This window comes from Melanostigma gelatinosum (genome assembly GCF_949748355.1).
Source record: "Melanostigma gelatinosum genome assembly, chromosome: 10".
Classification (NCBI taxonomy): domain Eukaryota; kingdom Metazoa; phylum Chordata; class Actinopteri; order Perciformes; family Zoarcidae; genus Melanostigma; species Melanostigma gelatinosum.
The window spans coordinates 14,721,705-14,793,793 of record NC_136643.1 but is presented as its reverse complement, the minus strand read 5'-3'; the positions used below and the strand labels follow the sequence as shown (position 1 = coordinate 14,793,793).

The 72,089-nt window shown below is 42.5% G+C and overlaps 4 protein-coding genes and 1 long non-coding RNA gene across 5 annotated transcripts; 2 read left to right on the top strand and 3 right to left on the bottom strand.

Annotated features, from left to right (window-relative positions):
• Positions 1-10,420: 10,420 nt before the first annotated feature.
• On the bottom strand, positions 10,421-21,325 carry LOC306783705 (protocadherin-17-like; the record flags this gene model as incomplete). The annotated part of the gene is made up of 4 exons (XM_079277477.1): positions 10,421-10,998; positions 17,351-17,520; positions 17,674-17,732; positions 18,857-21,325. 4 exons carry the CDS (start codon positions 21,323-21,325, stop codon positions 10,421-10,423), a joined length of 3,276 nt encoding a protein of 1,091 aa, XP_079133603.1.
• A 16,543-nt stretch (positions 21,326-37,868) lies between these two features.
• LOC306783464 (protocadherin 8) lies at positions 37,869-41,287 on the bottom strand (the record flags this gene model as incomplete). The annotated part of the gene is made up of 4 exons (XM_079277116.1): positions 37,869-38,218; positions 38,348-38,481; positions 38,714-38,784; positions 38,924-41,287. 4 exons carry the CDS (start codon positions 41,285-41,287, stop codon positions 37,869-37,871), a joined length of 2,919 nt encoding a protein of 972 aa, XP_079133242.1.
• Positions 41,288-63,627: 22,340 nt separating this feature from the next.
• On the top strand, positions 63,628-67,030 carry LOC306783027 (protocadherin 8; the record flags this gene model as incomplete). Its single annotated transcript, XM_079276556.1, has 3 exons — positions 63,628-66,108; positions 66,214-66,412; positions 66,717-67,030. Exons 1-3 carry the CDS (start codon positions 63,643-63,645, stop codon positions 67,028-67,030), a joined length of 2,979 nt encoding a protein of 992 aa, XP_079132682.1. The 5' UTR covers positions 63,628-63,642.
• A 1,453-nt stretch (positions 67,031-68,483) lies between these two features.
• Positions 68,484-71,715, top strand: cnmd (chondromodulin). The gene is made up of 7 exons (XM_079277349.1): positions 68,484-68,564; positions 68,720-68,857; positions 69,316-69,456; positions 69,574-69,687; positions 69,853-70,006; positions 70,443-70,630; positions 71,143-71,715. The coding sequence occupies exons 1-7, from the start codon at positions 68,493-68,495 to the stop codon at positions 71,368-71,370; spliced, it is 1,035 nt and encodes a 344-aa protein (XP_079133475.1). The 5' UTR covers positions 68,484-68,492; the 3' UTR covers positions 71,371-71,715.
• LOC306783636 lies at positions 68,695-70,949 on the bottom strand. Its single transcript, XR_013772306.1, has 3 exons — positions 70,869-70,949; positions 69,082-69,172; positions 68,695-68,833 (listed from the first exon to the last, which is right to left on the bottom strand). It is a non-coding gene; the product is annotated as an uncharacterized lncRNA (long non-coding RNA).
• Positions 71,716-72,089: the final 374 nt, after the last annotated feature.

The following is a 72,089-nucleotide window of genomic DNA, read 5'->3' as shown; positions in this document are numbered from 1 at the left end:
CAGAGTATGTCGGCCCATTAACTGCTGTCAAGTGGAATAAATGTGACCTATAAAAGCTGCACTGAAACACCAGAACATCAACATGGAGACATTAAATATTTTCCTTGAGAATTTGTCGCCATGAATTTCATGGTCATATGAATTCTGTGAAATTTCCTGATGAGTAGAGTCTCTCTGCCTCTGCTGGTAATGCTGTGTTTTATTCATGTAAAACACTTTCCTAGATGTTGTCCTAGATGTTGATGTTGGGGGTATTATTTTGCAATTTTTGTCTGTCAGTTGTGCATCTATGTGAATGGAATGATAATACTGGTCACATAAAAGACATTATTTATATTCAATGAGTTCATTTGTAGCTGCGAGATATACTTTTTTTAATCAAGTTTCAGTTTTGATGTGTGGTTTATGAGCTTTAAATTCTGCTCTACATAGTGTTGTCAGAAAATGCAATGTTATAAAATACTTTTGGCAATTGCCCTCTGCACTGTTGGGCTCCTTCCTATCATCTTGTCCTGGGGAGGGTGATGACAACCATACGTTTCAGGGATCAGTGTGCTTTCAAAGCCTATAGTTGTTGGAGGCTAAGAAAGTAATTGCTGTTTTATCTGAATGCTGGAAATATGAGGTGAAAAAAACAAGTGATCATATTTCAGCTTTTCTGAAAGGCTAAGACGAGAAACTAAATTGTGGAGCTGAAGCCAGTAGAACAAAGGCTAGCTTGGAAAAGCGGTGAGACTTCTGCGCTCCATGCAGAACTGCCTTAAGATAAAACTTTTAAAGTCAGATGCCGCACTGAAGTCAACAGCAGAACTCCCACATAAGGTTTTTCAGTGCTCCCTTTCATTTCCTTCAGCCTGAGAAAAACAGCACTGTCCTGAAAGGAAGGAGATATTGCAGTCCCCACATTGTAAAGATGACACTCAGTTCAGGTGTCAGTTCCAACCATTGTCACTTCATTATATGCCAAGTTTTTCTCTTAGCTGGAATAATTCAGCGTCGTGGTTGTCTCGTCCCCAATTTGCAATCTCTCTGACACACTTGACCCCCCCCATGACGTGTTTCCATCAAGGTGAGAGAGAAGTCGTTATGAAAAGAAAAAAAATACACAACGTTGTATTCAGATGCAGCTCTAATCTCCCTTTTTTCAAGATGACGGAGGAAAAGGATCGCATGTGACCGAAGAGTCTTTATAATGGATTGGAAAAAAAAAAGATGACGAGAGCCGACGCAATCCCTCCACCCTCTGGTGCAAGAAATAAATCCCAAAAGGAAACTTCTCATAAACATTCAATTTGTTCAAGGCTGCTCAAAATGTGTTCAGCTTCTCATTTATTGTACCTTTGGTGCATCGCTGGTGGAGCGCTGCGGTAGCATGACGACCAATCAAATAACCTGGGAAAAGGTTTCCTGCTTCTGCCACGACTGCCTTCATTTCCATCCCACTGACAGGCCTTCCAATTGAATTCAATTGAATCTAGCTAAATTGATTAATTGTATATTAATTTGATTTGGGTTTAATCGGTGACATGATTTCAGTTAGATCAGCAGGAAGGTTCATAGAGAGGCTGGATTGTGTGGTTTAAAACGTCATGCTGGATGGTTACGTTTCATATCCCTCACTAAAGGGAGAAAAAAATAAGGGATCAAGGGAATTTATATGCTCCCTCACCTCATCTAAGCCAGAATGAAACTCCATTTTGGCTGCCGTTTCCATCCACACGTGGAGTTTTCCGGAAAGGGAATCGTGAAAAGATCACATTTGGCTTCACAAATTGCATGAAATCCTGCTCGGGATTTAGCGATAAGGGTTTAGAGCTTGAAGAGACACACATTCTCACAGTCAAGCGTTTTGGTAGACATTCAAGCACTTTCTAACAGTGAAATAGTGGCCTTGGGGAGGTAGTGTCTAATCACCAAGGTTATAATATCCACAACCATTAGAGTTATAGTGTTTTTCATTTTCGCTGTTTCTTTTCTGGGTTGGATGCTGCGTCCTTGTTGCAGACAGGCCGTAATGAGAATTGAAATGAGAGTGGATTGGACAGGAGGTATTGCATCACTGTCTGATGCGAGGTCTTCAGTCGGTGCCAGTTAATGCATGCCGCTTTGCAATGGGGATGCAGTTCATTCTAGTGGAGCTGCCTCTGCTTTTGGCTTTGTTTGAGCTTTCGGTAAACAGTACAGAGGCCTCACGTGATCATATCTGACTTGATATCTTTCATAGCCTAATTAGTTGACTAAAGGACTATTTGCAAAATAACTTAACTGAAGAATGTTACATTTTACTGTGACAAATTCTGGGGGGAGAGCGGAAGCAGAACTGTGGATCTCACTGCCACAGCTCTAGGGTCAATATTACAAACAGTGTTTTGACTCCAACACAAACAGTTCTGATCCTGGTGCTCCCACTGATCCAAACATTTGCTTGTCCAGATTTACTTCCAGTAATTGCCTTAAAAAGGCAAAGCAGGCATTTGCCCAGCAGAGCGTGTGTTCTGTCGAAAGATATGATTGATGACTTAGCATTTGACATGATTGTCTGTCAACTTGTTCTTTCGATTGTGTTTTGTTTTGCTTTAATACAGCGTGCCAACTGACACAAATTTGAGATTCAGGTCAACGTTGAGGCCTTTTTAACCTCTAATCAGCATAAATGTGCAAGCACGATGATCGTGTTTCTGACTTTAATTATGAAATATTATTGTCATAGCGAGATGAACACATAGGTCACCGAATCTTTGCAAATTGACCCTTACAATTCTGTTTTTGTTCTCAGCTTAGACGAATGTTCTATGTGAGGTTTCGGTGGCCGAGAGAAGGAGAAGCACTCGTACCTCTTATTATTATCGACATAGAAATGAGCAGAAACTCTTGATAAAAGGACATTTATTGTCCATTAATAGACTCTTCCAAGGACATGCAGGCTGTTACAGGAAAGTGCATCTGTCTTCATCATTTTGGTTTCGTTTTCAGATGATATAGTGACGATGAAAAGGACTGAAAAGAGTGATATAATACCATTGCATGCAATTAGACTCAGACCCATGCAAGAGCTGCAAACAGATGATTTCCCAGGGGGTTGTACTAATCCACTCAAGTGCCATGGCACCTTGTCATGCACTTCTTTAAACAAATCATATTTCCATCTTGGCGTAAGGTCACACTATTGACATGCATTTCTGCAGCTGCCAAAATTATTAGTTGGCATAACTAAAAAACATTTACCTTGAACTGGGCTTTCATAATTAATCCATTAAATGAATCTATAAATGTGCTGTGCTTGTGGAACAACAGCACCACAGGACAGCCATTTCAAGTCTGGGGGTCTCAAAATGGCATATTGTAGTGGATGAATGCATTCAGCGAGACTCCATCACCAGGCAGATGCTGGTGAAAATGAAAAGACTGGCAACATTCATCAACGCTTGCACATAAATTCAAGTGTGCAGAGTGTTTCATGACTAAATAGGTTGCACATAATCATGGACTCCGCAATAAGAATGTGATCCACTGTAATAACACGGATCCTTACCAGTGTACGAGTGGTGCCTGTGGCTACATGTACTTGATTGTCATTCCTGTCCCACTTACTCAAGTAACCTGACTCTTGGGTCGATGTATGGAGCTGCTATAACTGGCCTATAATACTTCACATAGACAAATGCTCTCATTATGAGATTAAGAGACTTCGCTTGCTGTGATATTTACCCGATTTGCACAGAGTTATGGTTAACCTACTTTTGCTGATTCAAAGAGGGCGGGGATAGCTGGCAGCTGCTCTTTATACTTTTCAGCCAATGTGGAGTGAAACACCACGAAATATGGATAAGGGTATTCTCTTAAATGCTTTATTTATGATGACAGGGCTTCTCAGGTGAGGGGGGTATCAAAGTTGCATGAACAAAGTTTAACCTATGTGCCCTAACCGGAGTATGGCTAATAGCAACATTATCTGTGGGAAAGAAGCTGCTGGTGTGCGAGAGACAATCTCCATGGCTGTACTTGACATTTCGCAGTCTACCAGCTGCTGCAAACAGTGAACCTTAAAGGTCTATTGCTGTTAGATTACCATCAGATAATCCAGCAATCTTAATTTCAGCCACAGTGCGACATGTTTCATGTGTTATTTACTGAGCTGTTGTGTAATAATAAAATGTGGCTTAACCTTCGCTGGCTAGTAATATTAGTATTCTTCCTCAAGTACCATGATGCACCAAAAACTGTACATCAGTTGATCGGAAAAATACATACGTAGCATGTTTAATAAACAGACTAATGATTAAAAAAAAAAAGCCAAACAGCCAATTACTGCAAACACTGTGCTACAGCAGAAAGCTGTTCGTTACAGGCAACTCAGGAATAATTTGAGTTCCAGTGCTAATTTAATGGTCGAAAAGTTCATCACAAAATAACAATTAAAGTCAACACCGTGCTATCGGTGTTTGCTGGTTTTATAACAGTACTGCAACATCGACACAAACTGTGTAATGGATTACCTGTCATATATGTATAAACATATATATATATATATATATATATATATATATATATATATTTCAGTTATTCTGGCGACTCAGACCTCTGCTGGATGATGGGGATTGAGGAATTTCAAGGTAAATTGACTGACCCTAACAGGTGCAATAAAACAGGAGAGTGGGGAGATACAGCAGTTGAGCACTCATCTGTACACACCCACACAGTCCTCAGGCGAGGTTTAATCAGACGAAATGAGTGAAAACACCTGGGTCGACCACGGTAAGGGTTTTAATGGCAATGGCGCTGCTGCAATACAGCAAACATTTACATGCAAGAAACAATACTTCACAACACCCATGTTTGCTTATCATTTGTCTTGTGGGTTTGATTTTCTGACAATATTTATGACAAATGTAGTATTTTTTGAGAGCTGACACTCAAATCAAGGATTTTAGAGCATTTTTGAACGTATGAAAGAGAGGGTTTGTACCGTCAGAACTACAGTACAACACATTGATGAGTAAATAAATGTGGATCACCTATATAAGATGTTTCGGCTCTCTGCAAGTTGATTCAAATAATGAATTGAAATGGATAGAAACCAATGGCTGCCAATTGGAAGTAGAAATCCAAATACTTATGAAGTTAATGTGCTAATGCATGCAAACTCGTGCAAACTGTCAAAAACAGAAGCCCAACTAACTCACACTGACACCGCCTCCAGCCAAGGTGCCCACATTATGAACTGCAGAGTTAAATGCTGATGAAAACTCTTCTCTTTAACAGCTGTAGAAGCTATACAAAAAGCTCGACATTCACTAAGCTCAGTACAGAACTTTGTGACGTCTTTAGCTTTACTCTATTTCACCGAGTCAAACGGCTGAAGAGTGTGGAGGCCTGCTGTGTCTAAAACCCTCAAGGATGGTGCACTTATGCCTGCATGACGACCATTTTCGTCAGACAGACAGGTTTCGCACCAGACCAAACTGTGCATTGATTCAATAAACTGTCTGTTGATTCTAAAAGGCTGGGCATGTCCTATACTCTGTCTCTCTCTCTCTGTCGAGTGCTGCCTTTCTCTCTCTCTCTCTCTCTTTCCGTTTCATCTTTAAATTTTTCCATTTTATTTGTGATGGCAGACAAAGCACTTAAAGGGTGACGCTTTTGACACTCAGGACTTTTGAGCAGATGACAGAGTGCATTAGCTTTTCCACTTTATGCAAATATTGGCCCACTTTGTCACTAAAAAGGCGTATAGAGGACTATTTTTGCCCAATTCAAAGTGAGGAAAGTGTGTCATGACCCAGTACCACATAGTGAAACCTGTGTGAAGTACTGCCGGATCGCTTCCCTTATGCTATACCCTTTCTTGGCGTTAAACATTAAGCATGATTGACAGATTGGCGTGCATTTGAACTCCTCCCAGAGGAGGAAGCCATAACAAACACCTTTTTTTGAACAAGCGCTCAAAATGAAATGGCTGTGTCGTCTGGAATTTTCCGTCAGACGAGGTCAATAAAAGGAGTGTTAATTCCTGCGGGTCTGAATGAAAGCTAAATGCAGTCAACAGTGTCATACTCGGGAGCAGAACAATGTTTAAAGGACAGCATTTTTAAAAGCCTGCCCTGTCAGGTCTGTCTACAGTCACAAATGGGAAATAAATTGTGAAACTGCAGTTGTTTCAACACACACGCGTGTCTTAATGTGCTGCTTTGAATTCAAATCAAGGAAATCATTACTGAATAGTGAAAGTTGACATTTACATTTATTTCCATGTCACTGTGCTCCGTAGAAATTTAACCCTTCAGGAGGGTTTCACAATCATCTCCTTTGACCAGCTTACTCTGTTGTTGTGTTATTTTTGAGCTCACAGTTTGATTGATAAAATATGCCGGTAAACCAATGTATAAGTTGTCAGTAATTCAAGTAACCTGAAACGATTCTGACTAGGTTGACATTTTAGGAAATCCTGCCAAACGTTTGAGGAGCAGATTGATACCATGCTCTGATGTTTGAATGCTAAATATGAAGCTAGAGTCAGCAGCCAGTTAGCTTGGCTCATAAAAAAGACTGGAAGGACAACTAACCTGGCTCTGCACATATAACCTTTTGACCTCTTCGTACAAATCGAACAAATGAGATACAAATTGTTCATTGGCAAGCTTTAGTGTTTGTGATTTTTGTTATTTTCAGGCTAGCTGTTTCCCCCTCTTTCTTTGTCTCTGTGCTAAGCCAAGCTAAACAATTGCTGGCTGTAGCTTAATTTTTTTGCGATAGAGAATTTCTGGCAAGAATGCAAAAAGCATATTTCCCAAAATATTGAAACATGAATGTCAATTGTACCGGATTTTTAAAAAGAGACAAAACAAACTTGCGCCAAATGTATTGTTTTTGCGGCAATTCTGATTATACAAATTCAATACCAATTCATACTTGAAATGTATTCATTTATGAGTCCATAAATGAATTTATGTAATGCTGTACCCATGTTCAAAGAAAACACTGCATGATTGCCCTCCTGGATGCTGCTGGGAGATCAAACATAAAGTGTCCTCTTCGCTATCACGATGCAAGAAACATGATCAGCGCCCTCGAAGATGCCCTTCCATTTTTAAACATATAAATATTCTATTCTCAGATCTGTCTTGCAATCGAACTGCATCTTTACAGAATGATGTATGTTCACAGTCAGTTAACAGTCGTGATAAGGCCTTCTTATAGAAAGGTACTAGTACCCTTGAGGGGAGTGGTCCGCAATTCAATATTTTCCTTTTCGGCAATTGTTTTTCTATTCTATTGATTTGATTTGTTTGATTGACAAAACATAGGTCATTTTCGACCCAAGATATGAATTGTTGTAGTGGTGATACACAATATAAACTTTTTAAAAAAAGTGTTTGTGACGTTAAGAAAGAATTTAGTCGAGGAAACATTGAGTAATAAAATGCTTAACATGCATAGGCAGGTCATGTTTGACACATGAAAATGACATCAACCTGTTACCTGTTAGTTTCCCCTGTTGGATCATGGTATGACAATGTTCATGTAAAATGAGTAAGACAAATGTTAACACCAGTGAGTGTTTCAAGGACATTTTCAATTTTGTCATTAGAAATGAATGCATGCGTTACTGAAGTACTGACTAAATTAATTAACTATGTGTATTATACTGTATATATTATACTGTACAATGTGATTCTCAAAGCAACACCTCTTCAACATTATGTCAAGTCAGAGGCGTCACATTTGCATTACTTAATTGGCCACCGTTTTTGCTATTTATGTGCAAGTTTGTTTTCTACACTTAAAAACAAACATGCAAATAAACATAGAAGCCCCATTAAAATATATTTGTCCCGAAGGCATGCACGCTGTGCACAATGACATCTCTCGGTTAAAAATGAAAACTGCACCCTCAATCATGCTTGTGTTTTGTGTTTGCTGTTGTTTCCCCACCAACAGTTTGCATCCAAGTGGAACCATCTCCCATAGCATTTGGTGGAGGTGGAAGACGAGCTCTTAATCGGCTGTGTTATTGAATTATCGAATTAAAAGCTTAAGTACTCAGGGTGAGCATGTCAATCTTTCACAACTGAATGGTACACTGCTTATTCCATTTTCATCCGAATAGATCATTTGTGTATGTAAAATGTAGAAGAATGGAGGTATTACACAGATCTCATTCATTGTCTGTAATTCCCTTTCACTGTGACTGTAATCATGCTGAGAGACAAGTCATATTCATTCAACACTGCAAGCTAGTCCTTAATCTGCATTCAGCTCCCCTCAACAGCACAGCACTTGCATATGTACTGTAGCACAGCGTTAATTAAGAAATGGTTTGGTTCAAAGCAAACGTTGCATAATTATGGTAGAAGTGGAAGTTTAACCTGTTGTAGTTCCTTGTGCTATAAAACAGTGATGTGTTAAAAAAATTGGAGAAGAGTGTTGCAGCAAATGGTTCAACCCTTTTCTACTTGACATTCTGCTCACCTGTCTTCATCCCCCGTGCTCTGATACCCTGGGACTGATACAGATAAAATGATGTGATGTTTCTGTCTGTATTTCAATGGGATGAGTTGCTGTGACCCACGCAATCTCCCTCTCAAAGAGTATTTCAACTTATGCAGATGAGCTCATCAGAGCTGCCTGCTGAGATGAGACATCTAGGTCTGGAATTGTGTCAATACCAGCACCAACACAAATGCAAATCAAAATCCAAATGAATGTGTTTTCCCTGAGGAGAAACTGCGTCGTACTTATAGTCAGCTCTCAGTAGATGACAGGATTCTGTTATCCAGAGCTCATGAAAAACAAGACATTCTCAAACCGCTCACCAAGCCGGGGTACAAAAGTCAGCGTCTCCAGATGGAGAAACTAAACTAAAGTAAAAGAAACAGGAAGGTGTTGTGTGATGATTTTGCAGATTCAAACACTTCTACATTTCCAGTATTCCTAAGTTTAGTGATCTATCCCGGTAAACATACAGTATATCCGTGTTTACATTCAATCTGTCTATGTATACTGTGTTGAGCAGATGTAGTGGATATGTGCCGGTTTTCTAAACCAAAATAATCTGGTCACAGCAACAATTATATCCCCGTCTTCTGCTTTAAAGAATACGAAGCAGCCAAGTGTAAAAAAAAAGAAAAAAAGGTCTTTTAAATCTAATGAAAGATGATGGACATGTGGAAATTTCTTCAGTGAAGATGCTGTGTTTTTATTTGTTGTATAATTCTTTCTTTATTTGCTTGTGATAACCTTTCATTTGTTCAGTCCTTTGCTGCTGAGATGACCCACTTTCACTCACAGGGATCATTCAAAATGTCCCTTTGTTCATTAAGTTCTTGTTTGTAACCGCTAGCTGCAGCTGAATGATAACGTTTTCTTTTTTTGTTCGATCATGTCTCGTCATTTGTCAAGACACATTCATAAATAAACCTATAATCACACGTAGACATTAACTGACAGCAACTCCACCGTATGATGCACAATAAAAGCATTGAGCAGAGAAAGTCAACTCATGTTTTGTTGGATTTTATTTGCGTTTTGAATATAAATAGCCGTGTAAAATGACTGTGTTTTGTTTTTTTTGAAGTTCCCCTAACTAAGATCTAGACTACAGCTAGATAACATGTGCTGGTATACCATATAGCTAAAGATGGCATATTTGCAGACATAGCTTTAAGCACCTTGTAGACACGAAACACACTTCTCTCACATAAAAACATGACGGCTCTGAAAGTTGTCACCAGTCCAAACAAAAAAAAGCCTTCCATGCACACAGTGTATACAAATTTAATAAAATCCACAACAAGTACAGTAGCCCACATTCACGTGTAAGCTCAGCTTATTTTCACATAAACTGCAGAGGACGACAATAAAATTACAAATACTTTCTTAAAAAACTGTTTTCTAGGAACCTCAAATGGTTTTATGAAAAGGGACATTCCCTGTTGCACCACCATTAACAGTTCATAAGACACTTCACTTTTGTATTTAACGTCACTGATATGTATTTCAGTTGCCTGTGATATTCAAAGAGATGTTCCTTAAACACTAAATGGAGACAGACAGCTTCACTGTACAAAAGCAGACAGGACTCAATAGCTTAACAGTAGCAATTTGTTTCACAGCCTCACGAAATTGGAGCTTGAAATGGGTAAAATACAGACATCTAAATTGACAGGTACAGTACACCATAAAAACACTTGAAGTCAGGTAAGCACTGATTTTCTTCCCAAACCTTCACAGCAGTCAAGGACACATATTTCACCGAAACACGACAAGTCACAAACTAAAGAAAGAAACAAACAGACAAAGCAGATGGTTTTTGGTTATACAATGCGTGTCTGGACACCTTTACGGGGTCAAAATAAATCACCTCTTGGTCATTAACCTGTAATATTATCATCACACTCCCGGCAGGTGAGAGCGAGTGGGATCAGTTGCCAGAGTCCCGTGGGTCGAGAGCACAATCGGACCCCCCACACTCCTGGCTGATGACAGAGCTGTGAATGAGGCTGCTTGACAGGGACTTAGGCCGGAGCTCGCGGGTCAGGTAGGAGGGCTCCTCCAATTTGGTGTGCAGTGGGGAGCACTGGCCATCTGGAGGGCCATAGGCACTGCTGTCGGAACCGCCCTCCCGCTCTTCTTTGGACTCTTGGTTGGCCAAGTCCAGGGGCATACTACTCTTGGTGGGACTACTGGGCACAGATGGACTCTCCTGTAGCGGTGGGCTTAGTGCACGCTGCGATTTTAAGTAAGGTTTGACATTGGCCACGAGGATTGTACTGTCCCGCTGCTCCTTTCCAAACGTGCTGAGGGTTTTTCTGCTGCTGCAGCTGATGGCGCCATAAATCTCTGTCTCTACCATGGCATCCATTCCCACAGGGATGAAAAGGTTGGTGCGATTATCGGCGCTGTCTGCTTGGCTTCCTACCCGTAACTTTGGCATCCAGCATCTGTCAGAATGTCCCAGTGCACGACATTCATCGGTGCAGTGGACTGATTTGTCTTGCTCTGCAAAAACAGTGAAACATTTGTTATTGGACCCTGCTGGGGTAAGAATAAACAACCTAGCAGGAAATGCAGATGACATTTTGAAGGATGAGCGACAAAAATATAACACTTGAACAAACACAAAATCCAGTACTGTGCTTAAAATCCTAGCAACAACATATTTCTTGATATAAGTCATTTAGTATGCATCACTAGAATGTTTCCGGAAAATAAAATAAGAACCAGCAGCCTGCAACATCTATGGGAGAGTTCAAATTGAGCAATGTTATGGAGATTTTGCTTTGATATTCTAGACATCACAAACAATGCAGACTTAAAATGGCGAGTCATATATATGTCATGCTGGTCAATGTAGCAAACGTGTGTTTCAATCTATCCATGAAACCTTCTCCCTCGGCTATTCTCAAAAACCTGTGTAGGCGTTTCCTGGAAAATATCATCTGGTGCAGAGGAAGATGATTTGTTGTTCGTTTACATTTCCAGCAGCAGTTTGTGTTGAATACACATAAAAACAACTGTGAAATTTGCATGAGCAATGATATTCACCATTTCTGATCAGAAAGTGGTGAGAAACCAAACTGTAGTTAGAATGTTGCTCGTTGGAATGTTGTTAGAACTGATTTTTGTATTTTTCACAAATTCTAGATGGGAATTTATAGGTGTTCATTTTGGATATTCAGAAATTGGGTGAAAATCCGATCAACATCTGAATCTGATCTTGGAAATTCCATTTGTAGCACAAACACTCATTAGTTGGACCTCTAGTAATTCTTATAATTACTTTGAGGGACTCCGGTGCATATCTCAGCAGCTCATTTGCGTTCCGTGCACATTTTTCATTTCACTTCTTATTCATGGACCTACATTGTGACCTGTCCTTGCCAAAAGAGGACCTTATTTACTATAAACTGTGTTGTTGTTTTTCTTGCAGCAAGGAATACAAACTACTTTTGGATGTGTGGAAACATGATTAAATTCATCTAAACTGAGTCATTGTCAGTATTAACTCAGTGTCACTAGTAGAGTTTCGAATCGAGGGGTCGCCCGATGCAAAGAAACATGCAACCTTTTCTTCTTGACAACTTTTTGTTGATTGCAGTGGTTCCCTGATTATTCCATGCCTGCAGTAGACTACAGATGCAGTTGATGGTGAAAAGCCAAATGCCACAGGACTGTGCAACATGGAGTAATTGTTTATTAGTGTCAGTGCAAAAAGTGGAGCAAGGAGTAAGGCTCTATCTTTGTGCCGTAACTCAGTCTTTTATATTTCATACCACATCTAACCCAGGTAGACATGAAATACGGAGAGCGACACATAGAAGGAGCCAATTTCCACGCTGTTATGATCAAGGTGTCAATTACATTACGCTATCAAAATTAATTTGACAATGATGCATCGAGGTATTTTGCATGTAGAGGCATGAAACAACATGTCAAATGTGTTGTTGTAAATGAATAGTAAATGGCAGTTTACCTTAATTTGTTATACATTTAGAAAAAGTATGAATTTTATAATCCTGTTGTATGAACGAAATGAACGAATGGGCCGGTAATACACATACAAAATACATACACCACATCTGCAACATCACCAACTCTCTGCCCACAGGAACCAAGTGTTCTTGGTAAAATTTTGCCAAAAAATATGAAAGGTTCTCAGTCACACATCAACACTTCAATCCTCTCTTTTAAATACATCTCCAATAATTCCAACCAAAATATCAAACCCATGTTTTACTTTTGTTTTTCACAACATGGCTTGATGCTCCACTGATCAGCTCACGTGGCTTTGGTCTATAAATAAGGCTTCTCTATCTTGCTGTGAATGAAACAATTAATCTCCTTTCCAAACGCAACCCCGATGAGGACGAGAATATCATCCTGGAATGAGGGAAAGCTCCACATGACAAGACTCTTCCAAGAGGAGGTGGGGAGCTCCTTTTGTTCAATGGCACGAGTACCTTCCTCGCAGACGCGCCTCGGCCGGTTTGCTGGAGGAAGTTCTAACAACAACACAAAAAAAAAAGATACCGACTCTGCTACACAACCCCCAAGAGATGTGAAAACCAGCTCCATGTGCCACACATGCAAGGCAAGCTCATCTGCAAAGTACCGCCAATATCACATCCTGCTGCTGAAGTCCATGCACACACACACACACAGACACTTGCAGCCGTAGGACAAAATGGAACAGTAAATTTGATGACTGGAAAGACAATTAACAAGCTAAATTGGGCTGTTAATTTTACAACATAACTGTTTTAGATATTTAACAAAGAATGCTTACATTAAGAACATTAGAGGAAAATGCATTTCTTAATTTTCTGCCAATAAATATGTATCACGTATGTCCTTTATGGACTACAGTCATTTGTTTATGACATAATGTATATTTTTATGTGCACAGTAAAGTTTTTTGTAATTGCTAAAACACAATTTCTGAAACTAAAGCCCTTTTTGTCGGAACTCTACACTCAAAAAAGCAAAAATATATCCACAAAAAATAATAATATCTTGCATCTCTTGCAAAAGCAAACACTACATTCCAAACTATATAAACTGTTCTAAGAATGTTCATCTTGCATCACAGTTTTACACACAAACACCGAAGAAATAGCTCTTTCTGCATGCCAACCACACACTGATGTACCGGTAGTAACCACTCATATCTAGAGTCTTTGGCATTTTCATTTGAAGCATGCTTTAAAATTAGACTATAAACACAAATGCAATGGGGAAAAAACCGAATTTGTTTATTGCCAGTAATCATATGCTCCTAACAATATCAGACACATTTACTGGTTGGAGACTCTGCAGGTTAATACATTCTCTTTCATGCACTGGTCCATTTTGGGATTTTGGGCTATTTTGGTTCCATAAAATGTCTTTTCTCAGACTAATGGAACAAAACAAAAAAACTTTCAAAACACAAATTCAGATGTTTATTTTACTAACCTTCTGTCTCCTAAATCAACCAGAGTTAGCATTAGATGTCTCATATACAGAATTTCAAAAATATTGTATGAATGTAATAATTGTCTTGGGGAAATTTCGTAGTGTTAAAATATAACTGAAGATGACTAATATATTACTGAATTGTACTGTACAAAATACAGTATATTGCAATTACTTCCTCTAATTGGCCTTCATTAGTTATGTACCCCAGAAATCAAACCTCAATTCTATTGATTGGGTTCGAAGTCTGATTTCTACGTGATCTAATTGGTAACAGGTGTTTTCACAAGTGCATTCTGGGTGAAAGAGATTGATCATTTGAGTGTAATCTTTCAATGTCAGTGTTCAGCAAACAACACACACAGGGTTCTAGTTTTGAATTATGTGTTTAACCGTGTGTAATCATGTGGAAAAAGTGTGTTTTAGATTTTTAAACTTTGTGTAAAGCAGGCAATGTGCTTATGGTTTAGCATAACGGGTCAATAGGCTACATATGCTCTCTCCCTTTCCCATATGTTCACGGTTTATTGGGTATACTTTGTGTATATTCTTTTGCAGGGTGCAAGGTTATATATATTTTCCCCTCCGTCATGTAACATATTATGTGAACTTGCATTGTTAAATTGTTAGCAAAGACCGTCCTGGTGCTATTTCTGTAAGGACTAAGACAGAGAGAAAATACACATTTGAGTTCAAAATGCATTTTACATCAAAAGGGGGAACTAAATGATGGCTTTGATATGGCAAAACCACAACGCAGATCCTGCATATTGTAACTGCTACGCTTTGAAGCAACACCCCAGATTACAGCTCTGTGCCCCATTTGTGTTTCTCTGTGGGGTTTTTTTCTAACGCCATGGAGAAAAGTATTTTTTTTTCCCGGATACATGAGGCCAGAACAATAAGCATAAGCGAGGCGAAGCAGGTAGATGCTGAATTCATTTCCATGGTACCTATCACTACTGCAGAGGAGCTAGCAGATGATGCTGATGCGAGGGTATGTATCTGCTTAGAAGGTTAAGAAAAAACACAATACGTTTTTGTTGTCATTGTGCTATTTGTCTCACTACAACCAGGAGCAATTCAAGGATCATGTCTGCATGTTTACATTTAATGCATACAATAGATAAAGATTTGTGTTGTTTTTTTCTGTCATAATCACACCTTTGTGATCACATGATATAGTTTGTGTAAACGCTATTAAGAACATTAAACAATGTATGAATAAATACATGTATCATTGTCAGTAGCTTCATCATTTCTATCGTTTCAAAACAAAATGCAGACGGAAGATAATGAGGAAGTGACGGTGCTTTCATCTATTGTGCCGGGCAATGTCTTTCCATTTCCATTTTTCATTTCATCCCTGAATAAAAAAATGTTAAATAATAGCTCTGAAATGACAGAGTTATACAATGGCTTTATAGAGTCCACTGCATTTACATATTCACATAACAGAATCATGACAAAGTGACAAAGTAGCTGTGATCGCATGGGCCACTGTGAGCGAAACACTATACCATGGTCTCAAAAAACAAAAGAAATTGCCTGCCCATTATAAATAGAATCAGAGAGAGCCTAGCAACATACCCACTGTGCATCTGGTGTCTGTGAGAGTGATACATATTCAGAGTGCATGATGGTGGAAGCTGCACAGGTGCATATATTACCTGTATCAAAGCAGCCAGGAGACTAGAGGGATGGTAAAGGTAAAGACATAAAAGCAAAACTACTTAACCCACAAGCCTTTGTGTTGGTGCATTTGGAACTAACATTCTGTGGTGTCTCCATTTTGGATAATAGTGCTATCTTGTCAGTATCTGCAAAAGCAGTGGCTTTGTAGCTCAATACATGTAACTGCATGTGTGTGTGAGCGAGAGACGAAGGAGTATGTGGGTTGGAGGGTGATGTTTTGTCTGATCAGGTCTAGGGCATTATGCGTACTGTAGATCTCCCATCTTGTACTCAGCAGACAGTGACACCATTTAATGTTCAACTGGCCAACCCCCCCAAGAGAACACTGTTTAATCCAACCATTCGTTTTATTTGAACTGCATTTCCCACATGCAAACAGGAAGGCATTAGCATGACATATCAATATTAAAAGCTATGCCCCACTTCTTTGCATTTCTCTTATCTGACGAATGCAGGTCTCTAAATTAACTGGCATTCCCCTCAAGCAAGCGTCTGTACTGCAAATGTAAATATTCAGTCTTGCATGTACAAAACATCTCTTTCAATATCTGTCTGTCTCTATGATTGGCCTTAGAACTGGGGCGGAATCAGATGCAGAAATGTGCTGCAAAAAATTGTGATTGAATTTACACCTCCCACAGAGTCAAGTTCGGTCTGCCATAATTCCTCGCAAGAAAACACACACACACACACAAATGCACAAAAGTGAGATAGACAGATAGAGAGAGACGCACACATCCTTCTGGCAGCCGCAAGAGTGTTTCTATCTCTGCCCTCCTGAGCATGCCACAAACAAACAGTTCATAGCAATGTAAATGGTGTGGAAAGTACTGCATAGGGACCTGATGACCAAAGCCATTCTCTTGCAAGGCATACACAAGGAAATGAGAAACACTCAAGTTCCCCATTATCTTTTATCTCACCAGTGAGAGTTGCTTTCATTTTTTCAGTTCATATCCACAATAGCTAAATATATCAGTCCCTATCAGGTCAGCCAGGTTGCAACGGATTGACAATCATCTATGATTATACTCCTGGCAGTGCGGATCGTTTGAGATTTGTGAAATAAAATTCAACATTTCTATTTTCAGTTGCAAAACAAAGCTCCTCTCAAAACAGTGCAACCAGCGCAAAAAAACGATAATAACTGAGAAAAATATTTTCAAGCAAAAGGTGGAAACACTGACATGTTGCACCAGCAATACCTGTCATTTTGCACTGCAAGTGTCTATCGTGCTTTCTTGCCTCTGTTGTGTTATTCAAGACATTCATGCGGCGAACCTGAGTTCAAATAATGACGTGATCAAAAGAGACACAGACGGAGGTACACGTTGCCATGCATATGAGCTCGTTTGATGGCAAAATCAGACACACGATGTTTGAACATTCTACCTTCAGCCAATGGATTCTTTTATCCTTTTAAACTAGCATCTACCTTCCACTCTGGTGCCTTCATGTCATCTTTGCAACACACCTCAGGCTGTCTGCAATGTAAAGCAGTACAGAGCAACACTACCTGCATCTAATGAGAGTGTGGATGTACATCTTCTGTGTTAACTATTTGTCAGCTTGTGGCTGGTGGACCTCCACTTAAACACCAGTGGGCAGCATCTTCTCAGTGCATAAAGTTTACAAAATGTGCAGTAGCTTTCAAGAGTAAGTTACATCTTCAAGATGTCAGGAAGAGAGTGCATCCACTCACCCTGCTCAAAAGGCTGGCCATTAACCGCTGTTGCTTTCATCTTGAGGGCCTCCCTAGCAGACGTGTCGCAGTGTGAGCCTTTATTAGTATCCTGGTCACTGTCAGCCTGGTCACTATCACCATGGCCACTGTCTCGGAGGCTTGCTCGTTCTGCATCCTTAAATGTTGAGCTGCAGCAGAATGGAAGGATAGAAAAAAAGAAACACGAGTTGCCATTACCTCTGCGTGAGCGCTCCTGTGTGATAGCCATAGTCAGCTGGCTTGATACGAAGATGAAGAAGCTAAATGCACTGGTCAGGAAGCTTTGGTGAGAAAGCTCTTACCTTTGAACAAATGGCTGCCTGCTGCCAGCATAATTGGGCTCTGTGGGGAAATTCTCTGTCTAGAAATGAGAGGAAAATAATATTTAGAATCTGTCAAGTTAAAACTGTGTCGCATTTTTCCACAATAGTAAACATTGACATGACATTCAGACACAAAAAACAGGAATGTTCTTATATCTTTGTCATAGCACCTGAAATATATCAATTAAAGCCATAGAGCACCTGCCAGTGATGATGGAACTATAAGAACAACCCTCCATTGTGACCATATGTGCTGCCTTGGCAAGGCAAGGGAGAAAAGCATTAGCCACTGTCAACGGCATCCTTTTTCCCTATCTTGAGAATAATGTGTTTGTGTTGATCACACCCACATACCCTAGTGACTGGTGACAGTGCCAGGCCTTGTCATCTGTGTTATCGTCTCCAAATGAGACTGTCTGTGAGACTGTCCTAGATATTTACATCGTTTACAACAGATAATTCTGCTGCGCTAAACAGCACTACAAGCCCATGCTGTCAAATTAGCATGTTAGCTGGCTCATGCGCACAGCCCTGCCATCTCTACAAGGCAAGGCTGGACCTATTAATGGCCTTATCATGCCAATTCAGGATGCGGATGGGCGGATCTGGCCCATATTTGTGGGGCGCAAAGAAATGCGATTGTAAGGTTATGCTGTGTGCATCTAGCTGTCTGGTGCACATTGGTTCAGTAATGTGATCGGACAAGCTGCTCAAACACCTGTCCAATCCCACATTTCAGGCAGGGTTTTGTTTTCACTCTATAGCAGTGGATCTGGCAGGGTCACAGCAGCCTTGTTCAAGACTCACGCTGTTTGCAAATCTAACTGAGAGGACTTTCTGATTATGCGGGCCACCTGTATCATTTTGCAGAGGACTTGGAGTCATTTCTAAAATGATTCAAATTCCTCAAATGCAGAGGGACGAAAGTATCTCAAGTAAAATGCCATTGAGAACACAAGAAAAATGTTCAAACGCTCAGTTTCCATGTGATTCTGAGAATATTTCACAACGGGGAAAGAAAAAGTGAAAATAATGATGTCTGCTCACAGTGACAGAGTTTCTCTTTTTCAGTCGATTACCTTTCTTTTGTCAGATTTGTATGGCAAAGCAGATAAGCGAGAATAAAGGGCAGATAAAGAATACAGTGAAGTATCCTCCTTACCTGTATCACCGACATCCTATTCGCTGGAGTGTCTGTGCTAAGCCCGGCAAAGCTGGAGTGGCAACCTGCCCTGGGGACTGTCAGGCTGTTTGGGGTGGTTTTCAGGTACATGACCTCTGACCTGGGCAGTGTGAGCGGCAGAGGACTCTGGTAGTCAAAACATATTGGTGAAGTGATGAGAGAAGGACTGCTCACCACATTCATCCGGCTCGCAGAATCTCTCTCTTCCATCTCACTCTGCACCAGCATGATGTCACTCTTGTTGATCCTTTTCTTTTTGCCTTTCCCCACTGGAGGATTGGAGTACTCAGCCATGCGGCAGTTATAATTCCCAGTCTCCTTATCTTGATGTTTGGACTTGACAGCGATGGCGGTCATGACTGCTAAGAGCATGACAGAGATAATGCAGAGGGTAACTATGAGGGGCAGGGATACATCCCACTGCTGCTGTTCCCCGCTCGCGCTGGAACCCCCTCCTGCTGTCGTTTCTGTGTTTGCCTTAATGATCAGCTTAGCCACGGCAGATAAGGGGGGCTTGCCATGGTCAGTTACCTTCACCACCAGCTCAACCGCTGGGGCGACCTCTTCCCAAAGAGCATGAGAAGTTCTGACCTCCCCTCCCACCGGATCCATCTCAAACAGGTGGTCGTCATTTCCCTCTGTGATCTCATAGGTCAAATGTCCACTTTCTCCGTGGTCATGGTCCACCGCTTTCACTGTAGCCACGATGTATCCAATACCAACATTTCTAGGCACTGTGATTTCAGCTGTATCATTCTGCAGAAGGGGTAGAATAATAACTGGGAGATTGTCGTTGACGTCAAGAACATTGACCCGTACTATAGAAGTGCTCTCCATGTGAGGGGATCCTCCGTCTTTAGCTTGAACTTTGAACTCAAAGGATTTTGTTTGCTCGTAATTGAAAGAGCGTGAGGCATATATGGCTCCATTGGTGGGATTGACAGATACATAGGTGTACACGGAAACATCTCCTATGTGCGATGGCAGAATGGAGTACGACACTGTTCCATTTCGACCTATATCTGGGTCGTGGGCCAGAACAGAGCCCAAATATTCCCCCGGGATGTTGTTCTCAGGCACCTGTAGCACATACACTGTCTTTGTAAAGCGGGGTGCGTTGTCATTCTCATCCAAGATTTTCACAGTAAACGACTTAGTGTAGTTCAAAGACGGGATCCCATTGTCTCTCGCCACTATTGTCACATTGTATTCATCTTTCATTTCCCTGTCCAGGGGTCTGTCTGTGAGCAGCGTGTAAAAATTATCATTGTTCTCCTGCAGTCTGAAGGGTACATTTCCCAGCACCCTGCACTGAAGTTGACCATTTCGGCCAGAGTCTTTATCTGTCACTCTCACCAGCGCTATGACAGATTCTGGAGGTGCTGCCTCACTGATGGCTCCTTGCCGGACAGAAACAAAACTTATTATTGGCGAGTTGTCATTTTTGTCAAGCACTTTGACAGTTATTTTACAGTGACCCGGTATCGGGTTGGGCCCGAGATCCTTAGCTTGAACATCAAACTCTATGATTGGATTCTCCTCATAGTCAATGTCTCCCTGGACCTTGATGATGCCAGTATTGGAGTCAATGGAGAACAAATCTTGGATTCTCTCAGATGCATATCCAGTGAAGGAATAGACCACCTGCCCGTTGCTTCCCTCATCTTGGTCAGTGGCGTTTAAATCTATGAGTACTTTTCCAGGAGGTGAATTCTCTGGAATCTCAATCACATAAGAGGATTTCTCAAACACTGGGCTATTGTCATTCGAATCAGTCACTCTGACGTTGATTTGCATGGAGCCTGATCTTGGATACTCCCCGCCATCAATTGCTGTGAGGAGGAGGGTGTGATGACTCTGATCCTCCCTATCCAGAGGCCTCTGAACCACCAGCTCTGGATATATAGTCCCATCGCCCCTCACTTTTAAATCCAAAGAAAATGTATTGTAATCATCTCTCGTGACCTGGTAAGTCTTTATCCCATTTTCCCCAGAATCTGAGTCATGTGCAATAGTGAGGGGGAAGCGTGTCCCAGCAGCTGCATTTTCTGAAATATCAATATTAACATGATCTGAAGGAAAACTGGGCGAGTTGTCATTTATGTCCTGTATATCGATCTTGATCATGCATATTTCCTTGTCGTTGGCAAACACCTCCATAGAGAGCTGGCACTTTGGGTTGCGCCTGCATAACGTCTCCCTGTCAATCCTTTGTTTGGTGAAGATTAGTCCACTCTCCGGGTCAACATCCACCAGGTGTGGAGCAGAATTCTCCAGTACTCTAAAGTTGGATTTTTTCCCCCTCTCCATGGTCCCATAGCCGGCATCTTTTGCTATATTACCTATAACAGTGCCAGGTCCTTGCTCCTCCGGGACAGAATAATTGAGATTTTTCAATGTCAGGGCTTTAACCCACAGCAGAAAGAAAATGGGTACAGAGAGACGCATCCCTTCAACTGGATATGCGGTGGTGGCAGACAGGAAAAAAAAATCCTCGTGGACTTTCAACCTGTTGATTACGGCAAACCTAGAGGAATAAACCCGAACCAGGCATGCGGTTGACGCCGATCCCACACTATTTGGGTATTTAATCGATGTGTGTGTCCTTATTGCCTTTAATTCTGTATTTTAATCTCTTTCACAATGCCGCTCGGCTATGATGAACACTTTCTGTAAACAAAGATGACCGCCCGACGACACCTTACGCATGAATAAAAGATCAAATTCAACATAGTGGACGAGAAATGCTTTGTTTTTCCTCACGAGGGGGGGGGGGGGGGGGGCACGACTTAATGAATAATCGATGACTATAAAGTATTAATATTCCCTACTGCATCCAAGGTTAAAGCGTTTGAATCTCTGTGGTGAAGGTTAGACCGTAGCTTACAAAAGCGCATTGCCCTCATGCGACATCTACACCTAGGCTACAGCAAATACTGACATGCCCGTTTCAAAATGCAGCATTGTCCGATGTTACCATTCACAATGCATTCACTTTTTCTCCTGTGCGGCACACTGTTGCATATGGGTTCTGCTCTTGCTGCCTGCACAGGATACCCATGCCACAAAGTAGAATAAAAGCACGACACAGAGCTGTTAATCCTGTCCAACCTTTTGTGTTCCCGTCATTCAAGAGCATCTATAGCACGGCTGCGACTTTTTCCCGATGATTTTCCCATAATCAGTCCAGTAATCCCATAATCCAGTCCAATTGGACCCAGCGCTCTTGCATCCTTCATTCGGACAATGCTCATCTGCACTGCCCCTGTGAACGTTTGCAGGAAGCAAAAAAAAAAAATCGCGAAAAGAGGTGCTGGAAGATTTCAGATAATCAAAATGAATCGCTTTTTCCTGCGCTCAGTTCTCTCCGCGTCAACTGTTGAAACCTGCTCCCTTCGCAATGAGATCTGACCGGAATCCTCTCGACGCCGTTACAACAGACTCCAGTGTATTTCTTGGTGCATTTAACATAGTTTCTGATCGTCTTCCAGCAAATGAGTGAACAGTGACAGATCTTGCCTCGGGGGGGTTTCTCCAATAGGTCTGGCAAGATCGCATGAAGAAGGGCTGTTCTCGTGCTACGTGATTCATTTACTGATGTGCGCGCACAGAGCAGCAGCATCCGCGGGGAGAACGTGCCGGTGTGTTGCTCCTAATACATGTGGATGTGAACTAGGGAATTATGAATAGATCCGCGAAATGTGTCCGGATGGGATGTAGTAGTAGAAGCAAAGGGACTCGACAAGTGGTCATTCTGAGGGAGAAGTGCACCAGATTGGCAACGTGGTGTGGGAAATGTAAAAAAGAAAAGCGTTAAGATGAACTGTTGTTTTCCTTCAGAGAGCTGTGTTCTCAGTGCAATGCATCTCTTTGGATATTCAGAACTAAATATGTTTCATCAATAATTGAAAACGTGTCTCCTGTGTTGTTTCTTGTTGTCATTCGTTTTGAGAAAATCAAGCCACAAGATAAAACAAAGGACAGACTGTGGGTGTTCTCAGGATAATCTCTGTAAAGGACATTGGAGAATTACTTTCTGCTTCTGAAAAGTAACAAGGCTTATTTCACAGCTCAAATATCACAGCTGTTGGTATAACCTGCCTTCTGCAGCTATCACACTCGTCTTCAATGGCCTATCCACATCAATCTCATATCTCATATTGAAAAGACGGACTGACATTTAGTTCACTCAACATTTCAACAATATGGCATTTGCATTTTTTACTCTGAGTTGACCAGATCTTAGTGACACATGGGGCTCCTTGGGGATACATGGACACTATATGAGAGTAATTCTGACAGGAAGCTGTGTCAACATGAGGGCAAGCTCAGTGTGACCTGGTTCCTCATTTAATTCCCTGTTGCTCAGGATCTAAATCAACCTTGAGTTGTCCCTGGGTTCATTTCTTTTGTCTGAAACATTGCTGCTTTCCTCCTCTGGGGAGCATCAACTTTGCCATGGCCAGGGCGCAGCCTGCATAAATTGGCCATTTCTGCAGGTAAGCGATAAGGACAACAAAGGAGGAACTAATTATCATTCACTCTATGTTAAAACCTCAGGAAAGGACTATTGACAATTGTGTCTGCATTGTCACAGTCATACCATTTAATATGATCTGGACTCTGAATGAGAGGATGGTTCATACCCATAATATTGTCACGGGAGTTCACAGATAGGACCCAAACGCAAGACCACAGGAGACAGAAGTGAATGTTAAACAGGCTTTATTTATAGACAGGTGGGTGTAGGTGTGGAGCCCGTGGTCCGACACCCGAGTGGCAGATCGACAGTGTGATGTCCCGTGGCTCGACACTGGAGAGTTGACAGATCGACGGTGTGAGTCCCGTGGCTCGACACTGGAGGGCTGGTGAGTTGACGGCGTGAAGTCCCGTGGCTCGATACTGGAGTCGACAGAGTGTAATCCGTAGACCACAACGAGAGCAGAGCGGCGGAGCGCATCCACAAAACACAAGGAGGGCAGAGCGGCGGAGTGTAATCCACAGACACAAGGAGGGCAGAGGAGCGGAGTGTAATCCACAGACACAAGGCGGGCAGAGGAACCACGGGGTTTCAGCGGGAGAAGACGGTACGACCTGACACTCCCAGACTGCAGGACCAGAGTTTATATAGTGGCAGGCTACTCATTAAGGGGCCCTGAGTCTGGTGTGTCAGGCTGCAGGAGGTGATCAGCTTGAGTGTCCTCAGCCGTGCACGATTAAGGGTGCGGCCCTGGGAGGTGTCTGAAGGCAGAGGACAAACAGAGCACATGGCACACCACAACAGACAGGGGAATCCTGGATCCTGACAGTACCCCCCCCTTAAGGCACGGATTCCAGACGTAACACAAGACCCAACACAGGGCGGGTGGAGGGGGTCCGGAGGAGGGATGTCCCCACAGCTATAAGGCCGACTAGGGTGGGCGGCGGGGGTCCGGAGGAGGGGTGACAGGATCTGACCCGCCACGGGGCCGCCGAAGAGCGTCGGCCCCCGGTGCTCCGGCGGCCGGCCGGGAGGGCAGAAGGGCTCCGGACACGGGTGCTCCGGCGGACGGCCGGGAGGGCAGAAGGGCTCCGGCCACGGGTGCTCCGGCGGACGGCCGGGCGGGCGGAAGGGCTCCGGCCCCGGGTGCTCCGGCGGGCGGCCGGGCGGGCGGAAGGGCTCTGGAGAATAGGATGCTGGTGCCGCAGTGGCAGGTACTGGAGGTCTCTGCTGCTCCGCGACGGCAGCGGGCACTGGAGGCCGCTGCTGCTCAGAGACGGCAGCGGGCACTGGAGGTCGCTGCTGCTCAGAGACGGCAGCGGGCACTGGAGGTCGCTGCCGCTCAGAGACGGCAACTGGAGGTCGTTGCGCCTCTGGGACGGCGGCCGGGTGTGGGAGAGGCTGCGGCACGGAGGCGGCGACAGGAACTGGAGCGGACTGCGGCGCTGAGGCGGCAGGAACTGGAGCGGGCTGCGGCGCTGAGGCGGCAGGAACTGAAGCGGGCTGCGGCGTAGAGGTGGCAGCGGCAGGAACTAGAGCTGGCGCTGCGGCGGCAGGAACTGGAGCGGGCTGCGGCGTAGAGGCGGCAGCAACTGGAGCTGGCGCTGCGGCGGCAGGAACTGGCGTAGAGGCGGCCGCGGCAGGAACTGGAGCTGGCGCTGCGGCGGGACCTGGGACTGCGGCGGCAGGAACTGGAGCTGCGGCGGCAGGAACTGGCGCTGCGGCGGCAGGAGCTGGAGCTGGAGCTGGCCCTGCGGCGGCAGGAACTGGAGCTGCGGCGGCAGGAACTGGAGCTGCGGCGGCAGGAACTGGAGCTGGCCCTGCGGCGGCAGGAACTGGAGGTTGCTGCTGCTCCGGGATGACAGCGGCGGGAACTGGAGGTCGCTGCTGATCTGGGACGGCAGCGGCGGGAACTGGAGGTCGCTGCTGCTCCGGGATGACAGCGGCGGGAACTGGAGGTCGCTGCTGCTCCGGGACGGCAGCGGCGGGAACTGGCGGTCGCTGCTCTGGGACGGCAGCGGCGGGAGCTGGAGGTCGCTGCTGATCTGGGACGGCAGCGGCGGGAACTGGAGGTCGCTGCTGCTCTGGGACGGCAGCCGTGGGAACTGGAGGTCGCTGCTGCTCCGGGATGACAGCGGCGGGAACTGGAGGTCGCTGCTGCACTGCGACTGCGGCGGCCGGGACTGGAGGTCGCCACGGTATGGAGACAGCGGCGGCCGGGACTGGAGGTCGCCGCGGTACGGAGACGGCGGCGGCCGGGACTGGCGAAAGCTGTGCCGCAGAGGCGGTAGGAACCGGAGCGAGCTGCGGCGAAGAGGTGACAGGAACAGGAGCCGGCTGCAATGCAGTCTGACTACGGGGAGCCGGAGTCGACCGGGCCACTGAGTGTTCCGCTACCCTTGCATGGCTCAGTCTCCGGCTGAGAAGGCGCTTGACCATATACTCAGAGTTCCCCAGAGGGTCAAAAACTCTCATCAGAGCAGTCACAAAGTCCACATACCCCACAGTATTAGGCTGGTCGCTGCTCACTGTGTACATGGCCCAGTCCAAAGCCCTTCCCCGCAGTAAGCAGACCACGTAAGACACCTTGGACCTGTCTGAGGCGAAAGTCAGGGGCTGTCGGTCAAACACCCGTTGGCATAGCAACAGGAAGCCTTGACACCTCCCCAGTGTTCCATCATAGGGACTCGGAGCCGGCACGGGGGATTCCCAGACCGGTGGAGCGAGGACAGGAGAGGGGAGTGCAGGTGATGGGTCCGGTGCTGGAGCCGGCGGAAGCTGGCCTGTCCGAACCAGTCCCTGCAAGATGCGGCCAACCCCAGAGACCTCAGCCTCCATGGATTGCAGGGCTTGACGCATCTCCATGAGCATCTGCTGGGGTGCCTCCAGCTGCGTGCTATGTCCGGCCAGCGTAGCTGCTCCTGTGGTTGCTGGGTCCATTATGGTCAGGTCGTTCTGTCACGGGAGTTCACAGATAGGACCCAAACGCAAGACCACAGGAGACAGAAGTGAATGTTAAACAGGCTTTATTTATAGACAGGTGGGTGTAGGTGTGGAGCCCGTGGTCCGACACCCGAGTGGCAGATCGACAGTGTGATGTCCCGTGGCTCGACACTGGAGAGTTGACAGATCGACGGTGTGAGTCCCGTGGCTCGACACTGGAGGGCTGGTGAGTTGACGGCGTGAAGTCCCGTGGCTCGATACTGGAGTCGACAGAGTGTAATCCGTAGACCACAACGAGAGCAGAGCGGCGGAGCGCATCCACAAAACACAAGGAGGGCAGAGCGGCGGAGTGTAATCCACAGACACAAGGAGGGCAGAGGAGCGGAGTGTAATCCACAGACACAAGGCGGGCAGAGGAACCACGGGGTTTCAGCGGGAGAAGACGGTACGACCTGACACTCCCAGACTGCAGGACCAGAGTTTATATAGTGGCAGGCTACTCATTAAGGGGCCCTGAGTCTGGTGTGTCAGGCTGCAGGAGGTGATCAGCTTGAGTGTCCTCAGCCGTGCACGATTAAGGGTGCGGCCCTGGGAGGTGTCTGAAGGCAGAGGACAAACAGAGCACATGGCACACCACAACAGACAGGGGAATCCTGGATCCTGACAAATATATAGGCTACAACCTAACGTGTGGCTTTGCTGCTTTGTTCATGCAGAGGCTGACGACTTTGTCATGGATAAGTTACTCTAATGAGACCACAGCACCTGCCTGGGAATGAACCGCCATCTCTGCTGCTTTGTTGGCAGTGAAAAGACACGGATGCATCAGTTGTTTCATGACGAATTGGTTTTTACTTGAAAGCACATTATTATGTTGGTGTAAAATCCTACCTGTTGTAATTCCACAGAGGTTGAAATGACAAACAGTAAATGCTCATTGAAGCATACTTGCAATATCTTAGCATCGCTTTCATGCAAATCACTTCACACGCCGCACAAGCGTGATTAGAGGTGAGATTAAGTTTATATCATTCTTTATATATTTTATATATTTTATATCATTTTTCTTACCTCTGAGCCAAAAACGACTGAAAACGTGTCGATGGGTCACACTGACAACCTCGTCTCCTTAATATAATGTTAATTACATTAATAGAGAACAACGGCCTAATGTTATCGCATCACATCTTGTTTGATACCAGCGGGAGACTTTTGTTGCACATCTTTCCTGATGTTATCCTTTTTAGCTGTCTCTACTGCCAGCTACAGAATGAATACAAACGTGTAGAAAAAAAAAAGATATCGAATAGAAATAATGAAATATGTTTTCATCATTGGTTTTCTTGTATGACCAGGCGTTGGCCTTGCACCTATAGTAGCCATTATTTCTGCACTTCTGTATGATGACACTCCTCATGTGGGTCCTCCCCAGAGAGGCTGAGAGGCTGACCTGACTGTGTGTGCAACAAAAAGAGCCTTACACATCTCACAAGCCTTGCTATCATGATACATGTCGAATAAATTATGTTTTGTTACAGACCAGCTGTGGATTTGCATGGAAATGCAACATTTCATTTCGGAATCAAAACTCAGAAGTCGAGCCTTGCTCTCCAGAGCGTATGGGGCCAGGAGTGGATGTTTTTTTGCATTTGATTTTTTAGAGAAAGTCTCTGGGGCTCCAATAGTTCAGTCAACCTCCTGCCAAATTCTCAAAACCGAAAGTCCGACTTGAAAGCATTTTGGATTCTTATAGCCTCCAGTGGAGTTTCAGTTGGTGGTTGGTAAGATGGGTTTAATAACCTCTGAACCTAATCTGCATTTGGAGGGTAAGAAGCCAAGACTGTTACTCTCTGTGGCTTTTAAAGGGTTTATACAAATATTTGCTGAAAAACGACCAAATTACTTGCTGATTAATCAGTCTGGAAAACAAGTGTGTACTACGCCTCTCTGATGCAAACACAATACACACGAGAATAGAGATTTGTACTCTGGAACAGAATTCACATTTAATTTACATCCAACATTTGAGAATGGAATCACAAAAAAATGATGAAACAAACACCATAACCTGAATGAATCAACAGACATTACTTTGAGTTTCTGCACTGACAATACAAGACTCTGAACACACTGTGATGTTCAGGGGTCAAGGCTACAACAAAGCCGGTTCTAAAGTGCTTTAAAACAAGCGGAAATGTCAGTTTGTCAAACATGTTAAATAATCACTGCTGCAAACGAACTATTCACTTTTTTTTTTCAGTTGCTGGTTTTGTCTGTTGTTCACAACACAAACTACACACTTTGTTAATGAGTATATCTTTAAGACAAACTTGACACATTCAAATATGATCAATTACAGTCAAACATCGCCTCTTGATACGTTGTAAATGTGAGATTTCCACAATATTGTAACAATGACTAAACATGCATGCATCGCAAATATTTCAGCCAATCCATACTATTTACCATTTAATCAGGTAGGTTTTATTCAAGAATCTGGATTCGTATTTCAAATTAGTCCCGTAATTGTAAAAAGCCTGAGCTGGAAAGACTACAGTATTGCAGTCGTCAGGACGAATCACCATTCCAGAAATGCATTGATTATTCATCTCAGTAATGACCTCGTGTCCTAACTTGTTAGACTCCAGTATAGTCTACTACCTGCCGCGTAGCTTCAGAGGATCCCATGCACTAACAATTTGATGCTCACATTTCAAAGCAAGCATGCAACATGTTCAGAATTACTGAGAGTCTCATTAGGAATTGAGGAATATCATATAATATTCTCAAGTCTGACGTTTTGAGGTTTTCAACCACACTTTGCAGCTAAATTGAAGGTATGTTTGTTCTCTCTGACAAGCCTAATGCAATGTCAGAACATCTATAGCCAAGGTATTTGAATCACGAGGCGTCAGCACCATTAAACACCTTAACATCTGTGCTGGTATGCCCTAAAGATAGGAACCCCCCCTGCAGTGAAGAATTAGTGGAGTATGACACCTTGTGAGACAGATGTGGGGAGCTGTTCTTCGATGCAATGGGGAGGAACTTGGACAGCAGACTGAAAGAACACTGGAAACAGACAATTGGAGCTGTCTGTGATGAACACCAAACCAAAAACGTTAACGCGTAGACTGGTAAGGGGTTAAAGGTCACGGTGAACGAGGAGTTAGTGGATGGCCAGAGAAAGATCTGACGCCAGAGATCACCCTTGAATAGAGACCACAGGTTTAATACTTTGGTCACATTCTAAAAAAATGGGCCAACTCCATTTGGGGATGAAGACATTTGCAGTTCAAAGTTCTAAGTGGACCTAGAGTTACAATCATTTTGTCAAACTATTGAAAAACAACCTGAGATTAAAACTCATAATAAATATGCACTGAAACTTTGATTGAAACAGTTTGATGTTTTGGCAAATACATATATTCACGTTCATTGGAGGAGCTAGAAGTAATGATTGGTACAACGGGGAAACAGCTAGCCTGGCTCTGTCCGAAGATCCAACACAAGTTCATCAGTGCCACTAACTACTACAGTGTATTAGTGTTTAATCTGTACACAAATACTTATCAATAAAAAGGACAACTTGTGGTCTTGGAGGGAGCTAAAATGTAACAATGTATACTTAACAGGGTCTTCAGTTGCCTGGTAACCTCAATGTGATTGTTAAACTCCTGGTTGCACCATAAAACAACACGTTGTAATTATTACCTTTCTGCTTTCGTGGAGTAAACAAACAAGATGTTAATAAGTAAGCTGTAGGGGTGCTGATAGGCGTATTCTTCAGCTTTTGGACGGATCTAGGCTAACTGTCTTCACCTGCTTCAAGTCTTTATGCTAAGCTAAGCTAAATTCCTCCTGGCTTGAGCTCCAGACTTAAAAGCACAGACATGATAGTATCGATGTGCTCGTCCAAATCTCAGCAAGAAAGCAAAGGGCATTTAAAGTGGAGAATAAAGCCTATTTACTGACAGTAATGGGAGTTTGGGAGAAGTTCAGAGTAAACTTATCAAAGACTTATGAATATTTAAATCAATTTGTTTCCTCAAACCCTTCGCTCATGCATCCAAGAGTGAGTTTGATTTGCGGCACAAAAGATCCATATATTATCAAGATACATTTAACATGTGTGCCATTTCTTTTTTTTTGGGGGCCTCTCTCTAAATTTCACTGAGCTAAATCTAGTGCACAGTCTCAGGAAGGTTGTGACAGATGCCTCGTGTCCCTCTTAGCTCAAGTGTCCCACATACAGTGAGGAAGAATTGCTGGTTCCATCTAGGACTGGAGGAGAAGCAGCAGGTTCGAAAAAACCACCTCCCAGGAGAAATGATTCAAGTTTTGGAGCGCCAAAGAGGCGAGTAAAGTGAATGCAATTTCAAAGGGGAAATAATGGAGGTCATGGTGTTTGATGTTGCTATGCTGGCCACGAAAATGACTGGGTTGACGATGGAATCAATCAAACCTCTATGGCACTGAATATTAATGCAGATATGTTTAGTTGTTCTTTTGCATTTTTAATAACAGTGTTAACACCAAACCTAACCATCCGTTGCTCCAGACAGAGTGAAGTGCAGTTATCTGTAGCCGTGCCGGTGGTATCAGCTGACTGAAGCAATACTATTTGAAATGTGACGGGTGTGTTTTCTTTACTTTTTTTCTTTTTTTCCTGCTGCTCTTCTCTTCTGTTTTTGTTGTGATGAGTGAACACAAGGTCAAAATGGAATTTATCCTCTGATATCACCTGCCAGTCCAGACACGATAAATGCTCACTCAAGGTGACATTACTTTGGTGTCTGTACACAGCATGCCACTACATCTTTCATTTCCTGCGCGCTAAAATGTACAACTTATCCTTTGACAGGAGGAGTAAACATCTCTAATATGACCCAGGCTGTGCTCTGCCTGGGTAAACAAAAAGAAAACCTGCCTCATTCTCCACGATCCCTGACAATCCCAAAGAAAACAACAAACAAAGCACTTTTTAGTTTTTATATATTTGAAATATTAGACATGAGTAAGACGAAAAATAACTTTAAAATGTCAGGGTATTAAAAAAGAATGCAACATATTCATTCATTCATCAGTTCATCATAGGATCTCTAATGTTGACAATAACTACATTTCAGTATTCTGTGTGGGATTACTGGAACGAGCAGCGCTTACGTAATTAGATGGAAACAGTGATAGTCGACAGACACAATAGCAGGGTGATTTAGGAGAGCTCATGACATTTCCTTTTTCTTTCTGCAGTGACACTTTATCAAAGGCCAGAAAACTTATTTAGTATGCAATGGATCAATCGCCATCCTCAAAAAGTCATTTAAATGAACTTCTCGGGCAGATATCTATCCGGCGAAGTGGCCGACACTATCAGAAAATGAAAAAGGATGTGACATTTTTTTCTGTGAGAAATAGAAATGGAACAAAACTGAGCAAAGCATTGGCTACGCAAACACTCCAAGATGCTCCGTAACAGATTGCTTATCTTTTCTTTTTGTCTCTGGATGTTTTTTTTATCATCAATTTATACAATGAGGAGCTGACTTTTTCCTCACATACACTAGTTGTGACAACACATTTAGTCTTTCCATTTACAACCAGATGTCCCGTAGCATTTCACTGACATGGTAGCTGAATTCATTTTTTTAGTGAAACACTGTCCAACTTATGAATACTTAATAAGAACTTAGGGCAAAGAACCCTGCACAGAGTCTCTCCTTTCAAATTAAGAGGAGTCCAAAGAGAAGGTTTAGTGATTCTCACGAAATAAAAATAAGCCAATGGCCATGCAGTGCATGTCTAATTGCAAATGAAGCATCAAATTAAAATGCCAGGGACTAGTTGGAGAAGCGGTGGCTGCACAGTTAGTGTATAAATTTATGTTTGAGATTGTGCCATTTTCAAGGAAGGTGTCATTTGTACAGCAGTATAACCGGAGCAACATCACCATGTTATTAGTTTTGACAATTCTCAGTCATGTTCATGTCGGGAAGGAAGGAAGACAGCATGACACCGAGTAGGATGTGAATAGCCCATATATCTCACCGCCAATTAGTATTAGGCAGTACTGTAAAGTGAAAGGAAACAAATTCATAAATACTGTCGCAACATGAAAGAGGAGGGAAACCATCCGGAGAATAAAAATAAACTGTCAGTCTCCGACAGATAGCGGAACATCAACGAAGCCTTTCCAATTACTTCAAGGTTAACTGTGAACCACTAATAACTTCAGGGAACTGGAGAAACAAAACATTGTTAGCTAATTACATAAGCAAGTCATTTAGACTGATTGATGCCACATATTATTCTGTGCTCCCACTCTCTCTCTCTCTCTCTCTCTCTCTCTCTCTCTCTCTCTCTCTCTCTCTCTCTCTCTCTCTCTCTCTCTCTCATCCTCTCCCTAATTCCTCTCTTCCATATCGCAGAGAACAGCATAAAGACAGTGTTTTCTGTGGCAGCTGTCTCCATGACGGCCCACACCGACACTCTCTCCCGGCTCGGCAGTAAACCACGATCAACTGGTGAACAACTGGCAAAGATTTATCATCACCATCAGCTCAGGACCAAAGCTCTACGTGTGAGCTGACACACTCGGTAGAGAGAGAATTGCAGGCGCTGCCATTGCCGTTTGAGACAGAGGTCAAGCAGTCTGCTGCCGAGGCGAGGAAGCAGCAGCAGCCACGCCGCGTGTACCTTTATGCAGTGATAAAGTGAATTAATATTCCTCTGGTTGTCAGCCAGATGAGATGATTCTGTTTATATCTGTTTGTATAGACGCTGTATAACAAAGAGGCTTTAAAGGGAGATCATTTCTGTTTATCGTTGCGTCTTCTGTCACTGAGGTAACATTCTGAATACTCTGTTCACTCATGCACACTGTGATAGTTGTTATTAATGAAGATGCATAATAACAGCTCATCCTGAGTACAAGCTCAATCTGGATTTGAGCTTTTGTTTTATAGTGTTGTAAATATGCTCAATAGTAATGCCAATTAGTTATCCCCAGTGTTTCCATGGAACAATGAATGTGATTTACAGTGTTTCTCGGTTCTGTTTAAGATAAAGATAAAAGAGCAGAATGTGGGATTGAGAATGAGTACGCCATTGAACGTGCCCCAGCTGAAAATCAGCACTTGATGGTCTGATTGCCGAAGCCCCTTAAATTGTACTCATCGTTTGTTTTGTTCACCAGACTTGAATGCAACATATATATAAACCCATATATATATATAAACCCTTCAGATAGTGCAAACCCGGAGTGAAACCTTTGAATCACTGGTAGCACTGCAACAGCAGCACTGCTGTATGGCGAACGCTTCACTGAAAGCTCGAGACAGACGATGAAAGAACACGTCTTAAATAGCGTGAATATAAAAGTACCGACACATTATCACTACATGGTGTCGCTGTTGAACACAGGATTGATTGGGCAGCTGAAATGGCTAGAGGACTTCTACATCATATCAACTGACAACATTTCCTTTGAAATGGATTATTGTTATGATGAGGAATTGTCATTATCTGTGTGTGTGACTTTTGAGATACAAAAGAAAGCTAGCACATCATATTACAGCAGTAAATATATCAAATCGATCACATCGAATGACTCAATTCAAACCCACGCAGGACCAGATGTCTAGAGAGAATTTAGAACGGCTCCTCATTGTTCATGTTTTAGAAGTCTTCATCTAAATCATATTCCCATACTTGTATGCTCAAAGGCCTACTGTTAGTGGATTTTTAAAAAGAAGGCACAGAAGGATAATTGTTGTGTTTTATGTGTCTTTCAATTTCTTTTAAATGTCATAGTCATAGCAGAATGGTTTCCAGATGTATAATTAAGTGGCATAACTACATGTTGAATCTTGCAATCAATAGTTCCAAGTTTGTAGCTACGCTTTGTGCTTCTAAGAATAGTTAATATCACGCGATTTATTTGGAAATACATATTGCGAGTAGCCTTCACACCTTAAAGCCTGTCACTGAATTAAGAAACGTTTTTGCCACTTCTCAAATGTAACGTGACATTTGAAGTCTACAATTCACGTATAAAACCACATTTTTTAACATACAACAACGCATGTGTGACAATGAAGCAACAGATGAAAATTGTATTCAGAATCAAAATATATCCTTGAATACATTCAAAACCAACCATAAAGACGCAGGAAGAGCAGCGGTGCAATTGAGGGCAGCAGCACCCTGTGACCGATACAGTGGGCAAAACCCTGTATCCGGACAGATTAGGATATGAAGATCCACATATTTATGGAATGATTCGAGTTAGCAAGAAAACAGAGGAAAGTGCATGTTCCTTATGGGTCAATTTTAGGTTAAACTAATTATTCCATCTTTGGGGAATTAGCCCTATTTGCTTTCTTTCCGAGAGATAGATGAACAGATCAATAGCACTCTCGTGTCTGTCCCTCAATGAAGTTGCAGCCAGTTAGAAGAATAGAGATTGGAAACAGGAAACACAGCTAGCCTGGTTCTCTTTAAAGGCTATATTATTCACCTGCCAGCACCTCTGCAGCCGACTAATTACACGTTATATAAACCTCAGAGAACTCCATCGCTTGGCTAGCTGTTTGCCCCTCCTTCCAGTATTTATGCTAAGCTAACCTAACCAGCTGCTGGCTCCTATAACCAACAGAGTATCAATCTTCTCATCTAACTCTCTGCAAGAACGCGAATGAGCATATTTTCCAAAATATCAAACTATTCCTTGAAAGTACATTTAACATCTAAACTGGCCTTGACCGTTGGTAAAAAGCTTGTGTTTATAAGTTTTCATAATACATGCATATGTTGCGGTGACAAAAGAGCAGTGGATAACTATATATATAGGACTTGCTGTAAGTTTAGATAATTACAATGGAATGATGAAGACAATAACATCTCATGATGTGTGAGCTTGCTTTGATATAACTTATTGTCAATGCAGCAGACGTCTTAATGGTGGATGAAAAACATTTCCTTCCAGACAAACTGTCAAGTGGAAAACAAATGGTGTTGTGTTTTTTTCACACACCAGCCCCACAATTCAAAACGTCCAAAAGTCAATATCCACACTTGGCAGTTGAGACAAAGATGGAGATGAGGTGCGAGTAGCGCGAGTAGTGCAAACTATTGCATCGTGGGATGGCCCTGAAGCACCGCATGACATCGATTCACAAAGACTCCATCTTAACACACTTGGTACACTGGGGATTTCAAGTTGAGATGCTAAGAGGCCGTAACAACGTAATCACAGACATACAGCTCGCCATTTGTCAAAAATAAACCCAACACCAACAGGTTACAGAGGCTAGAAATGACGTGTGCACAGCTGACTCATTTGTCAGAGGACTACTGATGAGCTGAAAACCTCCTCTAATACATTCTTTTTCAATTTCCTCGGGAGATTTAAAATGTGTTGTGAGAGCTGCTGCAGGATACTAATGTGAAAATTTGAATACGAATGAACACAGTGTCCGCTAGCAGTGATTTTCAAACACACACACACATTTTATACCAAACCGTGCAGATGAATATACCTTGTGGCACAAATTGTCAGGTCAATGCACAACTATATTTGACCTACAAGGTGCATATAAAGCACTGATGAAGGGATCATATTGTATTGATTGATGAATGCACTTTCCCTCTCCGTACAGTTGGCTCTGTCAGACCAGTGCACATCATTGGGGGCACAAATATGACCTTCTTTCTTGTTGCTTGCCTTTCGTAGCACATGGCCTTGAATCCTCAGTGGACTCTGTGCCTGAAATAAAGTCAATAACAACTGCAGTGACTTTGCAGACTGGGAGTATTAAATAAAAAAAATAGTGATCAAAACTACTTAAAAAGGAAAAAAGAAAGATTGAACGCTGTCCTCTATTAATGAGGCATATTGTGGTAACGTGTGAGAGCTCTGTTTAGTGCTTTACAGTTAAAAAGGTATCTAATCCACTCCATTCCAGCTTTTATCACGGCTATCAAAAAAGCAGGTATTTATGCTTATGCAAATGAGTGCTCTTTGCCACCTTTTCCAGCGGAAGAACAGAAAATGGCTCAGTCTGGTGTCAGCTTCCACTGATCTTGCTCTTGCTCTTCCTTGGCAGCGGTTTTGGAAACTATTTATTTTCTCTTCGGGACAGGCCCTTAGATAGCTATTATGGAGTTTGCAACAAGCCTGTTTCTCTTGTCTCATTTGCTTTCATGCATCAAAGGCTCATTTAAAGCGACCTTAAAAATAACGAGGACAAAATATTGTAACATAGTGAGTGAGCGGATGAAATTCAGCAGGTGTTTAATGTTATTTAAATGCATATTTTCAACTATAGCCTTTCAGTTACTCAATTTAAATGTTGATGAGAAGCAAACCTAAAGCGGGCCGGCTCATTTGAAGTTGCTGATGAAAACCCACGAACCTCCCCGTGGACATGGTCCCTTGATTGAGAGATGTATTTAATTGATTTTATATTGCATAATTGAGTTAGACTTTCTGGTTTCTTGCATCTGTGTGTGCTCGATTTACTAAAATGGTGTTGCTGCTTCATTTTGGTCGATGTAAGTGAGAAAATAGTGCAAAATGTTGTATAATTTGTATGCTGCAGCTACAAAAGCTCAATAACTACTAACAAGTATTCAGAGTGATGTTTGTCAATGTTGGTTATGGTTTTTACACTCGATAAATCATTCAGGAACAGGGACAGTTTGAACTTGCCCTACATACTCATGATTGTATTGAAAGTGACCTATTCTGCAAATAGGACAGTAAAGCCAGGCGAGCTTGTGCCTTATCAGTGTCAGAGCATTCAAAGAAAGAGCTACACGAGGAAACTGTGTATATGTTGTCCCATTTTACAGCTAAGTCAATATACAAGAGCTGAACATTCGCCCCTCACGGCAACAAAGCACAAGCACACTCAGGAAATGAGCATCCTAATACATGCTGCACCGTGTTGTGTATACGGGGATGATGATTATTTAGATGAGTCGAAGCAGTTGTGACAGCACCGAGCATGATTTTGTAGGAATAATGGTTTGTACTTTATTTTCCACTTGAGTACCAGCTCTACTCTCTCATTTGCATGTAAGAAACTCAACCAGCAACCCAGGAGTCTTCAAAGGCAGTCTCCCAGGTAATGCAGCAGCTTGAGATTTTGCATCTGATCATCACTGACTGGAGTCTTGATCGTGTAGATTCAAACTGGAGGGAGAGTTCTACGTGTTTACAAATTCAGACTCCTTTCAACAAGCAAGGGAATGATATATAGTCTTCAAAATGCAATACTTCTCAGTTAAATAGATCTATTGTTTGATCTCGCTGTATTAGTAAAATCATATTTGAGAAAATTGTTGAATATATGACCTTTTTATGATTTCAATAAGACTTTTATTGGGCAAATATTAGAATACAACATACTAAAATAATGCAACATGAATAAACATAATACATTTTATAATAATTCCTTTCAACTGAAAGAAGATATGTACACCTGTTAACTTCATAGCAATAACCAGTTTTTACAAATATGTACATCCTCGAGGTACATCTCAATTAGCTTATCAACACAGCTTTTAAAAGATAGTGGCAACCTCTGACGCTGTAGCCACAGTAACAATAATTGGACTCTGGTTGTGTATTTCAGCACCTCCTCCACCCGCCTCACGCTGCTGCTGAGGAAAGTAAGACGGGAGGGTCCCGGTCTTGGAGAAGGTCTGCATGCTGCTTCTCGATTTTGGGTGATTTGTGCCATAACCAGAGTCCTTCCAAAAGTGAGGACAGCCATGAGGACTGTTGAAGACTGGTACTGGGGAGAATCCTATGGTGTATGCATTGTCTCTGGGGCCTCTGAAGCTCTGCGCTGGTACTGCACAGTGCGTGCTTTGGCAATCCCCAGACAAGCTGTTAGCAGTGCTGGATGCACCTGAAATAAAAATGGAAAATAAGGATGAGAAAGTGTTGATGCAGAAATTAGAAACCGCATTTATTCTGGTGAATATTTATGTTTAACTCAGTGATGTGTAACGTCAAATCTTGAGAGAAGAAGACTTACATTTAAGCCTTGGTTGGAAGGTGGTGAAGTTCTTTTTGCCTCCGTCACCACTGATATCAGAGTCACTGTCGTTGAAGTCACTGTCCCCTTTGCCACTGTCCTTTACGCTCAGCTGGTCGCTGTTGCCAATGCCACTGCAAATACAATCAACAGATACAGTATGAGCCCCCTCTGCACCACATTAGCTTGATTATTGATGTCTTTGGCCTGTGTCTGTCCTTCCCATCTAACCTCATTCCACAGGAACGCCACAAGCAACACAATGCATGCATGGTGCATGTTAAGTACCCTCTGTGTTCAGTCAGATTTGACTGTGAATAAAGCATATCTTATCTGAGAAAATGAATTCCATTTAGTTTGTCTTACCTCACTTGCAAGCAGTATTTGTCACCTTGCCACACAGATGTTGGTTGGAAATGCTTGGAGGGCAGGAACATCTAAGAGAACAAACAGAATGACGGCAGAGAGCTCAGTTTCCATTTCTGGCACAAAGATCAAGGCAGCACTCTGGAACATCATATGCATATGAAATTAAGAGATCAAAATAAAAAAAAGCCACTCCTGTAGTTGACTCACCTTTGTCTCTGAGTCCCCAGTCCTCTCCTCGTACATGCAGGAATTATCCAGGGACGAGGAGGTTCTCTCGTGGAAGAAGCCTCGTTGTCCGGTGTATATGTTTGGTTCTGTTGAGGCGAGCATGGGCATGGGCCTTCCCTCGAACAGGCTGCGACACACTTCTCTCTTGGAGCCGTGGCTTCTCCCTCCACGGCTGAGTTTGCATGTCACAACAACAGCCATTATTGCAATCAGCAACAACGCACAGCCCCCGCTGAGCATTATAATGACAATTAGCGAGCCGTCCAAGCCGGAGCTTTCTTCCTCACTTGACCGCAGCACAATGACGACTTGGTCTTCAGAGGGCTGCGTGTCTGAGACGACAAACCTAATGGTGGCACTGCTACCGAGCGGGGTTCTGCCATTGTCACTCACGCCGATTTTCATTTCCAGCACGTCTCCGGTTTCAGATGTCAGCCATTGTTTCAAAGCAATTTCTCCAGTGTCCTTGTTCATTGTGAAGAGCTGTGGGTCACCTTGTACAATTTGGTAGTGGAGCTCGCCATTCACCCCCTCGTCCTCGTCTTCGGCTGAGACGCGAAGGGCGAGATAGCCAGCAGGTGCATTAAAAGGCAGTGGGATATCAGCAGAGTCGTTCACAAGGACGGGGAAGGTGAAGTATGGATAATTGTCATTCAGATCCACAACTTTAATTCTGATTATTGATGTGCTTGAAAGAGGGGGGGAACCTCTGTCTTCAGCCTGGATAACTAGCTCAATCTGCTGAAGAGTTTCATAATCAAAAGACCTCAAAGTGTACAAAGACCCTGAGAGTGAATCCACGGAAACATAAGTGGACACTGGAGATCCTCCTGGCACCTCTGCATCTATGAGTTTGTAAGAAACTTTGGCATTCTTACCCACATCAGGATCGCGAGCGATAACAGTGGTTACATATGAACCTGGGATGTTATTTTCCAGGACTGAAACTTCAAAAAGTGACTTACTGAAGAGAGGGGGGTTGTCATTCTCATCTGTCACACGGATGGTGTACTGTCGGACAGTTTTGAAGGGTGGGCTTCCCAGGTCCTCTGCAATCACGGTCAAATTGTACTCTGGGATCTTTTCTCTGTCTAAAGTAGTGCTGGTGATAATCATGAAGGAGTCCCCATATGCCTGCTGTAGGGTGAAGTGCTCGTGCCCGAGCAGGCTGATGCGCACGTACCCGTTGGAGCCAGAGTCTCTGTCCGAGGTGCTGATCAGAGCCACGAAGCTCTCCGCAGCTGCAGCTTCTGTGATGTAGGCGACGCCATCACTGCTGGAAGTCATCGGCTTGATGCTGATTTCAGGGGCATTGTCATTCACGTCCACGATATCTACCACGACTTTGCAGCTGGACGGGACAGAGTTTGCGCCTGAATCGGAGGCCTTGATGTTCAGCTCGTATGACCTCCTTTTCTCAAAGTCAACCAGCGCCTTCAAAGTCACGTCCCCGGAATGAGGGTCGATGTGGAAAAGCCGGCCGGCTTCTGCCGAAAGCCCGTCAGCAAACGCATACGTCACCTCCCCGTTGACCCCGTCGTCGGGGTCAAAAGCATGCACTTTGAGAACTCTGTGACCCTCCGGGGAGTCTTCGTTCAGCTCAACTTTCAGCGAGCTGTGCTCAAACGTCGGGCTGTTGTCATTAAAGTCCAGCACGCTGATATTCACAACCATTGACCCGGACTTTGCAGGCACTCCTCCGTCAGTAGCGGTGACTTCGATGGTGAAGAAGTCCTCCACTTCCCTGTCGAGCTCCCTCACCAGCACCAGCTCAGCAAACTTCACCCCATCATCCCGATGTCGCACTTCGACGGCGAAATGACTGGAGGCAGAGATGTTGTAGCTCTGAATGTAGTTTTCACCCACGTCCTGGTCGAGAGCAATCTGCAGCGGGAATCTTGAGTCCAGCGGGACATTCTCCACTATCTCCAGCCTCGTCTCGTTCCGCAGGAAATGAGGAGAGTGGTCGTTGATATCTTTTACCTCGACCTCCACGTGGATGAGTTGAAACTTTTCTTTCGAGAAGGCCACGACGTCGAAGGTGATGAAGCAGCGCGGAGACCTGGGGCAGAGCTGCTCCCTGTCAATTATGTCCGCCACACTCAGAAGTCCGTCACTCTCCCTCATGTCAATCACCGAAGAGTTGTTTTCTTGCATGAAGCGGAACGATGTGTCTGGGTCATCAGCTGGATCAATCTTTAAATCTTGAGACAGATTGCCTGTCTCCGTTCCGGGTGCATCCTCTTCGTAGGTGAAATACCTTGTAGTTGTACACTGAACAGAGTATAAAAATAAAGAGAGCACCATGCACAGCCCGATCCCTGTCATCTTGCAAAATCCCATGTTGAAGGGTTACAAAGTGCAGCTGAAAACAAAGTCTATAAATGATGCAAACAATCCACCACCTGTGCTATGTCAGGTCGACTCACAACTGTGTTCAACTCTGACTTTGCTGTGGGACTTTAAGCCCCGGTATATGCAAATAACCTGCCCCCATCGACCAATGGCCTTCCAGTGGTCCATGCGCCAACAGGGGAACGTTTGGCTCTGCAGCAAACTGCTGATCACTTTTGTGGGAGCAAATGGTTTATTAGATGAACTCAGTGTGTGGCTTTAATCTGGCTGATAAATCAGTGTGACTTAAATAAATCTGCACATGGCATTTAATTACCCGAAATAATCAATTAGGGCACTCTAATAGGACTACAGTGTCATCAGAGGAAGCTGAAGTCTATCTATTGAAAATCTGAATAATTGATTAGTTGTGTCTATCAGTGAGAGGCAATTGGGGTGGAAGAGAAAAGAAAAGGGAGGGGAAACATCCACATGGCAATGAGATTATAATTGCTGATAACTGCTGCAAGAGTAAACAAGGGCTCACAACATCAGTCACTCTCATGAGCACCAGTGGTACCTTAAATATAGTTACACTTCTAAAAAATGTAAGGCATGATTAATACCACAATGTAGAAATACTCAGGTCCAACAAAATAAAGTATCAACAAATGCAAAATGAGTGCTCTGGGTAATTTAATCTTTACCTTTGTATCATTCATTTATTGTATCGTCTATCTAGCAGTCAACTAGTAACTATTGCTGTCAGCTGCTATATGGCAGCATACCTGAACATGTATTTTTGTAAAGTATTTAATAATGCACTTAGTTACACTCCCCCACTGGATAAAAGCAGTAGGAAATGCAAAATGGGAAACTGGAGAAAACATATATCATATCACATACAGTCTCATCAAAAGCCTTACGTCACTGCAATAAAACCCAAACTCCATAAATATGTATTTCTTCATTATTTTCTCAATACAATACCTATTCATGTAAATATTGCCCTGAGATGATTTCCATAATAAAGGAAAAGGAGATTTCTTTCGCTCTGTCATGCAGCCAGTAACATTGTCTCATTTGTTCAGACAGCGGAGGAGGAATTTAAGTATTATGCAGTGAAGAAAACCCACGAAGTCAGACGAGTGTAATATGATTAGTGTATTGTTTTGGACACCCACAATGTTAATGAGACATAGAATATCGGTGTAGCTCCATGTTCGAGGAAAACCCCTGTGTAATCAAGATCTATTGCAATAAACACTCAAATGCACTGAATTATACCCTTTTCAACAAAAGTTCTAAAACAAGAACCTTGAAAGTCAGAAGAATAAAGAAGTGTGGAGAATAAACTGCATTGAATGATTCCCCCTCCCACCTGAAACACACACACACACACACACACACACACACACACACACACAGAATACACACTCACCAGCAACAGCTCCCATAGTGATAACAAAAGAGCATGAGTCAACCAGACTTTTGTCAACCATATGGGTGATTACCTTTTACTGATTAAAAGGCGTCTATGGTCCTTCAAAGGGCTCTTGACACCTCACAAAAGTTTGGGTTAAAGCTGTCTGAGCCCCCAAGAGGGCACATACAGGGAGGTGTGAAAAAGCACACGACAGCCACAGAGACCACAGACGTGAGACTGTGACAGCCAGAGGTGATGGGGTAGCGCTGTCCTGCCACAATTACAATGTCATAAATGCCCAATTTTGCTTTTAAACTAAATGTCCACCCATCCGGCCATTTTCTGCTGCTTATCCAGTGCTGGGTTGTAGTAGCATGCAGGCGAAGGAAGGTAGTCCAGATGTCTCCCCAGCAACCTTTTTCAGCTCCTCCTGGTGGATCTCAAGCTGTTTCCAAAGCAGATGAGCGATATAATCTCTCCAGCATGTTCTGGGTCCACCCCAAGGTATCCTACCAATTGGACGTGCCTGGAAAACATCCAAAGGAAATCGTACAGCTCACATCAGCGAACAACGTAGCTGACTCTACGCAAAGCTCTCTCAGGATATCTGAGCTCATCACCCCATTTCTAAGGGTGAGCCCAGCCACCCTACAGAGGAAGCTCACTGCGGCGCCTCTCATTCTTTCCTCCACTCATAACCATATCCACCCAGATGAGGGTTGGAAGCTAGATCGACTGGTATCAATCGTTTTGCAACAAATTCTCCCCTCGATCTTCATGCTCCATCCAAGCCGAAGCCCTTCTGACCTCCTGGGACATGTGTGCTGCTTCAGGAGACCTCAAGGTTGACCAGGCCTGCTTCTTCAGCTTGACAACCTCCTCACCAGGTTCTCAGGTGGCCGCCGCGACAGGCACAGACCACCTACTGACCACAACTCTGAGCAGTCGCCTCCGCAATAGTGGAGGCTTTTGAACATGTCCCCAACTGAAGATCTGATGATACGACCACCAAGTCAACCATTGATCTTTGGCCTGAGGTGGTCTGGTACCAAGTACATTTATGCTGGAACATGGTGTTTGACACAGAAGTCATGTAGCAAAAAGCACAACAGGCCATATTTAACATTCTAAATGGAGAGAGAGAATCCCAGGCAACTTGAACACAAGACAATAACAAACTGTTAAACACTTTGCTGCAGAGACGGCCAATTTATAATGTATGCCATGGATAGCTGCAGTGTTTGTCTATTGAATTTGTAGCATGCTTCAGTCGCACCCCATTACAGCAGAAGCGCTAAGAGTTTGTTTTCAAATCCACAAGACATCAAACATAAGATACTTTTCTGCCATTACCAGACACACAAAGCCTTCAGCACAACAGTCCCATGCTGGCTGGGTGTTGAAATCCAGGATTTTGTGGTTCTGAGGAGTCAGAAGGTAAAGCAGAATTATCAGCCAAATTAGTTGTTTGCCACTAAGAGGATTATGCTTTAATCTTATCTAGCACTTACCACTTTGTGCTGCAACAAGTTCATGGTAACAGCTGAGCAGCTGCAGATGAAAACATTTCAGTCTAAAATGAATGTGCAGACATAATGATTAAAACAGCAGCTATACACATAGTGGTGACCTAATATTCTTCATGTATCCTACGTTGTGTTTGAGCCAACTGCCTCAGTATAAATTACATCACTATGAGGTCACCAGAGGTCTAAACCTTAAACAAAGAATAGCTAACACCGGAGTGATACTTGTTTGTCACCTAGCCAGGTGATTATAGCAGATCACGGTTTGATTAAGACGTGTGTGTGTGTGTGTGTGGTGACAGTAAGAGCATTTCAGCAGATTAATGGGTTTGGCCATCTGTTCCCTCCACTGAGGTGATTTTAATTGATGGTAAGAATATTGTTCATCTTGCCTTGGCTGTCAACATTAAAAACAATGATGGTAAGTAATCAGTCAAATGTCAGCCAGTCGTTCACATCATTTGAAGGCCATTTGAAGATGCTTCACCTCGCGCCTCACCAGGTAGGACGGCAGGAAAAGCATCTGGTGTCACTGGGAGCAGTAATCCTGGCATATGGCACTGGGAACAAATGTCTCAAAGGCCCACCTTTTATAATAGCCACTATGTCACCCACTGCTGGTAAATTGTGAGCCAGTTTTTTTCACCTCCATAGTTTCATGGTTCCCTGTATTTGAGATACACAAAAAAAAGTTGAAAAAGACTTTATAGAATTGCGGTTTTTGATACGTTATTTGTTTTATATTTTGCATGTTTTACAGTGAAACCAATTCAGTCTCTTTCTATCAACGGGTGAACTGGTAAAAATGAGTTTTTTTAAATGAGTTTTGGTTTGTCTGGATATACCTGCAGCTAAGAGGCAGAGTGGCACAGATACAGGGAGCCAAATACAGGTATGCACATAGAGAAAATATAAATGGAGTAAGATGCACAAACAAGCTATGCATACACCATGAAACAGAATAAAAACACGATCACAGATGCTACACAGAGCTGCAGCACATGTGCTGCAGTTCGAACAATATAGAAATTCAATCATTTCATATCATTCCATTTGCATGATTGAACGGTTTTTACACTGCTCATTACATCATCGTATTAGTTACAAAACTTACTATCCCAATCAATGTCATCTGAAGGGACAAAAACAAATTGTTATTGTTTGAGAAAAGTTACAGTTAATTTGCACATTGTGTAAAAGTAAATGACACAGAGGACAAGATGAAATCTGAGTCTGTTTCCTCCAAGATGACCCTACTCCCCTGAGAGTGTTAAATTAGGAGCCGTGGCTAACATTTCTATCTATTATATGTTTTTCCATCTATTAAAAAGCAATAGGCTACAATTGTGCTTTTGACTGGGATCCCTCAGGAGCCTGATTCATCGGTATTTACAATTATTATTTAGAACAAACACAAATTAATAGAAAGGAAATAACGACATATAGTCATTAGGAATAAAAAGACAACTTCTTGGAAAAATTGGAATTGGAATTTCCTTTGTGAACAAAACGCATACCTTTTGGGGTACCCCAGTTTGTAAAATGAGAGTTAAACACCTGTAAATATTCTTGTACCTGGCCATTAACTAGTTCTACATCAGCCATGCTGCCAAATACCTAAATGGGCTCTTTTAAACAACAATACAACCCTGAAGGGAGACTTGTATTCATCACAGTGTTAATTACATTGGCAAAGACTATTTGTTACGTCTGGTAACTCCAGCCATTTTCAAGCCAGCCCCTTATCAGTTTCCTCATCTCACTTTAACCTTAGGCGCTCTAATAAACTGGGGGTATACATGTCACTGCTCTGGTCATGAGGCTCATGTGGAGGCTTTAATCTCAGCCATTTGTGCTGTCTGAAAGGCAGATAAAACAAGATTATCCTGTTCTTGGTATGGTCTTTGGTGAAACGAGAGGAAGCATGCGAGCAGCAGCTGTGGAGGTGCCAAATGCTCAGACTGGCTAGTGGTCTCTGTTGCTTTTGGCACCTCCTGTGGCGCTACAGGCACAGATAAACCCCCCCCCCCCAACCACAGCTCATCCTCACAGCTCTCCACCTGATTCCAACTGGACAAATGTTTAACATACTGTCCCTAATCACACTTCACATTCTGTCACAATATGCCCCTGAATAGCTTTAAGGGCCATATAACTCACATAGGTACTTGTAGCCTTGATGTTATTAGGTGTAATTGTTTTGTTTTTTTGCCTCAGCTCTGTAATTCATGCATTCAGATCATTTCAGGAGGGATGCCATTTCTTTCACACAGCATCTGAATTTAGGACATGTGAGGAGCAACTAAAAAGATATATTTGTCAAACAAAGAACAATTATGGAAATAAATGCATAACATAAGAAAATCATAAAACTGCCTCACTATTTTATGATAAAATAATTAGTCTATTAGGGCCAATCATGAATAATACAAGGTTTCCCTCTAATATGATCTCAGTGGACTCTACATGTTTTAAACAAATTCAGAACATTGATATGGATGCCGTGTAAACATGTTTCTCGGATTTTTTTCACGTTGGCCACAAAAGGCTGAGTCTATTAAGAATTTTGGACCGACAGATTTTGTTGTTTAAATCTCCTAAAAGCCGAGGCAGATCAAAAGAGGCATTAGTATGCAGAGACAAATCATGTTTGGCTGAGGTTCCTCTACCCCCACTCAACTCCAACCATTCCCCACTGTGTAACTAATGCTCGCTGCCTGAGAACGATTGGAACAACAGTTGCTAGCTGCACTTCATTATGCATAAGTGTTTTTGAATAAGCTTTGGCCATATGTACCATCAGGTATGCTACAGCAGCACAAAAGCATATTCATCATTAGAATTTAAGCTCTGAGTGAAAAACGCAAAATCCTGTGTCAACGGCGTTAACAAAATACCTGCTTAAGGATCGTAATGACAAACAAAGAAAAACAGGTTTTTTGAATTGAGGCCAGTCATTTTAAAATCGGGAGTCAACCAGGTTTGGATTAAAAGCAGGGAAGAGAGTGCCATCTACAGGTTGGAATGTAGCCCTGGTAACATCAGAAGACTTGCAAGCAATAACACATCCTGAAAGCATGTGCATGTGTCAGACACAGATCATTAACTCTCTTGCTCATAGATTCTAAATGAATGTTTGGACCACCTTGATTGAGGGAACATGTAGTCCTGACAGTGTAATTTGGGCAGAGACTATAGCAACCACAAAAATAGTGCACCAACCAATTGGATTCTACGAGAAACCAGCTCCCCTCCTCTTGTTTGAAGTGTGGCCTCGCTACGTGCTTTGTACTTTCTGTTGGTGAAGGATCCACTGTGGGTTTCAATCCAATGATGATGAGTACTTCACATTTCATGGTTCATATTGAATTTCACCGCCTGAAGCAATGGAAGAGGGCCCCACAAGATCAGCAGGCCTGCACGTTAACCTCCAGTGATATTCTGTGTGTGTGATGATTGCAGGCACATATTTGACTTGACATATCCCTATCCAACTTTCACTTTGATTTTCATTTTCCATGTCACCGCTGAACTGGTCATTGTAGATAAAACGGTGCTGAAAATGTCCTTGTTTTAGTGCGTCTTTCAGTGAGGATGTACAAGCTTGCAATCCCTATTCCTGTAGCATGTTGGCTGTTACTATATCAGGTGAGGTAAATAAGAATTTACTTGGTAGTCCAGGCTGTGAATAAATTAGATTCTCTCTTGGACAGTTCTATTATTCAAAGCAGGGAGATTAAGTATAGCCTCCTAGCTTGTGTGTGGGGGTGCATGAGTATATTTATGTGGGACTGCGTGTGTGTGTGCATGTGTGTGTGTGTGTGTGTGTGTGTGTGTGTGTCTGTGTCTGTGTGTATGTCAATGCTAATTTTTTTTGCCTTTTCAAGGACCAGGTCCCTCTCCTCGTCTTCCTTCCTTGAATATATTTCACATCTTCATATTGCCATCCTAGGAAGTTGCCTCCTTGAAGCAATTTCCTCTCAGCCATTATCTGATGGGTGAGAACTGTTTCCCATTGGCAGGTGCAGATGACACTTGGGCTGGGCAAGAGATGGCTGTTAAATGTGAGACTGGCTCCTCACCAAGCTCCAGTCTGCCTGGTCCTGACAGCCCCCACAGGGCTGGCCACTGGGGGCGGACTGTTGGGCCAACTGGGCACTGAGGGGTGTAATCGCTCCCTCTGACATATTTGGCAAAAAGCTAACTATTTGCTCCACAATAGAAAGGCCTGTGTGAGCATCTTGCTAAATCCTGTCAGGCCAGGAGATGGCAATATTGAGGTGAGAGATACTCATTTAAAACACATCAACCCCTGTAATGGTTCATATCGTATGAGAGGCTGAACAAAGCATGTATGGAGCTTATATTGTGTTAATGTATGGTATGTCTACCTTGTGGAGAAAATGTGGCATGTTGTTGTGTTCAGAAGGAGATCAAAACAGCAGGAAATACAATATAAAATGTGATATAATCACAGAAAAAATATTACTCAGAAGTTTTAGCAGTAAATAGAAATGACAAAAGCATAAAAAATTTAGAAAAAAACCTGTTGCAGCACATTACATTTACCTGCATTACATTTTACAGTGAGTGGACACTTACCATGTATATTGTATAGTAAGGGTACGTTCATAGACAAAAACCTCTGAGAATGAAATTGGTTAAGGGAATAGAGATGACACTCCCCTATTCTCCAGCCTGTACTCGCAAGAGTTTACAATTAGCAATGCAAAAGCGCAACAAAGGCACTGAAAAGGATGCCCACGGTGTAAAATCCCCGCGTGCATGTGCACAAGTGCATGAGTGGAGCAGAGAGACAGATTAATGTTGAGGGTCATCAGCTTCGAGGATGTTTTGTTTCCCCACTGTGCCGAGTGCAGAGGGGAGTTAAGGGATTCCAATCTGGTCGTCGAGTCCTGCGGTGCGAAGAATGTTTTGGAGTGTGCTTGGTGATAGCGGACTCCATTACGGGGCTGAGTCTCAGGGTAGCCCGCCATTGTGCTGGCAAGCGAGGAGGTTAATCAGATCCTAGCTCCATTATGAATGCTTGCTATTTCTAAAGGGCTCTATGAATAGAATACTGTAAGCTCTCGTAAAAATTTATCTGGGCTCTGTGCTTTTACAGAACAAGGCCTGATAAAGAGAATTGTTGGTCTACATTTGAATAGATTCCATTCTCTAGAGCAAAACCCGAATGAGTGTTTTATAGGGGACTAGTTTATGTGAGATTAGGTTTCCAGCTCTGCAGCGATGTGTCCCATGTCTGCTTTATTTGCTCTTTAAGGCAGATTATCTTAATTGATTTTTTAAAGTATGAAATTAATTTCATATTGTGAGTCAATGACAGTTGCTTCCACAGATTGGCAAGTATGTTATCAGTCCCTCCTCATTAAACCAGGACATTGCTACATTTTTTGCGCCTTCTTTTGTTTTAGCTCATGATTATATTTTCAATTTTTTCACAAGTTATCCTGTCATTTCGACGTCTTTTAGCTCAATTAGCTTTGTTGAAAACCTAGGTTGGAAGCAGGACCATAGGGTGACCACTATTCATTTGGATTCATATACTTTTAACCCTACACACACACACACACACACACACACACACACACACACACACACACACACACACACACACACACACACACACACACACACACACACACACACACACATCATGTGGTAGGCAGAGAATCATTGAACGAGGTTGTGTTTGGTTCTAGGATGCTGGGATGCATTATTTGGTTTTGTTGGGCTGCTGTGAGCCAAACTCAACAAAACATTAGCAAAGGGAGGCATCTGCTTGATAACACCACTGACACGCCTCCACTCAAACACTCAGTTGTAAATCATTCATCAGATTAGGAGGCTGGTGAATGGTGCTGTTTGTCTGATAGTTATGCAGATTTATGATAGTGTACCTAATTTCCTGTATGCAAACCATTTGGGGGTCTGAACCACTGACTGTCGACTTCTGTCAGACTTTCTGGGTTTTTTCAGCTTTTACTTTGCTTTTGTGCTTTTGGCCGTATTTCCATTCTGGTTCTAGTCTTTTTGTCTTTTCATTTATCTGGTAAAGCACTTTAAAATACAATTTGAAGAGTGCACTATAAATAAAAGGGCATGATGAAGACTACAATTACACAATGTGCTTTTGGGATGGAGAATATTTACCATGAATCACAATCCAACTCACAATGTAGCACGTCTGAGTAGAACAGTGAATGAAGCCGACAATAAGACATGACTTGCGGGAATAATACAAACAGGAGATTCAGCAGTCTGCTGTCAGGACAACATACACGAACTGTGATTTAGAGAGCAATAACCGTACGCCTAATAGGACAGTTCACATTTGACACAATTTGTAGAAATTGTAATTTCTTTGTGAAGGCGCAGATGCTAAAATTCAGCTAGGCTTTGCAGAACAACAGAGCACTTATATGGGAGGAAATATGTTAACAGGCTAGACAGTCCTATTCTCAAAGAGGTATTTAAGTACTGAAGATGAAGTGAGATGGAAAATCTCATTTCCATAACAGAACATGGGAAAACAGTCTGGCAGAAGGTGTTTTCTTTTTTCTCCTTTTTTTTTTTTTTACTGTTGAATTGTCAGAGCAATCATGGTCGAGCCACAGTCAGGGCAGCAGACTAAAAGGAGAGGGGTTGGGGGGAGGGGATGGGAGGGGGTGGAGCCCTCTTTCCCAATACACATACAAATGAACTTGAACAATCTCATGCTTGCACACGCACACACACACACACACACACAGCAGTAGATACACATATGCAGAGAGGCACAAACAGTGCTTAGTCTCAGAGGAGCAGACAGTGAGCACATTATGCAAACAGAGGCTTTGTGTGTATGGCGCTGAATGTGCCTCTGTGTCGGAGAGAGAAATTAGACTGATTAAAAATCAGGGGAAAATCACAAACTGTTAGATGGATCTCCTAGGGGCTAATTAGTATGTTGAATCCTGAGCCAAAAACACAATGTTTAACACATCTGGAAATGTAGGTGTAGTCATGATTTGTTTTCTGAACATGTTTACATTCGAAAGGCAAACCTTCGCTGCATAAAAGCAATCGAAACGCGCAATGCATTTCCACGCCAGCATTTCTTTTTTTTCCTCAACACAATCAATTTCTGTTGCCGTACCAAAACTGAATGTGTAATGCAATGCTTTCTTTGGGCTACGAGCTATAGGAGTTGCTATAGTATGGAGTGCAGCAGAGAGTACGGAGTGCAGGAGTCAGTCAGTCTGCAAGAATGAGATCAACGGTCATGCTGAAACCCAGGTAAGAGCGAGAGTACATTCCGGTGCTTCAGGAGCAGGAAATGAACAATTGTTAGCGTTTCCATTGTGAGTTATGTAATGGAACGGCTAGAGGAGCCCGCAGGAGCAAAATTGAAATGACCCTCCTCACAAAACAGAATCAAATTTAATTCCAGCCGAAGAATAGACTATGCTACAATGTTTTGTCCTTGACCATAAACTGAGCCCCGAGAAGATATTAGTTCAAGGGAGAGAACAATAATCAGCGGACAAGCTGATTCTGTTATTCACCTTATAAAAGGGAAGTCTCAACAGCTCCCTGCTCGCCAATCTATCATTTATAAACTTTAGATTTTTAATGCACCTGCTATCAAGCACAGTCAGCCAGCCCATATGAATATATTTAACAACACACAGAGCAGCGAACAGAGGGAGATCTGTTTTATGTTTTGAGTACAGGTGGAATTCTGGTTTAATATTTAAACCTTTTTCTACAGTCTGGAGCTTTCAGTATACTTCTCAGAGTGACTTGCCAATCCCTCCTTGTACTCCTCATGTTAAGAGGGCTATGGTGCCCATGTTAAATAACCATGACATGACAATCAATTGCACAGACATATAGATGAGAAAATATATCGACTCCCATACATAATGCATTCAAAATTCTGTTTCAATAAGCCAGTGTTTTAGATTAGAAATGGAAAGCATGTAGAATGTATAATATGCCTTCATTCTAGTATTGCTGCAACAGATAGAGTGCAGATTTTACTCCTGTGACTCTGCGAACGAATACAAGCACTGTATGTTTCAGAGCACTATTAATTCTCTAGCTGTGGCGGAAGACTTGGTTTGGATTTCCAAAGAAATATGATTTCATTGGCTGCCTCAATCTTTGCTGGGAGCAGGTGTCTCTAAGCCGTATGGCCAGCAGGGCTCACATTGAGCTTGGGAAAGAGCCACGAGCAATCCAGCAGGTCAACGAAGCACACCTGTGCCTAATGAACCTGTTTGTGCGTGTGTGAGAGTGGGAGTAGAGATAGGGCTGAGGACCAAACCGGGACATATGGCAGTACAGAAGTCTGCTACTACGAAATGTTAGACTTAACCCAACATGCAGAACATTTAGTAAAAAACAACTGGTAGAGGAGCAGTGATTTAAAGATCAAGAGCCTGGGCCTATTACCTTTTAATGCATTATTTTGTAAATGAATACAGCAATCAGATAGTCAGCCGAAGAGCTGTTACAAGCAGTGGTATTGATTCGATTCACGAAGAGGAGAACATCTGCAGGTTCTGTCGGGAAAAAGGAAAGACAGACCTTTCTATGTGAGACTGAATTTACCACCACACACCTCTCCTCAGTAAATGCCATTTGCCACACCTAAATGGAAACTGTCCTCAGTGCACCCACAGTCTGCCACCAAGAATCCCAACAGAAGAACCACTCTTAAAATATGAAAAACCCCACAGTGCTGAAAAACAATCGAGCGGACGATTATCTGCGCTTGACTGGGAATAAAAGACAGTGACAGTTAGACAGGAGTACAGCATGAAAGTAAATTATTTCACATGCCCTCTGGCTTGTACATACTGTCTGTTTGGCAGATATTCACCCAGCCCAGCCAGCCACAGGTCTGCGTGTCCTTGAGGCGACTCAAATCACAAATCACTAGACAATAAAACAATACAATCAGCCAACCCATGCTTTACATTTGCAACGCATTTGCAACGGCAAATTAACGAAAATGCCATGTTGTACTGCCACAAAATTTTGCATGACTGAGATAAATGCCTGTCCAGATTTTTCCACAGATTTCAAAGGTTTGCTATTAATTCCTCACAGCCTCCCAACAAAGAATTACTATTTTTCTTCTTTTGTTTTTGACCAAGTTAAACTTGAGGATCCATTGAACAACGACTTACCTGCCGAGCTTTGTAGCTGGCGTAAAACCAGCTTTATTAAGGGGAGCAAAGGTTCACCATGCAGACTTTACATTTGGAATGTATGCAACATCCTGCAAAGCATTTTCCTTCACACAGTGATTGTCCTTCACAAATTGCTTGAACTGCATTAAAAGAGGTCTGCTATATCGAGAGTCAGAATCTTTGCATGTGCATGCATATACTTGTCCAATGATTGATTTTTCTCATAAAGACCAAAAAACACATCGATGAGCCACACCCCATGTTGAATGGATGGATGACATGTTTCCCTATGACGATACATAGACACACACATTTTGAATCAAGTGCCCCAAATACTTGCTGGCGCATCAAAGCCGTGGGTGAAAATAGTCCCGAACAAATGCACTATTTACTGTGGTTTGAATTAAGTTCGCTAAAAACAACAGTGCAGCTGATTCAGGAAAATATTTGGCCATGACGTTGACCTGTTTATGACGATTTCTCTCTTCAGTAGAAACAAATGGGCGAAGAGCTGAGTGCTACAGACGGAGAAATGCACTGCTGGCTTTGGTCTTTTCATGGGATTTGTTAACAACGCAAAAATGTTTTTTGTTTCATAATTTGCATGACCCAACCCTTTAAAGTGCCACACACTTCCTTCAGTTCATGTTTGGCAACAAGTATACTTTGTAAAAATACCCAAGGCAGATTTGTGGTTTTGTACCTGAGCACTGTCACAGGCTGTCACCACGAACATCAAGCAGAGAACTCTCTTGTCAGCCGAAATCACTTTCTTTGATGCTCCCTCATGTTCAGCGTCTCTCTCTTGGTTGTGTGTTTCCATACAAACTGCTGCGCACAGCTGGATACCATGGAATCTGTGTGGTTTGCTTCGGCTATGTGGACACACTGTCAGAAGTGCTGTGTTGAATCAAACTGACAAGTCAGACAACAAATTCACCCAAGATGCTGTGGATAACTGACGGATCATCTTCAAAACCTAGAGTTGGTGTAAGTGTTGATAAAGCACTCTATCCAGGCTGGAGGAATGGTTTTACAAACTCATATCTGTGTGCCCTCCGATGTTTTCACTCGTAGCTCTTTGAAGAGCACGCAAATCTTCTCAACACCACAAGACATTTCAAATAAATTCTTCATTGGCCTGTCAAATGCTTTTCCTCTCCCTTCAACACCAGCAAGAGACTGCCGTGATCTACTATGAAATGGCCTCATTGTGCAGGGCATCAAGGATTTCTACGGCTCCATCTCCGGGTGTGCTCTGAACTGTGAATTTCAGATTCAGACAGCCCGAGGCCCAAGGCCACGAGCCGCTAGCGCTGCTGAAGCACTCTGTTGCTTCACACATCTGAAATTGGCTGACATGTTTAAGTTTGCCGCACCTGTTGCTCAATCTTTGTGTGATTGCTCTCAGGAAACCGCGCAAAGCCAAGTGACTCAAGACCTACATGTGTCAGGGCAATGAAGTTCTCCCTTCTCTGAATTTAGTCTGCATTTCCAGTACTGCCATATAGGCACATTTTGATGAGATTTATGGTAAATGCAGAAAGGCTGCTAGACACATCAGCATGAAACATGGTAATCTGAGAGAGGATTTTTGACAGATAGTTTCCAATTCGGTCTCAGTATGCCATGGTGCTTTAATCCCTTAATATCTTACCAATAACTATTAAGGATTTAATGTCACTCGCACGTATTCCGTGGGTTTGACTTGATTCTCTCTCAGTTTTTCTGAACCCAGGACACAGCTGTGAATTACTGAGCCCGTAAAATCGTTAAAGTCCTCACTCATGGGTCGCAGAATTAGACTGGGAGTTCTGAGGCTGTCTAACAGGAAGTCATGATGACCATTCCGACCTGAGTCAATGTATCCATGTCAAGATAACCTCTTTTGACTTGCTTCTGTGAAATATGAGGATAAGACATGAGGTAATATTTAACTTGACATGTTAAATAATAGAAGAGAAATTACCTTAATATTCTTGTCTGAAATAAAGTAATAAAGGAGTTTTTAAATTCACTTTGTTGGAGTCGCTATTGAATGAAGCTTTGCCATCCAAACTATTTGTACCCCAGCTCAGACTAAAGCCAGCCGGCGTGAAAAAATGTAGATCACACCGGCTGAGATGGATGAAAAAAGAAAAAAAGAAAAAAAACTCCACATTTCGGTCTCCTCAAAAATCCGGCAGTTAATTTTTCATGGCCGTACCTTTTAAGAGACTTGTCAGTTTGATTTAATGTTGGGCTGACAGTTATTGGTTTTTGGTGTTTACCTCTTATCACTTCAGAAAAATGGGGAGGACAATTTATGCTCTGGATGCACATAAAGCGCCATCAAAAATTAAGATCTTGACGCCCTGGAAACATCATAAAAGCTTTCTATAATGCAGCTCTGTGTGTAGTTGTGCTACGCTCTTTGTGTGTGTGTGTGAGTGTGAGTGTGTGTTAAGAGGATGGCAGATGTTTGAAATTGTATCAGTATTTCTCTCCTCTGTGTTTGGACTGACATATCCCTTACATACTGTCGAGGCATCTCCAATGCTCCTCTTTTTCTTCCTACTGCCTCGTCTGCAGCTTCACTCACTCACACACTGGGCCGAAGACATTTTGCATCCCAGTGATAGAAGCGCAGACTGGAGATGGTTTTTGTTTTTTTCAATTTGACATAATAAACAACTCATCTGCAATAAGTGTCCGTTGTAACGTACGCTGGCACATTTGATAGAGACAATCTTTAAAAGGGAGCATGCAGTGAGGACATTTCCTCAAGGGGTTCAAAGGATTTGAAGTGGAAGAAGAGAGGGTTGATGTTTGCGCTGCAAGCCCCTGAGAAGAACTGGCCCACGGTCTAATCAGAGACCGACAGCGCCAATCCCCCCCCCCCCCCCCCCCTCCCCGCTCCCTCCACATAGCCATAGGATTTTTCTCTCACTATTCAGGGGCTGATATATGAGCCTCTCATTGTATTGCAGCCATGCACTTTCTTAAATCTGAAAAGCCAGTTTATCATTGGCAAACGCAAGAGGAGGAGGGAGCAAACCAGAAACTTCAAAAGTCATTTTTTCGCTGCTTGCCAGCACTCAAGTGTCATTCACCAGCTCTCTATGCACTTTGTCTCTCCTTCATTAATCGTCCCAGTGCTTCACCCTGCACGTCACGTGCCTTGACTACAACCACAGCTGAGGAGACGGTTACTCGGCTGTTCCCCTCGGTCTTGTTCTCCATGTTGATAAGCAGACTGTTTCATTGAGGGAAAGATATGTTTCCTGATGGACTGGATTATTCCTTGCTTTTCAGGTACAGTGCTTGTCCGACTGTTGGGCAAAGTAGTTTAACTACGCTTGCTGTCAAAATTGAATTCAAGCATTTAGTCGGCCAGTCAAATAACCAGTGTAATAAATCATCCGTTTGGGCATCAGAGAGGCTGCTGTGCAGACAGGCTGTTTGAAGTTTAGACACTTTCATTACACACATGTCAACAACATGAACAAAGTTTCATGGTACCGTACTGAACTCTGGGGCAATTCTTTTTATACATCCAGTGGCAAAATGAAAGCCTATTTTTATCTGAAAGAAGATCATTTTTCAGCCAGTGAACACAATATACACCACAGTATTTGTTTTTAATCCCGCAGTGTTGTACTGAGCCCATGTGCAGAGAGAGAAACGGTGTCATGTTTAATTAGCAAATTCTCACAGCGAATGTGGACACCTTGTTGACACATCCATTCCACATGAGCTATTGCTGATTCCTTTGAATGCAATTTACATAATTATACCTCTTCCAGTCCTGTAGAGCACACGCCTCAAACACCGTGTTGCTCGCAGCAAAACAGCACGAGGAGAAGCAGCCATCTTAACGCTTGTGGCAAGAAAACACTAAATGTTGAAGCCGCCTCCTCCATCTGCATTGCATGAGACATGATGGCCTCGCAGCATTACAGATATGACCCCCATACCCCCCCCCCCCATATGTGTTCACACACACACACACATGTAACACCGCCTCCTCTTATACACACAAAGAGAGAAAATCTCCCTGCCTGAGAAAGATGACCTACATTTCCACAATGCTTTGTACTTACTGTACAAATTTAAGTTGATCTGCTTCCAATATGCAAAACCCATAGTGTACCACCTCATTCCAAAACATAAATTCTGAATTTACGTGCGCAATATTGCAAAAAGAGACTCACCACCGATGAGTCTATAAGCTCTATGGTAACAAAGTCAAACAACACCCATCTTCCCCAAAGAACCGTGAAGCATGACAGTCTGAATTGCCAACACATACTGTCAGAGGGCCCCTCCAAAGCGCTCAGCATTCAATTTCCCTCTGAATCTTGTCTTGCTCCTCTAATAACTTTGTTTATGTCTGCTATGGTACATGTCTGGAGAGACACCTTGAACACTGGGATACAGCTCTCAGTCCAAACATAAAGAGAGAAATGAAATATTCACCCGCCTGATTGTCTCCAAACTCCCGGATAAGAATCAATAAAATATAACATTGGCTTCTTTCTGAGTTTAAGGCTTCCGATGGGGTTTGAAAGCCCCATGTGACGTCGGAGGCTTTACTCTCGCATATGAAAACACCAGAGTTTTATTTTGATGTTTGAATTAATCATCGGAGAGCATCTTCAGAACAAAAAGATCTGATGTTGCCTGTGGGATCTGTGGCCATCTGAGATTTCAGCCTGTATTTAAAAGCATGTTTTGAAGAATGCTTTTCAACAGCCCATAATAAGCCAAGACGATCCATACTGCCTCTCGTATCTGGTCGACAAACCTCAGCCAGTCTTTTTTTTTCCTCACATAGGCTTCCACAGATTTCTAATGTCCTGATCTATTGCCTTGGTGAGTGAAACTGACTTCAAAGAGTTGTTGAAATGAGCGTTGACTCAATAACCTCACTGCCTGGTATGTTTAAAGACAACCTTCATGTGAAGGTTAAACCCCTGTGAAGTGTCTCATTTGTGGCAATACAACGGGGCAATTATGCAGACTAGGTCATCATATGTACCAATGTAACACAAAGGACACAGCTAAACAGGAGGAGACCATGACCCCGTTATCTCAGAGGTAACAGAAATCCTTTCAGCCCCAACTCGATAAAAAAAGAAGACAACAATAACTTTCCTGTTTTATTGAAACGCCGTCGCCTTCAAAATTGCACTTCCATACAACTGAACTGTATTCTCAATTAATTATCCAGGGAAAGGTATTTTCTCACAAACTACTGTTGTAGTTTTAAACATGTGTAATGTTGTGAATCAAAATAAATGAATCACTTGTTGTGTTAAGGCAACAACACTTGGTTTAGTGGAGCATCATATTTGTAGTTAAAGCTTTGTTACGGTATTTACATTTTGGACGTAATTACAATATATATTTTTTTGGTTGCACTCGGGACACAAACAGAGGTCTCATAGTGTGTTTGTCAGAAACCGTTTGAAATACGTCATAAACAAATTTAATCTGGGGGGGAAAGTATGCTTCTCTTGAATATAAAATGAACAATGCAGTTTTTTTCCTGTGGAAACATGATATTTAGGAGACCATGCTGTTGATTGTCTAGAGTTCGATGAAAAGATCAATACCCTTCTCATACCTGCATAAAGGCTGGACAAAAAGGGGGAAATGCTAGTCTGTCTCTGTCCAAAGGAGGCAAAATGAATTTGCCAGCCCCACGACTGATCGCTGATTGTTTAATCCGTACACAAACTAAAGCCAGGCTAGCTGTTTCCCGTTTCTTTGTGCTACGTTTAGCTAACCAGCTAACCAGCTGCTGGTGGTGGCTTCATATTTTGCATATATATATTTATATGAGAGTGTAACAATCCTCTCATCTATATCTCGGCAAGAAAACAAATGAACACATTTCGCAAAATGTCAAACTATTCCTTTAATAACACCTCCTAAGAAGTACACGTGATTGAAGTGTAACATAACAATTAAGTATTCTACACGTTTGGCCTATAAATATGTGGTAATACTTTTGCTGATATGTCAGAAGGCCCACTTAAACTAAAATGTAACTTAAATGTCACAGTTTGCCAGAGAGAGAGAGAGAAAGGCATACAGCGAGAAAGAAGAGAGTCAAGACATCCGTGTGTTGAGTTCTTTAAGGCAAGCCATCTCCCACTAGAGCAATATTCAGTTGAGCAGAGCTCCGCCACAGTATAATTTGCCTCTGATTTCTAATCTTTGTAAAAGAATGCGAGGCTAAGTGCCTTCCACAAATGCAGACCATCATGGCATTTCTTCAGGCACATTATGGACCAGAGTGATTAGAGAACTTAAAATGCAAAGGCATCCGTTGAAACTGAATGCATTTACAATCCCATTAAATATGGAATTGTGTCTGTGGGCCAACAGTAAATTTGAAATGTCTTTCCCTGCAACAGTTATTTTTTCTTTTTTTTTCTCGTACACTTTCCATTTGCCACTTGCTTTCCTTGCTCTGTTGGTGAATATGTTTGAGGCTGTGAATAATTTGCCACTAACTTTCATGGAAATAGCTGCACTCGCCACAATTATAGAGCATTATTCATAAAACATGTTATCGTGATTTTCTATCAGCATCATGCAGAGATGTTTTTATGACTGGTGATTTTGACAGTTGATTGCTTTCACCCTGATTGAAACCAGATGTAATAATTGTAACAAAGGCTTGAATTCAGAGCACGCAATTGAGTATTACATCATCCCGTGGAAGTGACTTTGATCTCATATTGTATAACGAATAAAATATTATTATATATAATATAAATAAAATATATCCTTAACTGCAAAAACACCTGACAAAAACACAATTAAACAACCATCTGCCAAATAACCTTCTCAACTATAAACAAACATTTGCTTTTCATAAATTCACATAAACTCCTTGGCGTCCCAGTTGAAGCTAACGCTGTATTGTAGTATAATAATCCATCTATTACCACAGCCATTTGACCTGGTTTAATGTAATCCAAAGATAACCGCCCACACTGAATCTATGATCATCTCTGTTCTCATTCAAGTAAAAATCAGCCTCCGTAACATGTGGCTCTAAATTGAGCTGAGAGAAATAAAACACGTGTTTATCAAACTGTTCATTGATGAACCACTCCAACATTGAATCTGACACCATCAGTTTACAAATATTATCACAGCTCTCCAGATTGCTTCTTTATTCATTATTTTGATGAGTATAATCGCAAACCAGCTTTCTAATGCAATAGAATTCAGTCAATATTTCAACCATCATATAGAGTTGAGTTTGGAATTTTTAATTTTTAATTTTTTGGTAATGATGGTAACATGCTGCCTTACTTACACAACCAGCAGATATGGAACATTAGCCTTCACTTGGAGTCATGTTTGTGTCCGCCTGATGAATACAAGTCCAATGTTCACTCTCCACTTAGCTCTGTCTGGTTTTCACCAACTCCATAAAAAAGCACTCTTTTGCTGATTGATATGACACAGAGCATTAAGCCAAAACGGTGAACTGCTTGGAATATTTCACATGTTCATTTGAACCATTGTTACTTATTAAATATTGCTTAGTGCAGCTTTTATTGTATCCAGTATTCTCACAAAATCGATTGATCAGTGCGCTGTTAACTCCACCATTTTTCTAAATTGGACTCACACCCTCAGTCAAGCACCTCCAAGTTTAACCCCTTAATGACAGCACAAGGTAAAGAAAGTTTTCAACGCATTTTAAAATCAGAAAACTTGTTCAGGTCCATTTGTACATTTCCCTTGAGTGGATAGTTTCGACAAACAAAATGTTAACATTGTGCTTCAAGAAATGTTGGCAGTAGGTGTGATTCTAAAGATGAGCTGAAATATAAATGATTGTTTGTAGTTAGAGCAATTTTAATAGTGGATATTACCTTATTGCTAAACATGATCTAAACAGAGTTTATTCTCTAAAGTGACAACCTATTCTCAAAGAAACAAATACAATCTGTCAAAATTGTTTTTTTCCATCAGCTGGAAGGCTCATTATGCTGTAAAATTGTCCACCTACCTTTGTTGTTAACTGCAGCCTTTTCCCTTTTAATGTGTCTCTGTGGGCTTTTCACAATGTTTCAGATCATTATTGCTGTATTGTTAGCGTTGTGTGTCAGAGTATTGTTAATGCTTCAACCGTAGTACACTGTGGACCATATGGCTGACTGACGAAGTGCTCTGTGAAAAATACAAACTGTCAACAACTCTTCTCCACGCTCCACTAAGATGTACGGTAGATGGAGAAGTAAATAGTGAGCAGAGGCCCCGGACATGTGACTTGCATCCAGATTCTCTGGGTTTCTATCCTATGTGGTCTCCACAGCAGAGGAAAAGTGCAAAAAATACATAATTAAACTGGAGAAAAGAAACAATCGATCAAATCTAATAAGCTCTGCTAGAGGTTGGACAGAGCATCTAAAGTTTAGATTCTAAAAAGAAGGGATGGGCATGAACACATGTTTGGTGGAAATTAAAACACATCCTTAGTGAAGATTTATAGATTCATTTTCAATATGATCACGTTTCAAAAATTGTTGTCGTGTTGAAACAGGAAATCCCTGAAAGTTGAACCAGACTTTGGTCTTCAATGTCATTGTGAATAGTGCTGTCCACATACTTTAGGCCAGTGGTTCTCAACTGGTCTGGCTGCAGGACCCACCATCACCCCTTAATGACAAGCCGCGACCCAAACTGCGGAAAATGTTCAACTTCTCAAATGTTCAACTTCTCAAATGTATTTAATGAAAAGATGGTGCAGTTTGAACCTGAGCTGAAACTGTCCTCTGCGGTCGTAGTGTAGGGAGCTCTCTTGTGCAGAGAAATTGTTCCTGTAAGTCCCTGTCCCACACATGTTTCACGTAAACGAGTAAAACTGCTTTTTTTGTTATGTCTGTAGATTTGTCCATTTGTAATGCTAAATGACCACTTGCCCTAATTCAAGCTGTGGTCTGTAGTTTGTCATCCGACATGTCTTCAATTCGCCTACTTAGAGTATCATTTGACAGAGGTATAGTTTTCAGTTTATCCTCTGCTGATATTAGCATTACAAGGCATTAACGCCAAATATTGTTAAGGAGTGTGAATAGACGGCACTCCGCTGCATACAAAATCCCCTTCAAAATAAAAGTAAAAAAAAAAAAAAAAATGTAATCGTCAAAGGCCCGCGACCCACTTTTGGGTCGCGACCCACCAGTTGAGAACCACTGCTTTAGGCAATATAGTGTAGTTGAATAAGCAACGTAAAGGTGCAATAGTGAATCGCTCATCCATATCACGGTGTTCTGAATGTGAATCTAATGGTATCTGTAATTCAGAACAGTTGGATATTATTTTTTCAGATTGGGGGGGTTGTAGTCAAACCCCAGGAGATAAACATGTATTTGTAGCTTACATATATATATATATATATATATATATATATATATATATATTCCATAAGGTGAGATGCTGGATGTAAGGTCTAATGATTGGAAAGATAAACAACCTCTTCATCTCATATATGAGAACATTTTGTCAGTGAGACTCCTGAAAATGTTCCTTTATTCACTTGCTGTTTCATGTGAGATGATCATCCTTTTTAAATAAAAGGTCAAAGAAAGAAACTGTACAAACGAATAAAAGTATTGCAATACCAAGTGATGATCAAACATCACTCCTCCATCAGACCTTGCTCAGCACTGGTCTTGTGAGTGCACACACACATTCGCAAATGAGCGCACGCATGCACACATTTGCTCGCGCTTAGGCACGCTCAATAGACAATAAACTAAACATTAAAAGAAGAAGAAATTGGCTTTTTCTCAATAAAAACATCAGTCGGTGTTGGCTGTAAAAAGACGATAACAAGTGCAGGGACTATCTTCAAGCAATGGCATATCTTTGTGCCCTTTTCTTCTATTTTGCAACTTCCTTCAGCGTACACTCTCAAAAACAGGCTTAGAGCTTCTTCTTTTTTCACGAGGGGTTATTTTTTTAATTCTAGAGCGAGGGATTGGTCACACGTTGTCTCATTAGCATGAGGAGCCGTATAAACCCCGCCACTGCGGAATTGTGAGCTGTGTTGAAGGCGAGGCAGCAAGCGTATCTGACTGGCTGCGCGCAAGGATCGAGTAACTTTCACTTCCAGCACAGTCCAGTTCATAAAAGTGGGAGCTTGTATGGAGAGCTCACTCCGGAGGTGAACTGGTCACGTCTTTTCAGCACACAATGAGGCTGCGTACCGAGGGAAGGATTACTACGAAGATGATAAAGGGCAAATGTATAACTTATTGGCACCGGTGGATTTTTTTATTTTCAATCCATCAATTCGTATTTGCCTCACTGGCTGAGTCCGAGGGAAACACTATTCGATACCAGACCAATGAGGAGGACGCATCAGGTACAGTCATCGGAAACCTTGCCAAGGACATGTCCTTGAGTCTGTCTCATTCCTCCAAGACCAATTTCAGGATGATGAAACAATTCAACGATTCATTCATCAGGGTGAGAGAAAGCAACGGGGAACTCACTGTCGGGGAACGAATTGACAGGGAAAGAATCTGCAGACACACTCTACAGTGTCTCGTCACTTTTGACGTGGTACATTTCTCCAAAGACCGCTACAGATTGATTCACGTTGAGGTGGAAATAAAGGACATCAATGACAACTCTCCGGAGTTTCCGAACAAAGAGTCTGTCGTGGAGATCTCGGAGAACGCAGCAGTGGGGTCCCACATCCCTTTAGACCCAGCTGCGGACGCAGATGTCGGGTCAAACTACATCCAAAGCTATCAAATATCTGTCAACAGTCATTTTTCCATTGATGTGCTCCTGAGAGCGGATGGGGTTAAATATGCGGAATTGGTGCTAATGAAAGAGCTAGACAGGGAGACTCAGTCGTCATACACCGTGGAGCTGGTCGCCACAGACGGAGGAAACCCGTACAGATCGGGGTCAACAAAGATAACTATCAAAGTGACTGACTTTAATGACAATAGTCCCGTTTTTGACCAGAATAGTTTCTCAGTCAGGCTGCCAGAGGACGCACTGGTTGGCGCTGTTATACTGGACTTAAACGCAGTTGACGCTGATGAGGGCTTAAACGGAGAGGTCGTCTACGGGTTCGGAAAACAGGTATCTCATGAGATCCGGGAACTTTTCCAAGTGGATAATGGATCAGGTCGCCTGACGCTCAGGCGCACTGTGGATTTTGAGGACAAAAACACATATGAGCTCGACGTGCAGGCGACTGATCTGGGACCCAACCCGACCCCTTCCGTGTGCAAAATAATAATTCACGTCACAGACGTTAACGACAATGTCCCAGAAATCAGTATCACCCCGATGACCTCCATTACGACTGGCATTGCGTACATCAGCGAGGCGGCAGAAAAGGACAGTCTGGTGGCGCTGATCAGCACCTTGGACAGAGACGCGGGTGTTAACAGCCAGGTCCACTGCACGTTATACGGCCACGACCATTTCAAACTCCGACAGGCTTACGAAGACAGCTACATGATAGTTACAGCGGCAATCCTAGACAGGGAGCGGATTAGCGAGTATAACTTGACGGTCATGGCGGAGGATTTTGGGTCACCTCCGCTGAGAAAGATCACTCAGTACACCATCAGACTTAGCGACGAGAATGACAACGCCCCTCACTTTAACAAAGCTGTCTATGAAGTTTCAGTGGCGGAAAACAACGCCCCGGGCGCTTATATCACCACGGTTGAGGCCAGTGACGCGGATCTGGGCAATAACGGCAAAATCGCGTACCGACTTGTGGACAGCGTTATCATGGGGTCCCCAGTGAACACCTTTGTGTCTCTTAATTCAGTCTCTGGCTCTATATATGCACTAAGAAGTTTTAATTATGAAGTGATGAAACTGCTAGACATACACATCCAAGCAAGTGACGGGGGGTCACCACAGCTGCAGGGCACAGCTGTCATCAGACTAAAAATAGTTGATCAGAATGACAACCAACCTTCTATCATAGAGCCACCCCTTTACAAAGGATCTGCTGAGGTTTTCCTGCCCAAAGATGCACCTGCAGGTTATGTGGTAACCCAGATAAAGGCCACAGATGCTGATGAAGGCATAAATGCACAGCTGTCCTATAAAATCACTGAGGGCGGACACCTGGGTTTCTCTATCAACAAAGACACTGGGAAGGTGCATGTGAGCCGACAGCTGACGTATGATCTCACAGACAATGTCAAAGTCACAGTCTCGGTCAGTGACAATGGATCCCCGGCACTTACCTCCACAGCCATTATACACTTCAGCTTCATAGAAGGAACTCTACCCAGTATTCCTACCTTGGCTCAAAATGGCAACGAGGAGCTCTTTGAATGGGACATGTCCATAGCCATAATCATTGTCCTGGCAGGGAGCTGCTCTCTCCTCCTGCTGGCTATTATTCTCATCACAACCATTTGCAGCCGGCGGAAAAAAGAGACAAGGGAGGGGGAGTACGAGGATAAAGAAGACACACCGAATGTGGAGAAAGTGGAAAGTGGTCAAGTTGATTCATTGATTTCAAACCACAAAGGCAAAGTTTTTGATGCACATCCATTTCCAGAGAAACCTCCATTGGCCAGCAGCAACACAACCGAGACAGGCTGTGAGGATGGCAGGCAGACAGAAGGCATCTTCGACTCAAACAGCAGGGTGGTGGACGGCAAATTAAAGGTAAGACATTCTTTTTCAGAGATATTTTTGAGTTTCTTTGGCACCGACTGTCGTTTTCTGAATCCTGACTCAAAATCTGTGTCGAATGTGTTTGTCTCTTCGCAGGGTTACTCAACGCTACCGGGATATGGGAAAGAAACAGTCAGACCAATAACAATATGGAAGGGTAATTCCTTCACAACAATCTCAGCAAGAGATCCACACATCAGTGGCAAGGACAGTGGAAAAGGAGACAGTGACTTCAATGATAGTGATTCTGACATAAGTGGAGATGCGCACAAAAAAGAATCGCCGCCAACAAACAGTGAGTGTCAAAAAAACAATATGAGAAAAAATTATGAAATGGAAATTCAGAGGAATAAGCCAAATTTGAGGAGATGAAATCCATGCAGTGATGTATGCATTCCTTTTTGTTTCTCACAGTGTGGTTTATATGTACCGTACAGATTGTACCCTGTTATAATAATGTGGTTTCTAATGCACTGGACACATTATGATTGATCCTATACCTGGGCTCACTGAGGTTCCTTCAGCACCAAACACCTTCAACCAAGTGATTCAGCAAATGTATTGGTATTACATCCTTACAGCCCTGCTGTTCTCCACAGGTCTCTGGGCATGTACAAGCGAGTGCAAAGTGTTGGGGCACTCTGACCGATGCTGGAGCCCTTCAGCTGCAAGGCCCAACACCAGCATGGCCTGCGGACGGCATCTGTCAACCTTCAACAAGACTGCCTCACTTCCCCGGAACACTGGAAGGGAAAACTACTATCCAACTCACATACCCAAAACCAACGGTCTCCAAAGTGTGTACGGAAAAGTCCAACACAAGGAATTTGATTATATACTCGTTGGTCCACAGACACCGGCCAGAATACAGGAAGCGGATGAGATGTCCATTCCAGAGTACACAAACTCTTAAAGATCGAACTTTCATCAAAAAGGGATCCTGTCTTTATACTGTACAGTACTTCTGTCTTTATTGAATCTATGTTGGATTGTTGCAGTGTTTTGTAGTATGTCATGTGTCTTTTGGCTCATATATGACTGTTCATTGTGTCATGTGTAATATGCAAGATTTTGTACATTGATAATATATTTTTCATAATGATTCAATGTAAAGAAGAATTTTATTATGAATTTCTGAGAGCATGCATGTTACTATTTAAGGGGCATGACCTATGGACAGTTAGGCTTAAATGGGCCTCTCTGCTGTGGAAAAACAATCAATGTGAAAGATTACCATGTTTGTGGTAGATTTTGTCACATTGTTGCTCAAATAAACAGTTAAAAAAAACAGTTTAAAGCGTCAGCTATCTGAGCTTACAGCTCTCAAATGTCATCTCACAGTTAAGTACAACCTATTTTCCCGAATAAATATTCACAAAAGCACAGAGAATAACCTCAATTAGCCAACTGGATGCATTTTTATTTGCCTTAAGGCTTATAAGCCACAATAAATACACTGTGGTCCTCCAACAATCACAGTTTAATTGACAGAAAGCATAAGCCAATGTCATATTCTTTTCATAACAATGCAGTTACTGGGCTGCCTTACTTTGCATACAAATACTACATTTCAAATCAAATGCTCTTACAATTACACATTTTGTGAAGGTCAAAGAATCCCCTCACCTTTTCTGATTGCCTCCCAGCTACCAATTATCTAAATACCTGCTTCAATCTGTTTCCAAGCAACAGCAGCACTGCACATTTGAATCTCTTTTCTTGCTGTTTCTTCCTTCAAAGTTATGATAAGGGCCGAGCAACCTTGGCTATGAAAGCATATTTCTCCCATTGTCAAATCAGAAAGTTAATAATTAACAAAGGTTATTTTTGTGTGTCGTCGCTAATTGTGTCAGTCATTGTAAGTCTTTTAGCATTTTGTAGAAATATAAAGACCAAAGAGGACTGTCTTTTGCATCGAGGTTTGACGACAAGGAGTGCAATCTGCTCATTGCACACCTGTAATCAGAGAAAAACTCTGCAAATATCTGCAGTATTTATATGAATTGATATCATAATTGACAACTAACTATAAGAGGTGGGTGAATAAATGAAAGGCGTTAAGCATAACTAATAAGTCAGCACTTCCTCTTAACACCGACTGAAAGATCAGTGAACAACCTTTCGACCAACCATTACGTCACTGCCTGTAACACACAACTGCTTTAAAAAGTATTGTTTCAGTTTGGAACCACAGGATGGCCACCTTGCTTTAGGCGAACTGGACCTACAGGTAACATTCAGACGAAGAATTTAGCTCAAAGAATTTATATCAACATGTGCGTCATTCACATTCAAATGTCAAGAAGCCTCCTGGTGGATAACCTGCTTCTCCAAAGAGAAGCAGCAGCATTAGTGGAAGAATTATAGAGGACATCATGAGAGAGACTATGGAGAAAAACCTAAATACCACTCATGGATCTGGCTGTTTTGAACACTGCACGCCTCCGGTAAGACACATGCTTTAATTTGATGAGTAATATAATTGACTTCCATGACTTGTAAATAAACCAGCATATTTTGCAAACTCTTAAGATTTCCAGAAATGTTGTTATTGTTTTAGTGTGCATCATTTCCTACTTTGCATCTTCTGGACTTATTGAAGGAACAAAGCAGCACAGTGACCTCCTCTGCGGTCAGTCGCCTCCTGAGATTTGGAGCCGTGGCCCTCATTGTCGGTGCGGTGTTGTTGTTGTGTGCATCGATGGCTGCTCTCTACCTGTGGAAAGTCGGCAATAAAAATGTAAGTGTCCACTGAGGATTATCTAGTAGTTATTACAATGCCCCTAAAAGATATCTAAGGTGAATGCAAGGTTGCTTTTGGAACGCTCTATTAATAATCATATCCATCACAATTCAGACTGTGAAATTGTATCTTTAATTCTGTTATGGCATACATTGTTTCAATTACTTTGCTCCATCTTATATAAAATAGTGTAATGTTTTTGTATGTCCTGTGGAGCTCACCTGTAAGGCAACCATTCCCATCAAGGTCTGCAACAGCAAGTCCTGTGGTGCTTTGCTCAATTCTCAGTGTGCCTAAAAATACACAGGATTTCTGTAAGAGAAGCAACACCGATAATCACCGTGGAGAGGGATTGCATGAGCAGTAGGAAGCTTGTTTTTCTGGATCTCGTTTTTATTGTGTCGCGTAAGTTGACTAATCCGTCATTTGTAACGTTCCACCTTGAATGCTGCCAGGTTTATAATGTGCGTTACAGTATGAACATCAATGGGGAGGTGAGGCAGGGCTCCGTGGAAATTGATTCAGACAACAACCTGGAGAGATTTAAAACTGGGAGTGGAGCTGAGGAAGCTGTGGAGATTCATGACTTTCAAATTGTGAGTGAGTTTGTCCTTGTTCTTTCTTCCTGGGCTAGTTCAGCTGGGACTTTGTGTGTGCTTAGCGAAGTGGCAAAGCTGTGAGTGTAAACATGGCATCTCTGTGATTTGGTGCAGGGAATAACCGGAATCCGCTTCTTTGGAGGAGAAAAGTGCTATATAAAATCCCAAATCAAAGCCAATCTTCCACACATGGGAGCTCACAACAAAGAGTCTCTGATGTTCGACCTGGTATGTGCACACGACTGGATACAGAATGATGCAAAAATGGAGGAACGAAAAGGACATTAATATTATTGTGTACTTTGTATATTTTGCTGCTTTGACACAATTTCTTTTGTGAAACTTTCATGCAAATAGAGCCACATTGAATTGATTTGTTTTTCTTCTTGCCAGACTGATGAAGTCATTCCAGTGAGCTTTGATGAGGAGTTCCTCATATGGGTTTCTGCAGAACAGCCGCTGAAGGACACCAGCTTTCTGAGCAAGAAAATTCTGGGACTTTGCGGGGATCTTCCTATTTACTGGCTCCAACCTATCTATTCTAAAGGTTGCCTCTTTATTCTCCATATTATGTATTGCTTCACACCATCCCACAGGGTCTGTAAAACTGGCCTGCTTCACAGAGTGCATTCATTTTCAATTATTACTGTACGTTCTTTCATAGTTTATTCAAAGCCTGGTTGTGATTGCCCTGCTTATCTGCTGACACACTTGTAAAATGTACAGCCTTGTCTGCGAAGTTGGTGAAACACGAACATCTTCAACATACTCCACATTTAGAGTACACCGATAAAAAGGCTCTGGTCCTGTATTAAAAAAGAATGATCTTGAAATATGCAAGACTGCTTGAAATCACTGCTGCTAATTCAATTATTCAAGACATCTGAGACAGCCCCAGCTATGTAGGATTGAGCTCTTAGGACACGTATGGCGTCTTGTGGATGTTGACCCAAAACTCTTGCCTCTTGTGGCTGCTGTAACAGATGGGGAGAGGGGAAGGAGAGACACACAGCGAGCCAAACGGCAGTTTCACATAGAGGAGCTAGAGACAGCTGCTGAGGAGAGGAGCCCGGTGAGTCACACGGAAGATGACACCTCCAGAGTCGTGGAAGAAGAGGAGGGGGCACACTCTGCTGCGGGGTCAGCATACAATCCCGAAAACCCCTATCACGTGAGTACCAACTTCATCAACAACACTGTTTATGATCAACAAGGCTCCAGAGCTGGTGCATTTTTGATTAACTATCAAGAGGCATATACTGAGCCCTGAAGCAACCCTTAAAGTAACATTAGGAACTGAAGTTTCTCTGTTTTGGCAACACTTTCTCAGATGTCTTCATGCATGCGTAAAATGCCAGTCTTGTTAGAAAATGTATTTTTACAGAAATAGAGGTAGGGAATGGACTAACCTTTGTCAGTTGATGTGCTGCTGCGGCTGTTGAGTAGGTGTCATATCATTGGCTGTGATTGGAGGTCATTGGGGTAACAGCTGCAATTGTTGACAAAGTTGAAATTTTGAACTGAAGTGAAAATTCCCATTGTTTATAAAAATGCATGTGCCTAAAAGAAGTGTAGTCACACGTTTGGGAGGATGAGAAGTATTTGAAAAGACTTGAATTGCAAATGAGTACAGATAAAAAAAAAAAAAACGTTTTCAAAGTTAACACTGTTTCAAAACTGCAGCGCAGCGGAGGGGCCGGAGAGGAAGGTGCCATGACCTTTGACACCATGTTAGACCACCAGGGGATCTGCTGCTCAGAGTGCCAACGCAGCTACACTCACTGTCAGAGAATATGCGAGCCTCTGCGTGGATACTGGCCCTGGCCTTACAACCACAGAGGATGCCAGGTTGCCTGCCGAGTCATTATGCCCTGTCGCTGGTGGGTGGCACGCATTTTAGGTTTGGTGTAAGAAAACACGCAACACTTGTGAGAGAACATATCTTTTCTTTTCTTTTTTGAAGACCCCGAAGGTCTCTAAACTTTCAGCTTCTATGCAGTTTTGCATGCAGATATTTATTTTCAGAGTTTTTCTCTAAATACTGCCAAAAAAAACGATGCCTGTTAGCATGAAATACAGATTTAGATGATTAGTATGATTATAATGCATATACAATGTTACATTTTCATCTTCTTTCCATAAAACTGGAACACACAAATGCCATATTCCTGTTAGCAGCAACACATTCACAAATGAGCACATCTGTTTTTGCATCATGTGATACTGAAGCTAAACTGTACTGTGTTTAATGGAAGGCATGGGACTGAATCCAAAGGCTCAGCAGATCATGTACCTTTTCTGACTGAGTAGGCTTCAATAAATTCTAATTACAGTATATGCTGGCTTTGATGTCGATGTTTTCACACCACATCTTGTTTCCATGGTTCCACAGGGTGCTTTTCTGATAAAACTGAAGTGACAGCCACGGTTGCCATAACTTCAGTTCACAGCTCAGAATCAGTTTGAGGGCAATGCAATTTGTGCACACTGACATCTGCATTGATGTGAACTAATGTGAAATGAGTGTCATGGCAATGATGGAAAATATTTTCATGAAAGTGACATTTTTATGAAATAAATAAATCCATATTTATTAATTTTTCTATGAAAAGAGAGGTGCGGGGATGCTA

Coding starts and splice junctions, on each gene's coding strand:
- cnmd (XM_079277349.1), top strand. CDS start 68,493: ATGAGAGAGACTATGGAGAAAAACCTAAATACCACTCATGGATCTGGC. Junction 68,565..68,719: donor TTGAACACTGCACGCCTCCG/GTAAGACACATG, acceptor GACTTATTGAAG/GAACAAAGCAGCACAGTGAC. Junction 70,007..70,442: donor CCAACCTATCTATTCTAAAG/GTTGCCTCTTTA, acceptor CTGCTGTAACAG/ATGGGGAGAGGGGAAGGAGA.